The sequence below is a fragment of the Bombina bombina genome, chromosome 6 (genome assembly GCF_027579735.1).
Source record: "Bombina bombina isolate aBomBom1 chromosome 6, aBomBom1.pri, whole genome shotgun sequence".
NCBI lineage: Eukaryota > Metazoa > Chordata > Amphibia > Anura > Bombinatoridae > Bombina > Bombina bombina.
The window spans coordinates 459,141,019-459,213,107 of NC_069504.1; the positions used below are offsets into that span (position 1 = coordinate 459,141,019).

Genomic DNA, 72,089 nt, shown 5'->3' on the forward strand with positions numbered 1-72,089 from the left:
TCTTCAGAGACCAGATGACATCATTAGATCAGGGGGGTAGAATGTGACGTCCTTAGGCTATTGGTGATAGGAACTGAGATAAAATCAGGGCCTTGTACACCATCTGTGATGAAACGGCCATCTGTGCTGAAATGCTAATTGCTAAATATTAGGTTGTAAAATGCCTTAGTGAATCCTGTGGTATCCTTTTGATCTATTGTTTACATACAGGGGTTCATCAGATTTCCAACTGGTTTCCACTTATCTCTGTTTTGTCACCTCTGAACTGGAAAAGCTGGTAACTGTAAGTCAGTGTGCATTTAACCCTTTGTATCCTTGATGTTGTAGACAAATGTCCCTTAGCATTTCATTATCCAATAAAGTCCATGGAAATAAAAGTCTGAGATTAAAGTTAGGTGTGTTCATAAAATACAACACCCAAAATAAAAAAAACCTAGCCTACAATAAACTACCAATGGCCCTTAAAAAGACCTTTTGTAGGGCATTGCCCTAAGTTAAACAGCTCTTTTACCCGTAAAGACCTCCTCAACAGTAAAACCCACCACCCAACCATCCGCCCAAAATAAAAAACACAATTTATGCTTACCTGATAAATGTATTTCTCTTGTGGTGTATCCAGTCCACGGATCATCCATTACTTGTGGGATATTCTCATTCCCAACAGGAAGTTGCAAGAGGACACCCACAGCAGAGCTGTAATATAGCTCCTCCCCTAACTGTCATAGCCAGTCATTCGACCGAAAACAAGCCAAGAAAGGAGGAACCATAGGGTGCAGTGGTTACTGTAGTTTAAATTTAAAAATTACCTGTCTTAAAATGACAGGGCGGGCCGTGGACTGGATACACCACAAGAGAAATACATTTATCAGGTAAGCATAAATTGTGTTTTCTCTTGTAAGGTGTATCCAGTCCACGGATCATCCATTACTTGTGGGATACCAATACCAAAGCTAAAGTACACGGATGAAGGGAGGGACAAGGCAGGAACTTAAATGGAAGGAACCACTGCCCGTAAAACCTTTCTCCCAAATATAGCCTCCGAAGAAGCAAAAGTATCAAATTTGTAAAATTTTGAAAAAATATGAAGCGAAGACCAAGTCGTCGCCTTGCAAATCTGATCAAAAGAAGCCTCATTTTTAAAGGCCCAAGTGGAAGCCACAGCTCTAGTGGAATGAGCTGTAATCCTTTCAGGAGGCTGCTGTCCAGCAGTCTCATAGGCTAAGTGGATTAAGCTTCTTAGTCAAAAAGAAAAAGAGGTTGCAGAAGCCTTTTGACCTCTCCTCTGTCCAGAGTAGACAACAAACAAAGCAGATGTTTGACGAAAATCTTTAGTAGCTTGTAAGTAAAACTTTAAAGCACGGACCACATCCAGATTGTGTAACACAAGGATGGCACAACAATCGCTTGATTGATATTCTTGTTAGATACCACCTTAGGTAAGAACCCAGGTTTGGTACGCAGGACTACCTTATCCGTATGAAAAATCAGATAAGGAGAATCACATTGTAAGGCAGATAACTCAGAGACTCTACGAGCTGAGGAAATAGCTACCAAAAAAAGAACTTTCCAAGATAAAAGCTTGATATCTATGGAATGAAGAGGTTCAAACGGAACTCCTTGAAGAACCTTAAGAACCAAGTTTAAGCTCCATGGTGGAGCAACAGGTTTAAACACAGGCTTGATTCTAACTAAAGCCTGACAAAATGCCTAAACGTCTGGAACATCTGCCAGACGCTTAACTAGCTGACAATCCTTTTTCCAAACCTTCTTGGAGAAAAGATAATATCCTAGCAATCCTGACCTTACTCCATGAGTAACCCTTGGATTCACACCAATAAAGATATCTACGCCATACCTTATGGTAAATTTTCCTGGTGACAGGCTTTCGTGCCTGTCTTAAGGTATCAATAACTGACTCGGAGAAGCCACGCTTTGATAAAATCAAGCGTTCAATCTCCAGGCAGTCAGCCTCAGAGAAATTAGATTTGGATGGTTGAAAGGACCCTGAAGTAGAAGGTCCTGTTTCAGAGGCAGAGACCATGGTGGAAAGGGTGACATGTCCACTAGATCTGAATACCAGGTCCTACGTGGCCACGCAGGTGCTATCAGAATCACCGATGCTCTCTCCTGCTTGATCTTGGCAATCAGTCGAGGGAGCAGAGGAAACGGTGGAAACACATAAGCCAGGTTGAAAGACCAGGGCGCTGCTAGAGCATCTATCAGTATCGCCTTGGGATCCCTGGACCTGGATCCGTAACACGGAAGCTTGGCGTTCTGGCGAGACGCCATGAGATCCAGTTCTGGTTTGCCCCAACAATGAATCAGTTGTGCAAATACCTCCGGATGGAGTTCCCACTCTCCCGGATGAAAAGTCTGACGACTTAGAAAATCCTCCTCCCAGTGCTCTACACCTGGGATATGGATAGCTGATAGGTGGCAAGAGTGAATCTCTGCCCAGCGAATTATTTTTGAAACTTCTAACATCTCTAGGGAACTTCTCGTTCCCCCTTGATGGTTGATGTAAGCTACAGTCGTGATGTTGTCCGACTGAAATCTGATGTACCTCAGAGTTGCTAACTGAGGCCAAGCCTGAAGAGCCTTGAATATCGCTCTTAGTTCCAGAATATTTAATGGAAGGAGAGACTCCTCCTGAGTCCACGATCCCTGAGCCTTCAGGGAGTTCCAGACTGCACCCCAACCTAGAAGGCTGGCATCTGTCGTAACAATTGTCCAATCTGGGCTGCGAAAGGTCATACCTTTGGACAGATGGACCCGAGATAGCCACCAGAGAAGAGAATCCCTGGTCTCTTGGTCCAGATTCAGTTGAGGGGACAAATCTGTGTAATCCCTGTTCCACTGACTGAGCATGCATAGTTGCAGCGGTCTGAGATGTAAGCGTGCAAACGGCACTATGTCCATTGCCGCTACCATTAAGCCGATTACTTCCATACACTGAACCACCGAAGGGCGCGGAATGGAATGAAGAACCCGGCAGGAATTTAGAAGCTTTGATAACCTGGACTCCGTCAGGTGAATTTTCATTTCTACAGAATCTATCAGAGACCCTAGAAAGGAAACTCTTGTGAGTGGGGATAGAGAACTCTTTTCCTCGTTCACTTTCCACCCATGCGACCACAGAAATGCCAGTACTACGTCCGTATGAGACTTGGCAATTTGGAAGTTTGACGCCTATATCAAGATGTCGTCTAAATAAGGGGCTACTGCTATGCCCCGTGGCCTTAGGACCGCCATAAGCGACCCTTGAACCTTTGTAAAGATTCTTGGGGCTGTAGCTAATCCCAAGGGAAGAGCTACAACTGGTAATGCCTGTCTTGAAAGGCAAACCTGAGAAACCGATGATCTTTGTGTATCGGAATGTGAAGATAAGCATCCTTTAGATCCACTGTAGTCATATATTGACCCTCCTGGATCAGTGGTAGGATGGTACGAATAGTTTCCATCTTGAACGACGGAACTTTGAGGAATTTGTTTAAGATCTTTAGATCCAAAATTGGTCTGAAGGTTCCCTCTTTTTTCGGAACCACAAACAGATTTGAGTAAAAACCCTGTCCCTGTTCCTCCTTTGGAACTGGATGGATCACTCCCATAACTAGGAGGTCTCGTACACAGTGTAAGAATGCCTCTCTCTTTATCTGGTGTGCAGATAATTGTGAAAGGTGAAATCTCCCTTTTGGGGGGGAAGCTTTGAAGTCCAGAAGATATCCCTGGGATATAATTTCCAACGCCCAGGGATCCTGAACATCTCTTGCCCACGCCTGGGCAAAAAGTGAAAGTCTGCCCCCTACTAGATCCGTTCCCGGATAGGGGGCCGTTCCTTTAATGCAAGGTACGCGATCCAAGATGGCATCCCTTGCATTCCTATTGGCTGAAAAATTTGAATCGGCCAATAGGAATTAGAGCTGCTAAAATCCTATTGGCTGTTCAAATCAGCCAATAGGATTTAAGCAGCTTTCATTCTATTGGATGATTCCCGCGGCCGGGATAAAGATTGAAGAGGCCGCCTGGATGAAGACTCCTTGCCGCCTGGATGAGGACTTCTCCGCTAGGATGAAGATCGTTCAAGTGGGATTCAAAAACTGTAAGTGGATCGTCAGGGGTTAGTGTTTTTTTAAAAAAAAATTTGGGTGGGTTTTATTTTTAGATTAGGGTTTGGGCATGTAAAAGAGCTAAATGCCCTTTTAAGGGCAATGCTCATCCAAATGCCCTTTTCAGGGCAAAGGGTAGCATAGGTTTTTTAGATAGTTTTTTTATTTTGTGGGTTTGGGGGGTGGGGGTTTGTTTAAAGGGACCTTAAACACTAAATACATGCTAGATAGAATGATACATTCAAAGGAAAGATTAGTCCATGACTAACATGTAGATGTATTTTTTAAAGTTTCATTAGTTGTTTAAAAAGTGACAAAATAAGTGTAAAGTTTTAGTGTCTATAAAACACTGGGAGCTGCCATGTTGTAACTTGTGTTACCTTCTCTGCTGTGGCCAATTAGGGTCAGTTATAAATAGGTCACTAGAGTGTGCAGCCAATGGTTGTGCTGGATTTAACAGTGTTCTGCACTTCCATTTCTAACAGGAACTGTAAAGCTCGCAATTTCCGAATGGAATTACAGGCAAATAGGAAAAAATAAATAATGAAAGTATATTGCAGAGTTGTTTTATATATATATATATACAATTTATCATTTTATATTACCATCTCAAAGTGTTTAATGTCCCTTTAACTTAGGGCAATGCCCTACAAAAGGCCCTTTTAAGGGCCATTGGTAGTTTATTCTAGGTTAGGTTTTTTTATTTTATTTTTTATTTTTAATGGGTATTAGAATAGGAATAACGTTTACTATTTTTGATTATTTGTTTTTTATTTTGTGTAATGTATTTTTTTAGGGGGTGTTTTTTTGTGTGTGTAGCAAAAGAGCTGTTTAACTTAGGGCAATGCCCTACAAAAGGCCCTTTTAAGGGCCCTTGAATGTTTGGGGGAATGGGGTTTGTACACTGTTAGGGGGTGTTTTTTTGTAGCCAAAGAGCTGTTTAATTTAGGGCAATACCCTACAAAAGGCTCTTTTAAGGGCCCTTGGTATTTTATTCTAGATTAGGCGTTTTTATTTTGGGTTGTTTTTTTTTGTTTTTTTAAAGGGTATTAGAATAGGAATAATTTTTATATTTTTGGATAGTTTTGTTTGTTTTTTTTGTAATGGTAAGTTTTTAATTTTTTGTAATCGTAGTTTTTTTTTTATTTTTTGTAATGTTAGTTTTTAGTGTAAGGGATCTTAGGTTTTATTTGACAGGTAAGTTTGTATTTATTTTAACTAGGTAGTTAGTAAATAGTTAATAACTATTTACTAACTAGTCTACCTAGTTAAAATAAATACAAACTTATAGTTATATTGTAGCTAGCTTAGGTTTTATTTTTATTTCACAGGTAAGTTTGTATTTATTTTAACTAGGTAGTTAGTAAATAGTTAATAACTATTTACTAACTAGTCTACCTAGTTAAAATAAATACAAACTTACCTGTGAAATAAAAATAAAACCTAAGCTAGCTACAATATAACTATTAGTTACATTGTAGCTAGCTTATGGCTAGATTTAGAGTTTTGTCGGTAACGACCCGAAAATCTAACGCCGGCTTTTTTCTGGCCGCACCATAAAAATAACTCTGGTATTGAGAGTCCACATAAAGGCTGCGTTAGGCTCCAAAAAATGAGTGTAGAGCATATTTAACGCAGCTTCAACTCTTGATACCAGAGTTGCTTACGCAAGCGGCCAGCCTCAAAAACGTGCTCGTGCACGATTCCCCCATAGAAAACAATGGGGCTGTTTGAGCTGAAAAAAAACCTAACACCTGCAAAAAAGCCGCATTCAGCTCCTAACGCAGCCCCATTGTTTGCTATGCGGAAACACTTCCTACGTCTGCACCTAACACCCTAACATGTACCCCGAGTCTAAACACCCCTAACCTTACACTTATTAACCCCTAATCTGCCGCCCCCACTATCGCTGACCCCTGCATATTATTATTAACCCCTAATCTGCCGCTCCGTAAACCGCCGCTACTTACATTATCCCTATGTACCCCTAATCTGCTGCCCTAACATCGCCGACCCCTATATTATATTTATTAACCCCTAATCTGCCCCCCACAACGTCGCCTCCACCTGCCTACACTTATTAACCCCTAATCTGCCGAGCGGACCTGAGCGCTACTATAATAAAGTTATTAACCCCTAATCCGCCTCACTAACCCTATAATAAATAGTATTAACCCCTAATCTGCCCTCCCTAACATCGCCGACACCTAACTTCAATTATTAACCCCTAATCTGCCGACTGGAGCTCACCGCTATTCTAATAAATGTATTAACCCCTAAAGCTAAGTCTAACCCTAACACTAACACCCCCCTAAATTAAATATAATTTTAATCTAACGAAATTAATTAACTCTTATTAAATAAATTATTCCTATTTAAAGCTAAATACTTACCTGTAAAATAAATCCTAACCTAAGTTACAATTAAACCTAACACTACACTATCAATAAATTAATTAAATAAAATACCTATAATTATCTACAATTAAACCTAACACTACACTATCAATAAATAAATTAAATACAATACCTACAAATAACTACAATGAAATAAACTATCTAAAGTACAAAAAATAAAAAAGAACTAAGTTACAAAAAATAAAAAAATATTTACAAACATAAGAAAAATATTACAACAATTTTAAACTAATTACACCTACTCGAAGCCCCCTAATAAAATAACAAAGCCCCCCAAAATAAAAAAATGCCCTACCCTATTCTAAATTACTAAAGTTCAAAGCTCTTTTACCTTACCAGCCCTGAACAGGGCCCTTTGCGGGGCATGCCCCAAGAAGTTCAGCTCTTTTGCCTGTAAAAAAAAACATACAATACCCCCCCCCCAACATTACAACCCAATCAGCCAATCGGATTGAACTTGATTCTGATTGGCTGATTCCATCAGCCAATCAGAATATTCCTACCTTAATTCCGATTGGCTGATAGAATCCTATCAGCCAATCGGAATTCGAGGGACGCCATCTTGGATGACGTCATTTAAAGGAACCGTCATTCGTCGTTCAGTCGTCGGCCAGGATGGATGTTCCGCGTCGGAGGTCTTCAGGATCCTGCCGCTCCGCTCCGGATGGATGACCATAGAAGATCCCGCTTGGATGAAGACTTCAATCGGATGGAAGACCTCTTCTGCCCCGCTTGGATGAAGACTTCAGCCGGATCATGGACCTCTTCAGCCCCCCGCTTGGGCTTGGATCAGGACATCGGAGGAGCTCTTCTGGATCGATCGGTGAACCTGGTATGGTGAAGATAAGGTAGGAAGATCTTCAGGGGCTTAGTGTTAGGTTTATTTAAGGGGGGTTTGGGTTAGATTAGGGGTATGTGGGTGGTGGGTTGTAATGTTGGGGGGGGTATTGTATGTTTTTTTTTTTTACAGGCAAAATAGCTGAACTTCTTGGGGCATGCCCCGCAAAGGGCCCTGTTCAGGGCTGGTAAGGTAAAAGAGCTTTGAACTTTAGTAATTTAGAATAGGGTAGGGCATTTTTTTATTTTGGGGGTCTTTGTTATTTTATTAGGGGGCTTAGAGTAGGTGTAATTAGTTTAAAATTGTAATATTTTTCTAATGTTTGTAAATATTTTTTTATTTTTTGTAACTTAGTTCTTTTTTATTTTTTGTACTTTAGATAGTTTATTTCATTGTAGTTATTTGTAGGTATTGTATTTAATTTATTTATTGATAGTGTAGTGTTAGGTTTAATTGTAGATAATTATAGGTATTTTATTTAATTAATTTATTGATAGTGTAGTGTTAGGTTTAATTGTAACTTAGGTTAGGATTTATTTTACAGGTCATTTTGTAATTATTTTAACTATTTTAGCTATTAAATAGTTCTTAACTATTTAATAGCTATTGTACCTGGTTAAAATAAATACAAAGTTACCTGTAAAATAAATATTAATCCTAAAATAGCTATAATATAATTATAATTTATATTGTAGCTATATTAGGATTTATTTTACAGGTAAGTATTTAGCTTTAAATAGGAATAATTTATTTAATAAGAGTTAATTAATTTTGTTAGATTAAAATTATATTTAATTTAGGGGGGTGTTAGTGTTAGGGTTAGACTTAGCTTTAGGGGTTAATACATTTATTAGAATAGCGGTGAGCTCCAGTCGGCAGATTAGGGGTTAATAATTGAAGTTAGGTGTCGGTGATGTTAGGGAGGGCAGATTAGGGGTTAATACTATTTATTATAGGGTTAGTGAGGCGGATTAGGGGTTAATAAGTGTAGGCAGGTGGAGGCGACGTTGAGGGGGGCAGATTAGGGGTTAATAAATATAATATAGGGGTCGGCGGTGTTAGGGGCAGCAGATTAGGGGTACATAAGTATAACGTAGGTGGCGGCGCTTTGCGGTCGGCAGATTAGTATTTAATTATTGTAGGTAGCTGGCTGCGACGTTGTGGGGGGCAGGTTAGGGGTTAATAAATATAATATAGGGGTCGGCGGTGTTAGGGGCAGCAGATTAGGGGTACATAAGTATAACGTAGGTGGCGGTCGGCAGATTAGGGGTTAAAAAAATTTAATCGAGTGGCGGCGATGTGGGGGGACCTCGGTTTAGGGGTACATAGGTAGTTTATGGGTGTTAGTGTACTTTAGAGTACAGTAGTTAAGAGCTTTATGAACCGGCGTTAGCCCAGAAAGCTCTTAACTACTGATTTTTTTCCTGCGGCTGGAGTTTTGTCGTTAGATGTCTAACGCTCACTTCAGACACGACTCTAAATACCGGAGTTAGAAAAATCCCATTGAAAAGATAGGATACGCAATTGACGTAAGGGGATCTGCGGTATGGAAAAGTTGCGGCTGAAAAGTGAGCGTTAGACCCTTTTTTTAATGACTCCAAATACCGGAGGTAGCCTAAAACCAGCGTTAGGAGCCTCTAACGCTGGTTTTCACGGCTAACGCCAAACTCTAAATCTAGGCCTTAGGTTTTATTTCACAGGTAAGTATTTAGTTTTAAATAGGTGTTATTTAGTTAATACTGTAATTGTACATTTAATTTAGATCTATTTTAATTATGTTAAAGTTAGGGGGTGTTAGGGGTTAATATAGTTTAATTTAGGTTGTTGTTGTTGCGATGTGGGGGGCTGGAGGTTTAGGGGTTAATAACTTTATTTAGTTGCAGCAACGTCAGGGAGCGGTGGAATAGGGGTTAATAAATTTAATATAGTGGCGGCGATGTTGGGGTGCGGCGGAATAGGGGTTAATAAATTTAGTATAGTGGCGGCAATATCGGGAGCGGCAGATTAGGGGTTAATAACTATAGGTAGGTGTCTGCAATGTTGGGGGCAGCAGATTAGGGATGTTTAGACATAGGGTTTATGTTAGGTTTACACGTTAGTTTTCTTTCCCCATAGACATCAATGGGGCTGTGTTACAGAGCTTTTCTTTCCGAGATCGCAGGTGTTAGGTTTTTTTCTGACCCACTCTCCCCATTGATGTCTATGGGGGAAGCGTGCACGAGCATGTCAAAACATTGCTTGTTTTTGGTGCGGTTTGGAGCTTAAAACCCCCATATCGCCTGCACAAGCCAGATTTTTTAAAACTTGTAATAGCAGCGCTATAGGGGATTAAATAACGCCACTTTTGTTGAGTTCATTAATTTCCCTATAGCACTCAAAACTCGTAATCTAGGCGTATGATAGAAGATATATGCAGTATTATGCTCCCTGTAAAGGAGAAATTGTATTGGAACACATGTAGATATTCAGATGTTTTATTTAAAATAGATTCTGTTTTTTTTATTATATTACTAGTGGTAAAGCCTGCCCAGAGGGCAGTCTATTGTGGTGACGGAACCACCAAACCACCCTGCCATTTTCGGAAGGGCAGGCTGCATACAGGTGAATTCTTTCACCACCCTGCCATTTTTGGAATCCACCTGGATGCAGCTTACGCTGCATCCAGGTAGATTCTTTCACCACCCTGCCATCCAGGTGTATTCCGAAAATGGCAAAACTCAATTATTATATAGATTGTGTTTTAGCATGCTAAGAATGACATGCTACAAAACAGGATGCATAAGGTTCAATGAAGGTGTGGTTGGGGTGTTTTTTTTCCTCACTGGTTTTAACCCCTTAACGACACGCGTCGTACAGGGTACGTCGCACACAACCTGGTCTTTAAAGACCAGCGACGTACCCTGTACGACGTTGGGGTTGAAAGCGGCTGGAAGCGATCCTGATCGCTTCCAGCCGCTTTCCGGTTATTGCAGTGATGCCTCGATATCGAGGCATCACTGCAATAACATTTTACCCCATCCGATGCAGAGAGAGCCACTCTGTGGCCCTCTCTGCACCGGACATCGATGGCCCGCAATCGTTGGTGGGTGGGAGCCGACGTGGGAGGCGGGTGGGCGGCCATCGGTGCATGTCGTAATGCATCGGTGGGGGGGATCGTGGGCGGGCTCGCTGGGGGCGCGCACACGCAGGGAGGCGGGCGGGCGCGTGCACGGGGAGGGAGCGGGTGGGAACCATTACACTATGGAACAGTTTGTTAAAATATAGAGGCAGAGAGGGGGAATAAAAATTTATTTTAAACAATCGAAGTGATCTGGGAGGGGGTGGGGGTTTTATTCGTTGGAGGGGGGAAGCTACACTACAGAAAAGTGGGGAAAAAAATAAAAAAATATATATTTTTTTGTAAACTGGGTACTGGCAGACAGCTGCCAGTACCCAAGATGGCTCCCAATAATGTAGAAGGGGAGGGTTAGAGAGCTGTTTGGGGGGGATCAGGGAGGTTTGGGGCTAAGGGGTATTCTACACAGCAGCATATGTAAATATGCTATAAAAAAATTTAAAAAAAAAAAGATACCTTTTATTTTAGTACTGGCAGACTTTCTGCCAGTACTTAAGATGGCGGGGACAATTGTGGGGTGGGGGAGGGAAGAGAGCTGTTTGGGAGGGATCAGGGGGTCTGCTGTGTTAGGTGGGAGGCTGATCTCTACACTAAAGCTAACATTAACCCTGCAAGTTCCCTACAAGATCCCTAATTAACCCCTTCACTGCTAGACATAATACACGTGTGATGTGCAGCGGCATTTAGCAGCCTTCTAATTACCAAAAAGCATCGCCAAAACCATATATGTCTGCTATTTCTGAACAAAGGGGATCCCAGAGAAGCATTAACAACCATTTGTGCCATAATTGCACAAGCTGTTTGTAAATAATTTCAGTGAGAAACCTAAAATTGCGGAAAAAATTTACGTTTTTTAAAATTTGATCGCATTTGGCGGTGAAATGGTGGCATTAAATATACCAAAATGGGTCTAGATCAATACTTTGGGTTGTCTACTACACTACACTAAAGCTAAAATTAACTCTACAAGCTCCCTACATGCTCCCTAATTAACCCCTTCACTGCTGGGCATAAAACACGTGTGGTGCGCAGTGGCATTTAGCAGCCTTCTAATTACCAAAAAGCAACACCAAAGCCATATAAGTCTGCTATTTCTGAACAAAGGGGATCCCAGAGAAGCATTTACAACCATTTATGCCATAATTGCACAAGTTGTTTGTAAATAATTTCTGTGAGAAACCTAAAGTTTGTGAAAAAATTTGTGAAAAATTGAACAATTTTTTTTATTTGATCGCATTGGCGGTGAAATGGTGGCATGAAATATACCAAAATGGGTCTAGATCAATACTTTGGAATGTCTTCTAAAAAAAATATATACATGTTAAGGGATATTCAGGTATTCCTGACAGATATCAGGGTTCCAATGTAACTAGCGCTCATTTTGAAAAAAAGTGGCTTTGAAATAGCAAAGTGCTACTTGTATTTATTGCCCTATAACTTGCAAAAAAAGCAAAGAACGTGTTAACATTGGGTATTTCTAAACTCAGGACAAAATTTAGAAACTATTTAGCATGGTTGTTTTTTGGTGGTTGTAGATGTGTAACAGATTTTGGGGGTCAAAGTTAGAAAAAGTGTGGTTTTTTCCATTTTTTCCTCATATTTTATAATTTTTTTAATAATAAATTATAAGATATGATGAAAATAATGGTATCTTTAGAAAGTCCATTTAGTGGCGAGAAAAACGGTATATAATATGTGTGGGTACAGTAAATGAGTAAGAGGAAAATTACAGCTAAACACAAACACCGCAGAAATGTAAAAATAGCCCTGGTCTTTAAGGGAAAGAAATTGAAAAATGGCCTTGGTCCTTAAGGGGTTAAATGGTGTTTGGTAATTTGTTGGGTACTATTAAACATAATATAAGTTGGCTATTTAACTGAAGTAAAATTATGTATTTTAAATGTATATATAAGATAACACTCTGGAATAGATTCATATATTGTAGTGGTTTTTGCACAGAATGTTTTTTATTATTTTTTGTATATCCACAGTTTGGGGCTTATGAGACATTTAATTCAGGCACTGGCGCCATTTTAGGAGGGGATTTTAATTTGGTCCCAGAGCCTTAATGTGATAGATCTCGATTGACAGGAGCTTCCAACTAGAACAGATCATTTAATAAACATGGTGTCACGCCGCTGTGCTCTTCCTGCCAGCGATGACATCATCATCTGCTCGCCCCTCTTTTGATGGTGGTTACAGATTCTCCAGTCGCGCGAAGACTGCTTATATAAATGCCCCAGTCCCTCTCACCAATGCCAAAGTATAGGTGTTATTGTTACTGTATGCTGGATTGATATACTGTTGCTGAACTCTGCTTCTGACCATTCTGCTTGCTTAACCCCTAAACTGCTGGATTGATATAACATTGCTGAAGTTTGACCATTTTATTGGTTTACTCCTGAACTATTATACTATTGGATTTCCCTTTGTTGCCTATTCCTGTTTAGCAGTTCAGGGGTAAACCAATAGAAGGACCAGTACCAAACAGGAATTGTCAACAAAGGAAAATCCAACAGTATAACAGTTTAGGGGTAAACCAATAGAAGGACCAGGACCATGCTGCCAGATTTCCTTCCAATTACCGCTAAGGACTGCCCTGCCTACTGTGAGTACTGCTTACCTCATTTTACAAATTTTCTCTGCTCTGGGATATTTCCTATCTCTCCACTTGACGCTGGGATAAGAAGACTACTGGCCAAGTTTGGTTTGATAGAGGAATATTCCACAAGCATTACATTATACTTGGGCCATGAATCCAAATGAGGTTGCACGAGCAGTCCATGTTCAGGGACAGATGCTGGGAACCCATACCGTACACTTGCAGAATGTGGAATCTAAACTAAAGGCTATATCTGCTATGCTCTCCTCATTGGTTGCAGAAAAAATTGCTATTCCTGTTGTTGCGCAGCCAGTCCCAGCTGTCAGTGCTGCATCCTCTTCCCCTGCTTCTGGAAACATACCCCGGATACTTTTGCCTGACAAGTACGATGGTACTACTGACTGTAAGGGTTTCCTTAACCAGTGCAGGCTGCACTTTTCAATGATTCTCATACCTTTCAGTCTCATCCGTCAAATGTCACCTTTATCATTTCTTTATTGAAAGACAAGACCCTGCCCTGGGTATCCCCCCTTTTGGAACAGAGCGCTCAACTCCTGAACGATGCTGATGCTTTCATTACTGCATTATCTTCTGGATTTGGGACTTCTGGCCGTGCTTCTGCTGCAGAATACTCTCTTGGATCTCCGCCAGAGCAATAGAACTATGGCACAATATGCCATCAAGTTTCGCACCTTGGCACGAGACCAGTTGGGACAGCAGTGCCCTCAAGGCGGCCTTTAGGAGAGGTTTGCCTGAAAGCATATATTGCTGAAGACACTTGCACACTCTTGAGCTTACATTTCTGCTTTTCAACAAAAGATAACAAGAAAACAAATAAAATATGAAGTAAATTAGAAAGTTGTTTAAAATTTTATGTTATCTGAATCATAAAAGAAAAAAAAACATAATTTATGCTTACCTGATAAATTCCTTTCTTCTGTAGTGTGATCAGTCCACGGGTCATCATTACTTCTGGGATATTACTCCTCCCCAACAGGAAGTGCAAGAGGATTCACCCAGCAGAGCTGCATATAGCTCCTCCCCTCCACGTCACTCCCAGTCATTCGACCAAGGACCAACGAGAAAGGAAAAGCCAAGGGTGAAGTGGTGACTGGAGTATAAATTAAAAAATATTTACCTGCCTTAAAAACAGGGCGGGCCGTGGACTGATCACACTACAGAAGAAAGGAATTTATCAGGTAAGCATAAATTATGTTTTCTTCTGTTAAGTGTGATCAGTCCACGGGTCATCATTACTTCTGGGATACCAATACCAAAGCAAAAGTACACGGATGACGGGAGGGATAGGCAGGCTCTTTATACAGAAGGAACCACTGCCTGAAGAACCTTTCTCCCAAAAATAGCCTCCGATGAAGCAAAAGTGTCAAATTTGTAAAATTTGGAAAAAGTATGAAGCGAAGACCAAGTTGCAGCCTTGCAAATCTGTTCAACAGAGGCCTCATTCTTGAAGGCCCAAGTGGAAGCCACAGCTCTAGTAGAATGAGCTGTAATTCTTTCAGGAGGCTGCTGTCCAGCAGTCTCATAAGCTAAACGAATTATGCTACGAAGCCAAAAAGAAAGAGAGGTAGCGGAAGCTTTTTGACCTCTCCTCTGCCCAGAGTAAATGACAAACAGAGAAGACGTTTGTCGAAATTCCTTAGTTGCCTGTAAGTAAAATTTTAGAGCACGGACTACATCCAGGTTGTGCAGTAGACGTTCCTTCTTTGAAGAAGGATTTGGGCATAAAGAAGGAACAACAATCTCTTGATTGATATTCCTGTTAGTAACTACCTTAGGTAAGAACCCAGGTTTAGTACGCAGGACTACCTTATCCGAATGAAAAATCAAATAAGGAGAATCACAATGTAAGGCTGATAATTCAGAGACTCTTCGAGCCGAGGAAATAGCCATTAAAAATAGAACTTTCCAAGATAACAACTTTATATCAATGGAATGAAGGGGTTCAAACGGAACGCCCTGTAAAACATTAAGAACAAGGTTTAAACTCCATGGTGGAGCAACAGTTTTAAACACAGGCTTAATCCTGGCCAAAGCCTGACAAAAAGCCTGGACGTCAGGAACTTCTGACAGACGTTTGTGTAACAGAATGGACAGAGCTGAGATCTGTCCCTTTAATGAACTAGCAGATAAACCCTTTTCTAAACCTTCTTGTAGAAAAGACAATATCCTAGGCATCCTAACCTTACTCCAAGAGTAACCTTTGGATTCACACCAATATAGGTATTTACGCCATATCTTATGGTAAATCTTTCTGGTAACAGGTTTCCTAGCCTGTATTAAGGTATCAATAACTGACTCAGAAAACCCACGTCTTGATAAAATCAAGCGTTCAATTTCCAAGCAGTCAGCTTCAGAGAAGTTAGATTTTGATGTTTGAAGGGACCCTGAATCAGAAGGTCCTGTTTCAGAGGTAGAGACCAAGGTGGACAGGATGACATGTCCACCAGGTCTGCATACCAAGTCCTGCGTGGCCACGCAGGTGCTATTAGAATCACTGATGCTCTCTCTTGTTTGATTCTGGCAATCAATCGAGGAAGCAACGGGAAGGGTGGAAACACGTAAGCCATCCTGAAGTCCCAAGGTGCTGTCAGAGCATCTATCAGGACTGCTCCTGGATCCCTGGATCTGGACCCGTAACGAGGAAGCTTGGCGTTCTGTCGAGACGCCATGAGATCTATCTCTGGTTTGCCCCAACGTCGAAGTATTTGGGCAAAGACCTCCGGATGAAGTTCCCACTCCCCCGGATGAAAAGTCTGACGACTTAAGAAATCCGCCTCCCAGTTCTCCACTCCCGGGATGTGGATTGCTGACAGGTGGCAAGAGTGAGACTCTGCCCAGCGAATTATCTTTGATACTTCCATCATAGCTAGGGAGCTTCTTGTCCCTCCCTGATGGTTGATGTAAGCTACAGTCGTGATGTTGTCCGACTGAAACCTGATGAACCCCCGAGTTGTCAACTGGGGCCAAGCCAGGAGGGCATTGAGAACTGCTCTCAATTCCAGAATGTTTATTGGCAGGAGACTCTCCTCCTGACTCCATTGTCCCTGAGCCTTCAGAGAATTCCAGACGGCACCCCAACCTAGAAGGCTGGCGTCTGTTGTTACAATTGTCCAGTCTGGTCTGCTGAATGGCATCCCCCTGGACAGATGTGGCCGAGAAAGCCACCATAGAAGAGAATTTCTGGTCTCTTGATCCAGATTCAGAGAAGGGGATAAGTCTGAGTAATCCCCATTCCACTGACTTAGCATGCACAGTTGCAGTGGTCTGAGGTGTAAGCGTGCAAAGGGTACTATGTCCATTGCCGCTACCATTAAGCCGATTACCTCCATGCATTGAGCCACTGACGGGTGTTGAATGGAATGAAGGGTGCGGCAAGCACTTTGAAGTCTTGTTAGCCTGTCCTCTGTCAGGTAAATCTTCATTTCTACAGAATCTATAAGAGTCCCCAGGAAGGGAAGTCTTGTGAGTGGAACGAGTGAACTTTTCTTTTCGTTCACCTTCCATCCATGTGACCTTAGAAATGCCAGCACTAACTCTGTATGAGACTTGGCAGTTTGAAAGCTTGAAGCTTGTATCAGAATGTCGTCAAGGTATGGAGCTACAGAGATTCCCCGCGGTCTTAGTACCGCCAGAAGAGCACCCAGAACCTTTGTGAAGATTCTTGGAGCTGTAGCCAATCCGAATGGAAGAGCCACAAACTGGTAATGCCTGTCTAGGAAGGCAAACCTTAGGTACCGATAATGATCTTTGTGAATTGGTATGTGAAGGTAAGCATCTTTTAAATCTACAGTGGTCATGAACTGACCCTCTTGGATCATAGGTAAAATTGTCCGAATAGTCTCCATCTTGAACGATGGAACTCTTAGGAATTTGTTTAGGATCTTTAAGTCCAGGATTGGTCTGAAAGTTCCCTCTTTTTTGGGAACCACAAACAGATTTGAGTAAAACCCCTGTCCCTGTTCCGATCGTGGAACTGGATGGATTACTCCCATTAACAAGAGCTCTTGTACGCAGCGTAGAAACGCCTCTTTCTTTGTCTGGATTGTTGACAATCTTGACAGATGAAATCTCTCTCTTGGAGGAGAGTATTTGAAGTCCAGAAGGTATCCCTGAGATATTATCTCTAGCGCCCAGGGATCCTGAACATCTCTTGCCCAAGCCTGGGCGAAGAGAGAAAGTCTGCCCCCCACTAGATCCGATCCCGGATCGGGGGCCCTCAATTCATGCTGTTTTAGGGGCAGCAGCAGGTTTCCTAGTCTGCTTGCCCTTGTTCCAGGACTGGTTAGGTTTCCAGCCTTGTCTGTAGCGAGCAACAGCTCCTTCCTGTTTTGGTGCAGAGGAAGTTGATGCTGCTCCTGCTTTGAAATTACGAAAGGAACGAAAATTAGACTGTCTAGTCTTGGCTTTGGCTTTGTCCTGAGGCAGGGCATGGCCTTTACCTCCTGTAATGTCAGCGATAATCTCTTTCAACCCGGGCCCGAATAAGGTCTGCCCTTTGAAAGGTATATTAAGCAATTTAGACTTAGAAGTAACATCAGCTGACCAGGATTTTAGCCACAGCGCCCTGCGTGCCTGAATGGCGAATCCTGAATTCTTCGCCGTAAGTTTAGTAAGATGTACTACGGCCTCCGAAATGAATGAATTAGCTAGTTTAAGGACTCTAAGCCTGTCCGTAATGTCGTCCAGAGTAGCTGAACCAATGTTCTCTTCCAGAGACTCAATCCAGAATGCCGCTGCAGCCGTGATCGGCGCAATGCATGCAAGGGGTTGCAATATAAAACCTTGTTGAACAAACATTTTCTTAAGGTAACCCTCTAATTTTTTATCCATTGGATCTGAAAAAGCACAGCTATCCTCCACCGGGATAGTGGTACGCTTAGCTAAGGTAGAAACTGCTCCCTCCACCTTAGGGACCATTTGCCATAAGTCCCTTGTGGTGGCGTCTATTGGAAACATTTTTCTAAATATCGGAGGGGGTGAGAACGGCACACCGGGTCTATCCCACTCCTTAGTAACAATTTCAGTAAGTCTCTTAGGTATAGGAAAAACCTCAGTACTCGTCGGTACCGCAAAATATTTATCCAACCTACACATTTTCTCTGGTATTGCAACTGTGTTACAATCATTCAGAGCCGCTAACACCTCCCCTAGTAATACACGGAGGTTTTCCAGTTTAAATTTAAAATTTGAAATATCTGAATCCAGTCTGTTTGGATCAGAACCGTCACCCACAGAATGAAGTTCTCCGTCCTCATGTTCTGCCACCTGTGACGCAGTGTCTGACATGGCCCTAATATTATCAGCGCACTCTGTTCTCACCCCAGAGTGATCACGCTTACCTCTAAGTTCTGGTAATTTAGCCAAAACCTCAGTCATAACAGTAGCCATATCCTGTAATGTGATTTGTAATGGCCGCCCAGATGTACTCGGCGCTACAATATCACGCACCTCCCTCTGAGCGGGAGATGTAGGTACTGACACGTGAGGCGAGTTAGTCGGCATAACTCTCCCCTCGTTGTTTGGTGAAATTTGTTCAATTTGTACAGATTGACTTTTATTTAAAGTAGCATCAATACAGTTAGTACATAAATTTCTATTGGGCTCCACTTTGGCATTGCAACAAATGACACAGGTATCATCCTCTGAATCAGACATGTTTAACACACTAGCAAATAAACTTGTAACTTGGAAATACAATTCAATTAGAATAATATTAAAACGTACTGTGCCTTTAAGAAGCACAGAAGATCTATGACAGTTGAAAATTAATAAATTGAAACAGTTATAGCCTCAATCCTTGAAAATAACACAACTTTAGCAAAGGTTTAATCCCATTAGCAAAGATAACAAATTCTGAAAGCAGGAAACAAATTACAGAATAAACGTTTTTTATCTCAGTCAAACTATAATTCTCACAGCTCTGCTGAGAGAAATTACCTCCCTCAAAATGAGTTTTGAAGACCCCTGAGCTCTGTAGAGATGAACCGGATCATGCAGGGAATACAATGAGTTGCTGACTGAAATATTTGATGCGTAGTAAAAGCGCCAAAAAACGGCCCCTCCCCCTCACACACAGCAGTGAGGGAGAACAGAAACTGTCAGAAAACAGATTAAGCAACTGCCAAGTGGAAAAATAGTGCCCAAACATTTATTCACTCAGTACCTCAGTAAATGAAAACGATTTTACATTCCAGCAAAAACGTTAAACATAATCTCTAGTTATTAAACAGCTTTATGTATTTCTTACAGTGTAATTCTAGTGAAGTACCATTCCCCAGAATACTGAAGTGTAAAGTATACATACATGACATTATATCGGTATGGCAGGATTTTCTCATCAATTCCATTGTCAGAAAATAAAAACTGCTACATACCTCTATGCAGATTCATCTGCCCGCTGTCCCCTGATCTGAAGTTTACCTCTCCTCAGATGGCCGAGAAACAGCAATATGATCTTAACTACTCCGGCTAAAATCATAACAAAAACTCTGGTAGATTCTTCTTCAAACTCTGCCAGAGAGATAATAACACACTCCGGTGCTATTTTAAAATAACAAACTTTTGATTGAAGATATAAAACTAAGTATAATCACCATAGTCCTCTCACACATCCTATCTAGTCGTTGGGTGCAAGAGAATGACTGGGAGTGACGTGGAGGGGAGGAGCTATATGCAGCTCTGCTGGGTGAATCCTCTTGCACTTCCTGTTGGGGAGGAGTAATATCCCAGAAGTAATGATGACCCGTGGACTGATCACACTTAACAGAAGAAATGGGTTTTATTTCCTTTTAAGAACTGATATTCTGCCAGGAAAAGCCAATGCTTAGAGGATAAAACTGGGGTACCTCTAAGCATGGTCACTACTAAATCCCCTCACTCCTTCTCAGATCCTGGTACCGGTTACCCTGACCTTCCTTCAGAATTCTGTCCACGCTCAAGCCTTTATTGATTCAGGGGCAGCTGGAAATTTTCTTGATCACCGTTTTATGATTCAGGCAGGCTTACCTCTTCTGCATAAAAAGCAATCTCTCAAGATAACTACTCTGGATGGCACTCCCCTTGGATCAGGTTTAATCCATTTTGAATCAGCAACCCTAACCTTAACTGTGGGAGTCCTTCATACCGAATAATTGCAGTTCGATGTCATTCATTCTCCAGGACAACCTGTCATCCTTGGCTTCGTATACACAATCCACAGTTTGACTGGGCTGAGGGACAGTTGCCCTCCTGGGGTATATCCTGCTTCCACTCCTGCCTTGCTAAGGTTACTCCTCTGATCTGCATCCCCACTGTCGTTCTGTTGTCCGACTGGAATCTGATGACTTGGGCCGCAGTCAACTGAGGCCAGGCCAGGAGAGCATTGAAGATCCCTCTCAGTTCCAGGATATTGATAGGAAGAATAGACTCTGCCTGGGTCCACACTCCCTGATCCCAGACAGCTCCCCACCCTAAAAGACTGGTGCCTGTGGTCACAATCACCCAGGAAGGTCTGCGAAAGCAGGTTCCCTGGGATAGATGATTCAGAGACAACCACCATTGAAGAGAGTCCCTCGTCTCCTGATCCAGGGTTATTTGAGGAGACAAATCTGCATAATCTCCATTCCACTGCCTAAGCATGTTTAACTGCAGAGGCCTGAGGTGAAAACGAGCAAACGGGATGATGTCCATTGCCACCACCATCAGTCCGATTACTTCCATGAGCCACTGACGGACGAGGATTGGACTGAAGGACTCGACAGGTATCTAGAATCTTTGATTTCCTGACCTCTGTCAGAAAAATCCTCATATATATAATCGATTAGAGTTCCCAAGAAAGTCACCCTCGTCTTCGGGATTAAGGAACTCTTTTCCAGATTTACCTTCCACCCGTGAGTTCTCAGGAAGGACAGCACAATGTCGGTATGAGATCTTGCTTGTTGACAAGATGGATCTGTAATCAGAATATTGTCCAGATAAGGCGCCACTGAAATGCCCCGCGGTCTTAGAACCGCCAGCAGAGACCCCAGAACCTTTGTGAAATTTCTGCGTGCCGTGGCCAGACCGAAAGGAAGAGCCAAAAAGGCAAACCTCAGGAACTTGTGATGATCCCTGTGGATAGGAACATGTAGATATGCATCCTTTAAATCCAGTCGTCATAAATTGACCCTCTTGGATTAATGGAAGAATGGTTTCCATTTTGAATGAAGGAATTTTGAGAAACTTGTTTAGACTCTTGAGGTCTAATATAGGTCTGAAGGTTCCTTCTTTTTTGGGAAACACAAAAAGATTTGAATAAAAACTGGAACGGGAACAATTACTCTCAGGGAGAAGAGGTCTCTTACACAATGTAAGAATGCCTCTTTCTTTATCTGGTTTGCAGATAATCTTGAAAGAAGAAATCTTCCTCTGGGAGGAAAGCTTTTGAATTCCAGGTTGTATCCCTGAGACACTATTTCTACTGCCCAGGGATCCTGAACCCCCCCGAACCCAAGCCTGAATGAAGAATGAGAGACTGCCCTTACCAAATCCGGTTCCGGATTGGGGGCCTGCCCTTCATGCTGTTTTGGATTCAACAGCAGGCTTCTTGGATTGTTTACCCTTGTTCCAAGACTGGTTGGGTCTCCAAGTAGACTTAGATTTGCGAATAGTTCCCTTCCTGTTTAGAGGAGGAAGGAAAAGAATTTCCTTTGAAATTTCAAAAGGAACGAAAATTACTTTGTCATCCTTTCTGTTTATTTCTCTTATCCTGAGGAAGGAGATGACCCTTGCCTCCTGTGATATCAGAGATAATTTCCTTCAGACCCGGTCCTAACAAGGTCTTCCCCTTGTAAGGAATTACCAGAAGTTTAGACTTGGAAGACACATCCGCAGACCAGGGCTTTAACCATTAGGCTCTGCGGGCTAGGATAGAAAACCCCGAACTTTTAGCTGCCAATTTAGTAATTTGCAGAGAAGCATCTGTAAAAAAAACAGAATTTATGCTTACCTGATAAATTACTTTCTCCAACGGTGTGTCCGGTCCACGGCGTCATCCTTACTTGTGGGATATTCTCTTCCCCAACAGGAAATGGCAAAGAGTCCCAGCAAAGCTGGTCACATGATCCCTCCTAGGCTCCGCCCACCCCAGTCATTCGACCGACGGACAGGAGGAAATATATATAGGAGAAACCATATGATACCGTGGTGACTGTAGTTAGAGAAAATAATTCATCAGACCTGATTAAAAAACCAGGGCGGGCCGTGGACCGGACACACCGTTGGAGAAAGTAATTTATCAGGTAAGCATAAATTCTGTTTTCTCCAACATTGGTGTGTCCGGTCCACGGCGTCATCCTTACTTGTGGGAACCAATACCAAAGCTTTAGGACACGGATGAAGGGAGGGAGCAAATCAGGTCACCTAAATGGAAGGCACCACGGCTTGCAAAACCTTTCTCCCAAAAATAGCCTCCGAAGAAGCAAAAGTATCAAATTTGTAAAATTTGGCAAAAGTGTGCAGTGAAGACCAAGTCGCTGCCTTACATATCTGGTCAACAGAAGCCTCGTTCTTGAAGGCCCATGTGGAAGCCACAGCCCTAGTGGAGTGAGAGTGATTCTTTCAGGAGGCTGCCGTCTGGCAGTCTCATAAGCCAATCGGATAATGCTTTTAAGCCAAAAGGAAAGAGAGGTAGAAGTCGCTTTTTGACCTCTCCTTTTACCAGAATAAACAACAAACAAGGAAGATGTTTGTCTGAAATCTTTAGTAGCCTCTAAATAGAATTTTAGAGCACGGACTACGTCCAAATTGTGTAACAAACGTTCCTTCTTTGAAACTGGATTCGGACACAAAGAAGGTACAACTATCTCCAGGTTAATATTTTTGTTGGAAACAACTTTCGGAAGAAAACCAGGCTTAGTACGCAAAACCACCTTATCTGCATGGAACACCAGATAGGGCGGAGAACACTGCAGAGCAGATAACTCTGAAACTCTTCTAGCAGAAGAAATTGCAACCAAAAACAAAACTTTCCAAGATAATAACGTAATATCTACGGAATGTAAGGGTTCAAACGGAACCCCTTGAAGAACTGAAAGAACTAGATTTAGACTCCAGGGAGGAGTCAAAGGTCTGTAAACAGGCTTGATCCTAACCAGAGCCTGAACAAATGCTTGAACATCTGGCACAGCTGCCAGTCTTTTGTGAAGTAAAACAGATAAAGCAGAGATCTGTCCCTTCAGAGAACTTGCAGATAATCCTTTCTCCAAACCTTCTTGTAGAAAGGATAGAATCTTAGGAATTTTTATCTTGTTCCATGGGAATCCTTTAGATTCACACCAACAGATATATTTTTTCCATATTTTATGGTAAATTTTTCTAGTTACAGGCTTTCTAGCCTGAATCAGAGTATCTATTACAGAATCTGAAAACCCACGCTTTGATAAAATCAAGCGTTCAATCTCCAAGCCGTCAGTTGGAGGGAAACCAGATTCGGATGTTCGAATGGACCCTGAACAAGAAGGTCCTGTCTCAAAGGTAGCTTCCATGGTGGAGCCGATGACATATTCACCAGGTCTGCATACCAAGTCCTGCGTGGCCACGCAGGAGCTATCAAGATCACTGAGGCCCTCTCCTGATTGATCCTGGCTACCAGCCTGGGGATGAGAGGAAACGGTGGGAATACATAAGCTAGGTTGAAGGTCCAAGGTGCTACTAGTGCATCTACTAGGGTCGCCTTGGGATCCCTGATCTGGACCCGTAGCAAGGAACCTTGAAGTTCTGACGAGACGCCATCAGATCCATGTCTGGAATGCCCCATAATTGAGTTATTTGGGCAAAGATTTCCGGATGGAGTTCCCACTCCCCCGGATGGAATGTCTGACGACTCAGAAAATCCGCTTCCCAATTTTCCACTCCTGGGATGTGGATCGCAGACAAGTGGCAGGAGTGATCCTCCGCCCATTGAATTATCTTGGTCACTTCTTTCATCGCCAGGGAAGTCCTTGTTCCCCCCTGATGATTGATATATGCAACGGTCGTCATGTTGTCTGACTGAAACCTTATGAATTTGGCCTTTGCTAGTTGAGGCCAAGCTCTGAGAGCATTGAATATCGCTCTCAGTTCCAGAATGTTTATCGGGAGAAGAGACTCTTCCCGAGACCATAGACCCTGAGCTTTCAGGGATTCCCAGACCGCGCCCCAGCCCACTAGGCTGGCGTCGGTCGTGACAATGACCCACTCTGGTCTGCGGAAGCTCATTCCCTGTGACAGATTGTCCAGGGTCAGCCACCAACGGAGTGAATCTCTGGTCTTTTGATCTACTTGAATCGTCGGAGACAAGTCTGTATAATCCCCATTCCACTGTCTGAGCATGCACAGTTGTAATGGTCTTAGATGAATTTGTGCAAAAGGAACTATGTCCATTGTTGCAACCATCAATCCTATTACTTCCATGCACTGCGCTATGGAAGGACGAGGAACAGAATGAAGTACTTGACAAGAGCTTAGAAGTTTTCTGACCTCTGTCAGAAAAATCCTCATTTCTAAGGAATCTATTATTGTTCCCAAGAAGGGAACTCTTGTTGACGGGGACAGAGAACTTTTTTCTTTGTTCACCTTCCATCCGTAAGATCTGAGAAAGGCTAGGACGATGTCCGTATGAGCCTTTGCTTTTGACAGGGACGACGCTTGAATCAGGATGTCGTCCAAGTAAGGTACTACTGCAATGCCCCTTGGTCTTAGAACCGCTAGAAGGGACCCTAGTACCTTTGTGAAAATCCTTGGAGCAGTGGCTAATCCAAATGGAAGTGCCATAAACTGGTAATGCTTGTCCAGAAAAGCGAACCTTAGGAACTGATGATGTTCCTTGTGGATAGGAATATGTAGGTACGCATCCTTTAAATCCACGGTAGTCATAAATTGATTTTCCTGGATAGTAGGTAGGATCGTTCGAATAGTTTCCATTTTGAACGATGGTACCCTGAGAAATTTGTTTAGGATCTTTAGATCCAAAATTGGTCTGAATGTTCCCTCTTTTTTGGGAACTATGAACAGATTGGAATAAAATCCCATTCCTTGTTCTCTTATTGGAACTGGATGTATCACTCCCATCTTTAACAGGTCTTCTACACAATGTAAGAATGCCTGTCTCTTTATTTGGTTTGAAGATAATTGAGACCTGTGGAACCTTCCCCTTGGGGGTAGTTCCTTGAATTCCAGGAGATAACCTTGAGAAACTATTTCTAGCGCCCAAGGATCCTGAACATCTCTTGCCCAAGCCTGAGCAAAGAGAGAAAGTCTGCCCCCCACTAGATCCGGTCCCGGATCGGGGGCTATCCCTTCATGCTGTTTTGGTAGCAGTGGTAGGCTTCTTGGCCTGCTTACCCTTGCATTGGTTTCCAGGCTGGTTTGGGTTGTGAAGTATTACCCTCTTGCTTAGAGGATACAGAATTAGAGACTGGTCCGTTTCTGCGAAAGGGACGAAAATTAGGCTTATTATTAGCCTTAAAAGACCTATCCTGTGGGAGGGCGTGGCCCTTTCCCCCAGTGATGTCTGAAATCTCTTTCAAATCAGGTCCAAATAATGTTTTACCTTTGAAAGGAATGTTAAGCAATTTTGTCTTGGAAGACACATCCGCTGACCAAGACTTTAGCCAAAGCACTCTGCGCGCCACGACAGCAAACCCTGAATTTTTCGCAGCTAATCTAGCTAATTGCAAAGCGGCATCTAAAACAAAAGAGTTAGCCAATTTAAGTGCTTGAACTCTGTCCATAACCTCCTCATACGAAGATTCTTTACTGAGCGATTTTTCTAGTTCCTCGAACCAGAAACACGCTGCCGTAGTGACAGGAACAATGCATGAAATTGGTTGTAGAAGGTAACCTTGCTGTACAAAAATCTTTTTAAGCAAACCCTCTAATTTCTTATCCATAGGATCTTTGAAAGCACAACTATCTTCGATAGGAATAGTAGTGCGTTTGTTTAGAGTAGAAACCGCCCCCTCGACCTTGGGGACTGTCTGCCATAAGTCCTTTCTGGGGTCGACTATAGGAAATAATTTCTTAAATATAGGGGGGGGAACAAAAGGTATGCCGGGCCTTTCCCACTCTTTATTTACTATGTCCGCCACCCGCTTGGGTATAGGAAAAGCGTCGGGGGGCACCGGAACCTCTAGGAACTTGTCCATCTTACATAATTTCTCTGGAATGACCAAATTGTCACAATCATCCAGAGTAGATAACACCTCCTTAAGCAGTGCGCGGAGATGTTCTAATTTAAATTTAAATGTCACAACATCAGGTTCAGCTTGATGAGAAATTTTTCCTGAATCTGAAATTTCTCCATCAGACAAAACCTCCCTCATGGCCCCTTGAGATTGGTGTGAGGGTATGTCAGAACAGTTATCATCAGCGTCCTCTTGCTCTTCAGTGTTTAAAACAGAGCAATCGCGCTTTCTCTGATAAGTAGGCATTTTGGATAAAAGATTTGCTATGGAGTTATCCATTACAGCCGTTAATTGTTGCATGGTAATAAGTATTGGCGCACTAGATGTACTAGGGGCCTCCTGTGTGGGCATAACTGGTGTGGACACAGTAGGGGATGATGTAGTATCATGTTTACTCCCCTCATTTGAGGAATCATCTTGGGCAATATCATTATCTGTTGCATTACTGTCCTTACTTTGTTTGGACACTATGGCACAATTATCACATAAATTTAAATGGGGAGACACATTGGCTTTCATACATATAGAACATAGCTTATCTGATGGTACAGACATGTTAAACAGGCTTAAACTTGTCAACAAAGCACAAAAAACGTTTTAAAATAAAACCGTTACTGTCACTTTAAATTTCAAACTGAAAACACTTTATTACTGAATATGTGAAAAAGTATGAAGGAATTGTTCAAAATTCACCAAAATTTCACCACAGTGTCTTAAAGCATTAAAAGTATTGCATACCAAATTTCAGAGCTTTAACCCTTAAATTATCGGAACCGGAGCCGTTTTTACATTTAACCCCTATACAGTCCCAGAATGAGGCTCTGTCTATAACTAGAAAGGCCCCCATCTGAAAAAGGTGTCCAACACAGTGCCTGCCGTTTTTCTAAACGTTCCCCTAGATTATAATACCAATAATTAGTTAGAATCTGCATAATATGCCTAGTAAAGCAATTGTTTTAGCCCAGAAAAATGTCTACCAGTTTTTAAGCCCTTTTTGAAGCCCTTTATTCTTTTATGTTTAACTAAGAAAATGGCTTACCGGTCCCCATGAGGGGAAATGACAGCCTTCCAGCATTACATGGTCTTGTTAGAAATATGGCTAGTCATACCTTAAGCAGAAAAGACTGCTAACTGTTTCCCCCAACTGAAGTTACTTCATCTCAACAGTCCTGTGTGGAAACAGCAATCGATTTTAGTTACTGTCTGCTAAAAATCATCTTCCTCTTACAAACAGAAATCTTCATCCTTTTCTGTTTCAGAGTAAATAGTACATACCAGCACTATTTTAAAATAACAAACACTTGATAGAAGAATAAAACTACAAAAAACTTAACCATCTCCGTGGAGATGTTGCCTGTGCAACGGCAAAGAGAATGACTGGGGTGGGCGGAGCCTAGGAGGGATCATGTGACCAGCTTTGCTGGGACTCTTTGCCATTTCCTGTTGGGGAAGAGAATATCCCACAAGTAAGGATGACGCCGTGGACCGGACACACCAATGTTGGAGAAAAGCATTAGCTAACTTTAGAGCTTTAATCCTATCCTGGATCTCCTCTAAAGTGGTCTCAGTTCTGAGAGACTCTGACAGAGCATCAAACCAATAAGCTGACCGTAGGAATGCACGCAGCCAGCTGCAATAGCAGACCCTGGTGAACATAAATCTTTTAAAGTAGACCCTCCAACTTCTTGTCCATGGTATCTTTAAAAGCTCAGCTATCCTCAATGGGAATAGTCGTTCGCTTGGCTAGGGTGGAAATAAGCTCCTTCCACCTAAGGAACTGTCTGCCAAGTTTCCCTGAAAGCATCCGCTATAGGAAACATCTTCTTGAAAATAGGAGATGGGGGAAAAAGAAAGACCTGGTCTCTCCCATTCCTTGGAAATAATCTCCGAAGTTCATTTAGGTACTGGAAAAACGTCAGAGTAAGAAGGAACCTCAAAATATCTATCCAATTTACTCGACTTCTCAGGAACGACTACTACTGTAGAGTCACAGTCGTCTAAAGTCACCAAAACCTCCCTGAGTAACAGGCAGAGGTGTTCTAGTTTAAACCTGAAAGATACAACCTCCGAATCAGTCAAAGGTAATAAACTTTCTGAATCTGATATTTCGCCTTCTGATAGAACCTCCATACCCTCTAACTCAGTTCCCTGGGAGGGTACATCTGAGATTGCCACCATTGCATCAGAAACCTCACTGACAACATGGTTGTCCATCCGCTTAAGTTTGCCTTGTAACAGAGGAAAGGCAGATAATGCATCAGAAATTGTAGAAGACATAAGCTCCAGCGGGAGCTAGAGCAGACGTACAGGGCACTGCTTGTGCGGGCGTTAAATCTTGAGACGCTTGGGGAGAAAGCTGCGGCATAATCTGAATCTCAGAGTCCTGAGAAGCATTCACTTTTGAAAATTTTTGTTTATGAAAAATCTTTTCCTTATAACAAAGCCCTCTCAATACATGAGGGACAGAAAGGGGTTGGTGGTTCCACATTAGCATCCAAACACATGGAGCAAGTAACATTTTGCACTGCTCTTATGTCCATACTTAAATACTAAAGTAAATTTATTTTTTCTTTTCAAAAAACGTTAGTCTCTTTAAGAAAATAAATAAACCGTTATTGTCCCTTTAAGAAAATAGATTGCATATGGCCATAGCTAATCAAATTAACAAAATATTTGATGACAGAAAAAAAGGTAAAAAAAAAGAAAACGTTACTGTCTCTTTAAACTTTAAAAACTGCAACTTTATTTTTACTGTGAAACAGAAAAAAACGTTCAATAGTTAAATAAAAACTAAAAGCTGACACCTATACACCTCAGCAACTCTGCTTAGGTGCCTACCTGCCACCAGACTCGCTCCCTGACCGGAACACTTAATTGCCTGTTATTAGATGAAAAGAACGATCCGGACACTCAGGAGCCCACAAACGCTACAACTGCCCGTCTGATTTTTCAGCAAAACATGCGATAGTAGAGCTACAGGAACAACATCCACCTCAGTCGGCTTAAAACTGTGCAGTAAACATACAGCAGCGTGTGAAAATGAGGCCCCGCCCATCATGGGCATAACTTCTCCCAATGACTTTACAACGGAGCAAAAATAATTAGGAACCGTAACCATCATGTAAAATGAAAAGGAACCAAAACATCCCCTTTTCAGAATGCCCTTCACAGCAAAATCTTGTAAGATACAAGCTTTCTCCCAGCCCCAGTGCCTGTACACGTAGCTGTCAAAAACGGAACCCTCCATACAAGAGGGATTAATGTCCCCACATAAGTTCATGAGTCTTATGCACACTTCAAATAAAGATTAAGTCTAAGTGCCCACTTTAATCTGAGTCTGCTCCCCTATCACTAACCTAGGCAGAGAGAATGACAGGGGTAGGAGGAGCTATATATAGCAGCTCTGATGTGGTGCTTTTTACCTCCTCCTGCTGACCAGGAGGTGAAATCCCACAAGGATGAAAATCCGTGGACTCGTGTCTTTAAAAAGAAATCCTAATTTAGTACGTAAACTACCTTATCTGAATGAAAATAAAAGATAAGGAGACTCATACTGAAATGCCGCGAGCTCAGACACTCTCCGAGCAGAAGAAATAGCAACAAGAAATAAAACTTTCCAAGATAACTCAATATCTAAAAGGAAAGAATAGGGTCAAACGGAGCCCCTTGAAAAACTAAATTCAGACTCCATGGAGGAATAACTGGCATGAACACAGGCCTGATCCTAACCAAGGCCTGACAAAATTATTGTACATCTGGGACATCTACCAGACGTTTGTCTGTCTCTATTGTTATACAAACGTCTGGTAGATGTTCTCCAAGAGGGTTTGGAGGAAGCTCATCATCCAGTTCCCTAACCGGTAAAAACTTTGTCTCTCTATTTTGTTACACAGAGTTTTTACCCGTTAGGGAACTGGATGATAACCTTCCTCCAAACCCTCTTGAAGAGACAAAATTCTAGGAATCCTAACTACTCCATGAGTAGCCCATGGATTCACACCAATATAAATATTTACGCCATATCGTATGATAATTTGACTAGTAACAGGCTTTCGAGCCTGTTACTAGTCACAATGGTCACAATGACAGAGTCAGAAAAACTCCACTTGGATAATAATAAATGCTAATCAATCTCCAAGCAGTCCATTTCAGATAAACCATAATTGGGTGAAGGAGGGGCCCTTGAATTAGAAGGTCCTTCCACAACGGACGTCTCCAAGGTGGCAGAGATTACATGTCCACCAGATCTGCATACCAAATCCTACAAGGCGAAGTCAGTGCTATGAGGATCACCGAAACCCTCTCCTGCTTGATTCGAGCAATGGCCCGAGGAAGAAAAGCAAACTAGTTCCCACTCCCCTGGATGAAAGGACTGCCTGCTCAGGAAATCCACCTCCCAACTGTTCCACAGCAAGAATAGGCCTCTGCCCACTGAATTATTTTGGATACCTCTGTCATCGCTAAGGAACTCCTCGTTCCTCCCTGATGATTGATGTAAGCCACTAATGACATTTTGATCGACTGGAACCTGATAAACTGGACCAAGGCTAACGGAGGCCAGGCCAGAACACTATAGATCGCTCTCAGCTCCAGAATGTTTATAGGGAGTCCAAACCCCGAGCCCTTAGGGAGCCCCAGACTGCTCCCCACCCTAGAAGGCTGGTGTCTGTTGTCCCAATCCCTTAAGATGGCCTGAGAAAGCAGGTTCTCCAGAAGAGATGATCCAGAGACAACCACCATACAAGAGAACCCTTTGTGTCCTGCTCCAGTAGTACTTGAGAAAAATCTGTATAATCTCCGATCCATTGCCTGAGCATGCTTAACTGCAGAGGTCTGAAATGGAACTGAGCAAAACGGGATGAGGTGAATTACCACCATCTGCCCGATTACCTCTGTGCACTGAGCCATTGAAGGCCGAGGAGTGGACTGAATGACTAGACAAGTATTGATAATTTCCGATCTCCTGACATCCTGTCAGAAAAATCTTCATTGATATGCAATCCATTATGATTCCCAGAGAGATACCCTTGTGCATGGGACAAAAACTCTTTTCCAAATTTATCTTTCACTCGAGAAATCGCAGGAAGGATAACCCCATGTCCGCAAGAAATCTTACTCGCCGTAAGGATGGCGCCTGGACTAGAATGTCGTCCAGATAGGGCGTCATAAATTGACCCTCTTGGATCAAGGGAAAAATGGAACGAAGTAGAAGGTACACTTAGAAATTTGTTTAGACTCTTGATATCTAAAAAGTGGACTGAAGATTCCCTCCCTTTTGGGAACCACAACCCGAATGGGATACAAAACCCAGACCCTGTACTGGAACTGAAACAATCACTCCCAGGTCTGAGAGGTCTCCTACGCAGTGTAAGAACGACTGATCTATGGATAATCCTAAAAGCAGAAAAACTGCCTCTGGGAGGAAAACTTTTGAACTCTGTATCCGAGACACTACCTGCTATTGCCCAGGGATCCTGAACATCTCGAACCCAAGCTTGAACGAAGACTGAAAGTCTGCCCCCTACAAGATCCGATCCCGGATCGGGGTCATGTTCCTCCTGCTGTCTGATTTAAAAGCAGGCTATTTGGATTTTTTTGTTGTTGAAATTCTTAAAATTGCAAAAGAGATTATTTCCATCAAGGCAGGTCACAACAAGATCTTCCCCGTGTAAGGAATCGCTAAAATTTTTTACTTCGAGCATACATCCGTAGAACAAGGCTCTAACCATAAGGTTCTGTGAGCTGGAACGGAGAAACCTATGCTCCCTGATAACTTGAAGGGAAGAATTTGAAATAAAGGAAGTAGCCCATTTGAAAGCTTTTATCCTGTCCTGGATTTTATCCATGGGAGTTTCTGGCTTAGTAGCATCAGACAACATATCCAACCAATATGCCGTCGCACTAGTGACGGTAACCAAGTACACAGCTGGTCGCCATTGTAAACCCTGGTGTGCATCCCTTTTCTAATTTTTGGCCATAGGACCTGTGAAAATAAACTAATTATCCTAGGGGTATAATAGTTCTCCTAGCTAAGTTGAAAACTACTCCTAGCCGAGTCGGCTATGGGAAACATCTTTTCAAATATAGGGAATGCGGTCTCTTCCATTCCTTGTAACTTACTGGACGCACTAGGAAATAGTACACCAGTAGTGTGGGAGTCTCCCAGAGTAGCTAAAACCTCCTAAAGTAACAAATTGAGATGTTTAAGCTAGAAAACTGAAGAAAACCAACCCCAGGAACAAAATATTATTCATCTGAGTCTGAAAATTCACTCCCAGATAATCCCGAAGTATCTTCCTTTCAGGTAACAGGGAAGAACCATTCGGAATAGCAACTACTGAATCAATCACCCTAAATGATTGAAAATAATTCCTCTAGTAATGATTTCTACCACGTAAAATGCATGAAATGCAGAGTAACTCCGAGAGGAGTGTGAGAGGAAGCGCAGGGCACTGCATGTGGGCCATACAATTTTGTGGGACACTATAGGAGAAATTGTGGCATAGATTGACCAGACTCCTAAACAGTAAAAACCTTAGGAGTAGGTCCAAAAAAAAATTACTAAAAATTGACTCTCAAAAAAAAACTTTAAAATTTTTTTTTTTTAAAAAAGTAACCTTGATTTTGTGTGCTCTTGTACCATCCTAAGTCAAAGGATGAATTAAACAAATAAACTGAAAATCGTTGAACAAAATTAACAGATAAAAATGGTACTGCCTCTTTAAATTTTAAACTAACTTTCTTTTTGCGTGCAGGAATGAGATAGATTAGCAAGCAAATATTGTAGCACCTACTTACACCTTAGATATTTCTCTTGTTATGTGTATCCAGTCCACGGATATTCTCCTTCCCAACAGGAAGTTGCAAGAGGATCACCCACAGCAGAGCTGCTATATAGCTCCTCCCCTAACTGCCATATCCAGTCATTCTCTTACAAGCTCTCAACATAGCTGGAGGTAGTAAGAGGAAAGTGGTAAAATCTAGTTAGTTTTTTCTTCAATCAAAAGTTTATTGTTTTTAAATGGTACCGGAGTTGTGCTATTTTATCTCAGGCAGCATTTAGAAGAAGAATCTGCCTGCGTTTTTCTATGATCTTAGCAGAAGTAACTAAGATCCACTGCTATTCTCACATATGTCTGAGGAGTGAGGTAACTTCAGAGGGAGAATGGCGTGCAGGGTATCCTGCAATAAGGTATGTGTAGTTAAGTTTTTCTAGAGATGGAATTTGCTAGAAAATGCTGCTGATACCGGATTAATGTAAGTTAAAGCCTAAATACAGTGATTTAATAGCGACTAGTATCAGGCTTGCTATCAGAGGTATATACTCTGATTAATGTGCAATATAAAACGTTTGCTGGCATGTTTAATCGTTTTTATATATGCTTTGGTGATTAAACTTATTGGGGCCTAGTTTTTTTCCACATGGCTGGCTTTATTTTTGCCTAGAAACAGTTTCCCGAGGCTTTCCACTGTTATAGTATACAGTTGGTGCAGTTAAAATTACAAACTGACATTCAGCTTCCCTCAGCAGTCCCCTGCATGATATAGGACATCTCTGAAGGGCTCAAAAGGCTTCAAAAGTAGGAGCTGTGGCAGTTGTTATGACTGTTAAAAAAACATTTTTCGTTTTATTAATCTGTTTTTTGTATTAAAGGGGTTAATCATCCATTTGCAAGTGGGTGCAATGTTCTGCTAACTTGTTACATACACTGTAAAAATTTCGTTAGTTTAACTGCCTTTTTTCACTGTTATTTCAAATTTTGGCAAAATTTGTTTCTCTTAAAGGCACAGTAACATTTTTTTTTATATTGCTTAACTTGATTTAAAGTGTTTTCCAAGCTTGCTAGTCTCATTGCTAATCTGTATAAACATGTCTGACATAGAGGAAACTCCTTATTCATTATGTTTAAAAGCCATGGTGGAACCCCATAGGAGAATGTGTACTAAATGTATAGATTTCACTTTAAACAATAAAGATCAGCTGTTATCTTTAAAAGAATTATCACCAGAGGATTCTGACGAGGGGGAAGTTATGCCGACTAACTCTCCCCACGTATCGGACCCTTTGACTCCCGCTCAAGGGACTCCCGCTAAAATGGCGCCAAGTACATCAAAGACGCCCATAGCGATTACTTTGCAGGAAATGGCGGCAATCATGGATAATACCCTGTCAGCGGTATTAGCCAGACTGCCTGAATTCAGAGGAAAGCGCGATAGCTCTGGGGTTAGACGTAATACAGAGCGCGCAGATGTTTTAAGGCCCATGTCTGATACTGCGTCACAATATGCAGAAGCTGAGGAAGAGCTTCAGTCTGTGGGTGACGTCTCTGACTCGGGGAAACCTGATTCAGATATGTCTACTTTTAAATTTAAGCTTGAGAACCTCCGGGTGTTGCTTGGAGAGGTTTTAGCTGCTCTGAATGACTGACACAATTGCAGTGCCAGAGAAATTGTGTAGACTGGATAAATACTACGCAGTGCCGGTGTGTACTGGCGTTTTTCCAATACCTAAAAGGTTTACAGAAATTATTACTAAGGAGTGGGACAGACCCGGTGTGCCGTTTCCCCCCCTCCTATTTTTAGAAAAATGTTTCCAATAGACGCCACCACACGGGACTTATGGCAGACGGTCCCTAAGGTGGAGGGAGCAGTTTCTACTTTAGCAAAGCATACCACTATCCCTGTCGAGGACAGTTGTGCTTTTTCAGATCCAATGGATAAAAAAAATTAGGTTACCTTAAGAAAATGTTTATTCAACAAGGTTTTATCCTGCAGCCCCTTGCATGCATTGCTCCTGTCACTGCTGCTGCGGCATTCTGGTTTGAGTCTCTGGAAGAGGCCTTTCAGACAGCTACTCCATTGACTGAAATACTTGACAAGCTTAGAACACTTAAGCTAGCTAATTCTTTTCTTTCTGATGCCATTGTTCATTTGACTAAACTAACGGCTAAGAATTCTGGATTCGTCATCCAGGCGCGTAGGGCGCTATGGCTTAAATCTTGGTCAGCTGACGTGACTTCAAAGTCTAAATTACTTAACATTCCCTTCAAGGGGCAGACCCTATTCGGGCCTGGTTTGAAGGAAATTATTGCTGACATTACTGGAGGTAAGGGTCATACCCTTCCTCAGGACAGGTCCAAACAGTCTAATTTTCGTGCCTTTCGAAACTTCAAGGCAGGTGCAGCATCAACTTCCTCTGCTACAAGAGGGAACTTTTGCGCAATCCAAGCCGGCCTGGAAATCTAACCAGGCCTGGAGCAAAGGCAAGCAGGCCAGAAAGCCTGCTGCTGCCTCTAAGACAGCATGAAGGAACGGCCCCCTATCCGGCAACGGATCTAGTAGGGGGCAGACTTTCTCTCTTCGCCCAGGCGTGGGCAAGAGATGTCAGGATCCCTGGGCGTTGGAGATCATATCTCAGGGATATCTTCTGGACTTCAAAACTTCCCCCCCACAAGGGAGATTTCACCTTTCGAAATTATCTGTAAACCAGATTAAAAAAAAGGAGGCATTCTTACGCTGTGTGCAAGACCTAATAATGGGAGTGATCCATCCAGTTCCACAGATGGAACAAGGACAGGGATTTTATTCAAATCTGTTTGTGGTTCCCAAAAAAGAGGGAACCTTCAGACCAATTTTGGATCTAAAGATCTTAAACAAATTCCTCAGAGTTCCATCGTTCAAAATGGAAACTATTCGGACAATCCTACCTATGATCCAGGAGGGTCAGTACATGACCACAGTGGATTTGAAGGATGCTTACCTTCACATACCGATTCACAAAGATCATCATCGGTTCCTAAGGTTTGCCTTTCTAGACAGGCATTACCAGTTTGTGGCTCTTCCCTTCGGGTTAGCTACAGCCCCAAGAATTTTTACAAAGGTTCTGGGGTCTCTTCAGGCGGTCCTAAGATCACGGGGCAAAGCAGTGGCCCCTTATCTAGACGACATCCTGATACAGGCGTCAAACTTCCAAATCTCATACGGACATAGTGTTGGCATTTCTGAGGTTGCATGGGTGGAAAGTGAACGAGGGAAAGAGTTCTCTATCACCCCTCACAAGGGTTTCCTTCCTAGGAACTCAGGTAAATTTTCATTTCTACAGAAGCTATCAGACGGAGTCCAGGTTATCAAAGCTTCTAAATTCCTTCCGTGTTCACTACATTCCACGCCCTTCGGTGGCTCAGTGCATGGAAGTGATCGGCTTAATGGTAGCGGCGATGGACATAGTGCCATTTGCGCGCCTACATCTCAGACCGCTGCAATTATGCATGCTCAGTCAGTGGAATGGGGATTACACAGATTTGTGCCCTCTGCTAAATCTGGATCAAGAGACCAGAGATTCTCTTCACTGGTGGCTCTCTCGGGACCATCTGTCCAAAGGTATGACCTTTCACAGGCTAGATTGGACAATTGTAACAACAGGTGCCAGCCATCTAGGTTGGGGTGCAGTCTGGAATTCCCTGAAGGCTCAGGGATCGTGGATTCAGGAGGAGAAACTCCTCCCAATAAATATTCTGGAGTTAAGAGCAATATTCAATGCTCTTCTAGCTTGGCCTCAGTTAGCAACCCTGAGGTTCATCAGATTTCAGTCGGACAACATCACGACTGTGGCTTACATCAACAGCGATGTTAGAAGTCAAGATAATTTGCTGGGCAGAGACTCACTCTTGCTATTTATCAGCGATCCATATCCCAGGTGTAGAGAACTGGGAGGCGGATTTTCTAAGTCGTCAGACTTTTCATCCGGGGGAGTGGGAACTCCATCCGGAGGTGTTTGCTCAATTGGTTCATCGTTGGGGCAAACCAGAGTTGTATCTCATGGCGTCTCGCCAGAACGCCAAGCTTCCTTGTTACGGATCCAGGTCCAGGGACCCAGAAGCGACGCTGATAGATGCTCTAGCAGCACCGTGGTTCTTCAACCTGGCTTATGTGTTTCCACCGTTTCCTCTGCTCCCTCGACTGATTGCCAAAATCAAACAGGAGAGAGCATCAGTGATCTTGATCGCGCCTGCGTGGCCACGCAGGACCTGGTATGCAGACCTGGTGGACATGTCATCCTTTCCACCTTGGTCTCTGCCTCTAAGACAAGACCTACTACAAGGTCCTTTCAATCATCCAAATCTAATTTCTCTGAGACTGACTGGAGATTGAACGCTTGATTTTATCAAGGCGTGGCTTCTCCGAGTCAGTCATTGATACCTTAATACAGGCACGAAAGCCTGTAACCAGGATCTATCATAAGATATGGCGCAAATATCTTCATTGGTGTGAATCCAAGAATTACTCATGGAGTAAGGTTAGGATTCCTAGGATATTATCCTTTCTCCAAGAGGGTTTGGATAAAGGATTATCAGCTAGTTCTTTAAAGGGACATATTTCTGCTCTGTCTATCCTTTTGCACAAGCGTCTGGCAGAAGTTCCAGGCATTTTGTCAGGCTTTGGTTAGAATTAAGCCTGTTGCTCCTCCATGGAGCTTAAACTTGGTTCTTAAGGTTCTTCAAGGAGTTCCGTTTGAACCCCTTCATTCCATTGATATCAAACTTTTATCTTGGAAAGTTCTGTTTTTGATGGCTATTTCCTCGGCTCGTAGAGTCTGAGTTATCAGCTTTACAATGTGATTCTCCTTATCTGATTTTTCCATACAGATAAAGTAGTTCTGCGTACAAAACCTGGGTTTTTACCTAAGGTAGTTTCCAACAAGAATATCAATCAAGAGATTGTTCCATCATTGTGTCCTAATCCTTCTTCAAAGAAGGAACGTCTTTTACATAATTTGGACGTAGTCCGTGCTTTAAAGTTACTTACAAGCGACTAAAGATTTTCGTCAAACATCTTCCCTGTTTGTCGTTTACTCTGGACAGAGGAGAGGTCAAAAGGCTTTGGCAACCTCTCTTTTTGGCTTCGGAGCGTAATACGCTTAGCCTATGAGACTGCTGGACAGCAGCCCCCTGAAAGGATTACAGCTCATTCTACTAGAGCTGTGGCTTCCACCTGGGCCTTTGCAAATCTGTTCAACAGAAGCCTCATTTTTAAAGCGGCGACTTGGTCTTCGCTTCATACCTTTTCAAAATTTTACAAATTTGACACTTTTGCTTCTTCGGAGGCTATTTTTGGGAGAAAGGTTTTACAGGCAGTGGTCCCTTCCTTCATCCGTGTACTTTAGCTTTGGTATTGGTATCCCACAAGTAATGGATGATCCGTGGACTGGATACACCCAACAAGAGAAAACATAATTTATGCTTACCTGATAAATTTTTCTCTTGTGGTGTATCCAGTCCACAGCCCGCCCTGTCCTGTTCTTTTAAGGCAGGTCTAAATTTTAAACTACAGTCACCACTGCACCCTATGGTTTCTCCTTTCTCAGCTTATTTCGGTCGAATGACTGGATATGGCAGTTAGGGGAGGAGCTATATAGCAGCTCTGCTGTGGGTGATCCTCTTGCAACTTCCTGTTGGGAAGGAGAATATCCCACAAGTAATGGATGATCCGTGGACTGGATACACCACAAGAGAAATAAATTTATCAGGTAAGCATAAATTATGTTTTTGCTGAGGTGCCTATTTAAAATGCATAAGACTCATTGAACACCTTAGTATCAAAGCATAAAAACATATGTAACCTCTTTATTTACATTTTTCAAATATAAATTGAATATCCTAACAAGAGGTACTGTAACCTTAAATGTTAAGCTATGGTAATTAACATTTCTAGGGGGTTCTTATACCAACTGTATGCACCATTTGCAACTAAAAATTGGGTGTTACTGTGTCTTTGAGATGTAAAAACAAAGTAGTTTGTTTTAAGACTTAATGCTAAAATTAAAACTATTCCCAGACCTCAGTTAAGGCTTGCTGAGGTGACTTGCTCCCTGATTGGGAGCCTAACATGATCAAAGGCATCCGGTGAATGAAAACCTGTAAACACAAAACAAGCAGTATCTCTGCTGCGTGACAAACTGCAGAGAAGATTTCGATTCAACGGAATTAGGGCTAGGTGAAGAGGCGCGCAGATCGCATAGCTCCGCCCATCGTGGGCGTATCATTCCCGGGCGGCTAAACCCCTGTTAACCATATCCGTCAACCATCATGGCGGTATCAACAGGCACATCTCCCGATCAGCCTGTATTTGCAAAATAAAGTCCTGGGAGTAAGAACCTGCCCCAAATAGTTTAAAGTAATATAATAAGGCTAAAAACTCCCGGTTGGCTAGTAATATGAAAGTAAGTCGCTGGGAGTAAGAATTTAAGCTCTTCAGTGATGGCTCTGTTATGGCAATATTTATCACTTCACACTGAGCTCCTTCCGATATATAGCCCATTAGCTATGAAAGGAAAGCCTATGTCCCATACAGCCCCAGTGCCTGCGTTTAACCGTCTTAAAGTGTTCCCTAAAACTGAGGGAATCTGTAAACCTAAAGGCTAAATCCAATGAGGAATAAAAATGAAGTGCCCAACTTTCTTCTGAGTCTCTTACTTCAACCCCAGAATAAGGTTAGCACTTACCTCATCTCCTGCCGGACAGTAAGGCAGTTCCCAGGTTTGCGAGGTCCTCTCCCTCATATGGACCTGTAATTTAAAACGAAAAACCTGAGCAAATATCCCTCCGACTTTCTTGGTAAGGGCAGCAAACAGTTACATGGGAGGCGCAGTGAGAATTATGTCCCACAAGTTCCCATTGCTCTAAAGCCACCAAAGCCCTACTGAAAACTTATATGGACCATGGCTACACCCTAGAACAAAGCAGCACAATCTTGCTAAACTCTTGATTGAAGAATCTAATACCTCACTTTACCTCTTCCTATCACTAACGTAGGCAAAGAGAATGACTAGAGTGGGAGGGAAGGGAGGAGCTATTTAACAGCTCTGCTGCTCTTTGCTGCCTCCTGCTGACCAGAAGGTGAATATCCCATTAGTTATTAAGATGATCCGTGGACTCATCGTGTCAAAGAAATGGCAAAAAAAAACCTTTCCAGGATAACTTTTATGTCAACATGCAGTGGCTCAAAAACTGAGCCTGCTGTAAAACTAACTAAATTGGAGGTTGCACAGGGGAGCAACAGGTTTAAACACAGGCCTGATTCTAACCAGGGCCTGTACAAAGGCTTGAACATCTGGTAGGTCTGCAAGACGTTTGCAAAAGGAAAGATAACGCAGAAATCTGACGATTAGAGATCTGACCGATAAACACTTATCCAGTCCACCCTGAAGAAAAGAAAATCCAGGTAATCCCCTTATTTGCACCAATAGATATTTACGTTATCTTATGGTGAATCTTGTGATTAACTGGTTTGCAAGCCTGAATCATAGTTTGTAACCAACTCTGGCTTTCCACAAAGGGGTTGCAAAGTGTTAAAAGGCGACAAGGAAGTAATTTGCTTTACTTTTAACTGCTAAACGTCACCACTACAAGAGATTGATGTGGACACAGCTAGACCCCAATCCTTGCTTGCAGGGAAAAGTACCCATAACGCATTAATTTCTTCAGACACCAACTTTGAACATCCTCCATTGACAGAGGCAAAGAGAATGACTGGGGATTACGGTAAGGGAAGTGACACTTAGCTTTGCTGGGGTGCTCTTTGCCTCCACCTGCTGGTCAGGAGTTGAATATCCCACTAGTAATTAGAATGATGTTGTGGACTCCATGTCATAGGAAAGAATGATTTTTTTATTAATATAGCACTAACGTGTATTTGATTCTGTAACTGTTATAGAATTGTTAAAATGTAATTTGGCATTAGTCAAAAAGGATATATAGTCAGAAAATAATCTGAGAGACTCAAGTGGTATTAGATTTATGGTTATACCTTTTGAAGGTGTGAGATGTCAAGGCCCTAGAGTGGACAATTCTTTTTATCAGAATATAAAAAAAAAAGTGTTAAAAAAAAAATAATCTAATCAACCTAATATTTTAGGTTTTCTGAATTATGTGAAATGGCAACATGTGCATTTTCTTTTTTGGTTTATTTTATATTGTTTGATATTTACTCTAAAGATAAAAAAAAAAAAAGTATACAATGTAATTTTTCATAAAGATTAAAAATTAAATTTTAACTTTCATACTTAATTTGACTGAACGATGATGTTTTAAGAGTCTTCTTGCCTTTATAAAATTGTAATACAAACATCCTCTAACTTCTATATTACGAATAAACCAAAAGAGACTTAATAGTTGTTTATAGATTTATTGGACAAAGTACACTTTGCACAACACCTAAAATAAAGTTACAAACTAAGATGTTAGGCCTTAGAATTTCATCTATGACCAAAAACAAAGATGCACTGGTGTCTGTTTTAACCTCACCCACTTAAAAAAAAATCCAAATCTTAAAAAATTAGACTGAATCCAAATGGAGATTAAGCCCATATATTACAAAAAAGCATGTTTCTTTTAACATGCATTCAGAACAATGTACAATATGTGACAAGAGCAACATTTAACAAAATTGAAACAGCATGTCCATAGATTAGGTCATTTTCTTATTCTACAAAACACTTTGAAAAGCTGCAGTTTCAAACAGCTACATACTCTGATACCCCTAACAGAGTAGCCGAGTACAGTAATATGAAATAATTAAAAATCCTGTCTCATTTAGCATAAATTACAATATGTATTGCAAAAAAAAAAAAAACAAAAAAAAAACAAAAAAAAAAAAAACAAAGTGAGCCAGGATAAGGTATTCATTTACATTCCCCATCCACCACTCATGCCCATGCTGCTTGACATTCCAGCCATGCCATTTACTCCTAATGAACCGCGTGTTCCGCTGCTGTAGTAACTGCTGTTTAATCCACTTTGACTACCTGTAAAACAAAACCAAAACATTACATTTAAAAGAAACTTCTCACAAACCTGACCCTAAAGAAAAAAACAACCCCCCCACTCTAATATCTATTTAGGACTAACCACAATGTTATAGCAATTTGTTAATACCTACCATAACCACTTATGCCAGCTTGAGTTCCATATCCAGCTCCATAGCTCCCACTCAGGGCTTGGGTGCCAGGGCTTCCATACGCCGTTTGAGCACCTATGGGAAAATGAAAACATTAACATGATTCCAGCGCCAACTAGCCAGCTTACTTTATATATAAAAAAAAAAAAACTAGCATATCTATAGATACTTTGATTTAGACTTTATAAGAGCTATGGCTCTTTGGATGTTAAAGGGACAGTACACACAAATTTTCATGTAACTGCATGCAATAGACAGAATATATAAATAGAAACTGATCTAAAAATCCAGTATAAAACCTATTTAAAAACTTACTTAGAAGCTCCCAGTTTAAGACTATTAGCTGAACACCCACTGTGAGTGGTTCTATAGCAAAAAAAAGCAGACACTCCCCCTCTTCATATGAAGACTATTTAAGCAAACAGGGGCAAGCAAGAGTAGGTATACATCAGTATTCTAAAACTTTGGGGCTTGATTAGGAGTCTGAAAATCAGGGCAGTGTTTGTTTTTTAAAGCTGTATAGGCTATATAAATAAAAATCTAGCGTATAATATCCCTTTAAGGTCAGATCTGTAAAAACAAAAATACAGGTATCACAAACATTACATACCCAGTCCTCCCATCATCTGATTGCCATATGCACCACCCGAACCACCAGCTGTTGAATTTAGAAATAGCTCCACATATCTGTGTTCTTTAAAAAAAAAAAAAAATAATTAATCCATACAATTACTTAAAGGGAGTCATGTCAAAATTAAAACTCATGATTCAGATAGAGCATGCAATTTAAATAAATGTCCAATTTATTTCCATTAATGAAATGTGCAGTCTTTGTATTTATACTTTGACACCAGCTCTACAAAACATTTATGCAAAATCACTGGTCACGACAATCTTAGGTACTGGCAGTCCAGCTCAGACGTGTATATATACACATTAAGTGGTACGATGAGCTTAGTAGTGCATGACATATGTCCAATTGGGTAAAGGGGTTACTTAAACAATGCATTTTAAAAAGGGACACTCAAAGTTAATACAAATTTACTTCCATTAAAAAAAATTATGTTTATATTCACAATTTGAGTCACCAGCTCCTACTGAGCATGTGCAAGAATTAACATGCGTATATGCATTTGTGATTGGCTGATGGCTCTCACATGATACAGTGGGAGTGGAGACGTAACTGAAATTTGTCCAAAAAAAAAAGTCACACTAAGTGTTATTGCATACTCCATTATTTGTGTTCATAATGCAAATCTACTGTATTCACTGGTACAACTTACGCATGTTTGCTTTGTCTTTAGACATTGCAGCTACAGCATCTTCATGGGTTGCAAATTCAACATCAGCTTCTCCAGTTACTCTTCCATCTGCTCCAATTTCAATGTGAACTCTCACCGGATTTAAAGGAGAGAAGAACTACATAAAACACATTAAAAGATTTAGAGCCATGCTTTATAACATTAATGAACCACACATGTCAAATTAGTCAATACTCACTGTATAGATATCAGTTTCAGTAGCTCTATATGGAAGTCCTCTCATGTGAACACAGTGCCCAGTTGTGCTTTGGAAACTTGAGCCATCACCATATCTTTGATCAGACACTAAGATTAAAATTATATTGCAAATTATAAAACAGGCTCTTGTTATTTTGTCACCCATCTTAAATATACTATTTCTGTTGCATTAAAGGGACATAAAACAGTTTGAGATATGTGCATATCCTAAAAGGGCTAATTAAAAATAGTTTGCATATAGAAAAAAAAAAAAAAAAAATTTATAAGCAAAATAAGTTATAGCTAAGCTGTCTGGAGAACCCAACTCCACCTCATTATCAGGGTTAAGACACAGGCATTGTATTTCAACTGAGTTAACATCTTCTAGGCATGCTCCAACAGATAATTCCTATGCAATTTTGCACTCTACCAAAACAATAGATAAAGCCAAAGAAAGAAGGGGGGGAGAAAGAGTTAAAGCTTTACAATTCAGAAACTAAAAATAAAGAATTTATGGTGAGGCACTGCAGTAAAACTTTTTAAGGTAAAGTAATTAAAATATTATATTTTGTCCCTAACCAAAACTTGTAGAAAGTCCTTTTTATTGTCACTTAAGGGATAAAAGTCAAAATTTCATAACTCAGAAAGGGCATGCAGTTGTAAGATACTTTCTAATTTTCCCTCAAATGTTGCAGTCTTTATACACAGGCACCAGATCCTACTGAGCATGTGCACAAGTTTGTGTGCATATACTAGTCCGATTGGCTGGTGGCTCACATGATATAAGGGGCCAGCAAAGCGGAAAAAAAAACCCACACATTTTTATTATACACTTGGCAATTCAGCAATTCTAATGTATTTAACGGTAATTTACAAAGTGGCATCTCCCCCCACCTAAATCCAAATGAAGTGGTGGCAACAAACCAACAATCATAACAGAATGGTCAAGATGATCCCCCATACATAGGTAAACTGAATGCAAACAAATCTAGTAAAATAGAATACCTCTTCCAAACCGCTGATCTGCACCAAAGGGATACTCTGTATAGCCATTATAATCCTCATAGCCACCGTAACCTGCAGGGGAAGTAGAATCTTTAAAGAGAAGAAATTCATATTCTTTATTGTAGCAGTGGGTAAAGTCATACATAATAAAAAAATAAATCATAAGTTGCCAACACCCCCCTTCTAAACAGGCTCATCAACCCAAACTAATTTACTCAATGGAGACAAGCAACTTTGCTCCCCAAAGGGATGAAGTTGGAACTAAACTTCATAGCAGAAAGTACCATGCGACTCAACTGCATCCCTCAGTAAACGTTCCTTTCAACGTGATTCATGTCTAGAAAGGTTGCATTTAAACATTAGTTGCAAGTCTTTGATAAGATACATCTATTCATAGAATTACATTGTCCCATTAAAAAGGGATATGAAACCAATCCCCCGCCCTTTCCTGATTCAGATATCAGAATTATGCACTTTAAGACATAGTACATAAAATTAAACAGGTGCACGCATATTCATTTTTTTTTTTTTAAAGTAATTTTACAAAGGAACGGTTTAGTTATGGCAAACATCCCACCGTTCCTCAGCCCGCACCTCATACTGTACTTTGCTTCACGTCAGAGTACACGTTTGGTTGAAGCTAGCAACGATTGGATGAAGTAGAGTCATCATCTTATCAACTAAGTACAGTATGAGATGCGGGCGGCGGAATGGTAAGATGTTTGCAATAACTATAGGGTAATTATTTTACAGAAGTAACCGTCCAAGTATTAGAAACAACTTTATTAAAGTTGTGCACTTTTTAAAGAACCCCTGGTTTTATAAATAGTTATAACCTGTGGATTAAATCAATTAAAACAGTTAAAGACTCGTCCTTTTCAAAAATATTAACAATCTAGTGATGGTAAGCATTGCGCCGTTCCTACACCCGCATCTCATACTTTTCTGTCTTACATAACTAATCAGACTTAATCCAATGGTTGTGTGTCCCACGAGCTAGATGCCATGTGTTATGCAGCCATGGGATGAAGCCGGATAAGTAATCTAAGACAGAAACCAAGTAGGAGATGCGGGTGCAGGAACGGCGCAATGCTCATCGCTAGATGGTAAATATTTAAAAAAAAAAAGTAAAAAAGTCTTTAAAATGTTAATTATTAAAGTACCCTTGGTTTTATAAATAGTCTAGATTAAATCTTACAATCTAAAAGATTTAGGAAAATTGGAGCTTGTAAATGTTTACATTACCGAGCCTAGCTTACTGCGTTTTTATCACTTACAAAAGGGGGCTAAAAAAGGGACAGCATACTCAAATAAGTTCACCCATTAATTATTTTACCTACTAAAGCAGTGCTTGACAAATGGTTTAAAAATTAGGAGCCAGACCGTGGATTTTGTATATAGAGATATATGGAGAATGACCCAAGAAGTTAGGAGCCAGGAGTAAAATTCTAGGAGCCCATGGCTCCCAGGTTTGTCGAACCTGGTATTAAAGAGCATTAAATAGTTTAGAAGCAGCTACTTCAGCTATATTTTCCCCATTTAAAACAGCCTATTTTGCCCATTGTTTCCCAATCCATAATGAACACTAACTTATGGATTTTTTTTAAAAAAAATAAATAAAAATAAAATAATGCTCCCAATAGGGGCTGTGAGAGCTGTACTAACATGTTAATTTCCCATTGTTCTGTCTATGTAAAGTTGAGGAAACTGATAAGGCAAGGAGGACTTAGTCTTATATGTCTAGTTATTTAGACAACTAGGTCAGCTCTCAATACAAGATAAACCCCATTTCATTCAACAGTAACAGTTATTTTATATACAAAAATACACCTAATGGAGAAATTTCCCCATACATTTAAAAATGCAGCTGGTATAACTAGTCTTTGGAAAAAATATTACAAAGTAACCAATTTTCTAGTACACTGTGCCTATAACATGTAAAATCCTGCTTGAAAGACAAGTAGCTCAGCACCTAAGATTTGTGATTAGGAGCCATTAAATATGTGAAACATTTTTGCTACTCTTCTGCTAAATGAATAACCAAGTGCCAATATTTTTGGCAGGATTTACCTATCAACGGAACAAAATGTTGCATTTATTCAGTTTGTTTCCGTAATAAATGAATATCAGCAAAAATATTTCCACTTTGCATGTCTAATGAAAGTGCAATTGCTGCTCCAGACTGGCTCACAGTTTTCTGCTTAGGAATTGCAAACCTTGAGTCCTAAATGGTACTTTTACCGTTTTATTTAAAGCGACAGTAAACTATAAAATTATTTTTCCCTTAATGAGTTTCCAATTACTTTTGTTACGGAGTATAAAATGTATGAGATTTGCTTTTTAATGTGTGTAAATTAGCAGGGGATTTTTTTTAAGCCACAACCTAATAAAATGGGTTTAACTTGTAGGTATAATCAGATCTCATTACTTTATAACATTGTTTACATATACCTGCTTCTTTATCTTATATATGTCCGTAAACTAGGGCTGCAACAACTAAATCGTCAAGTTTGATCATAAAAAGTTGTCAACACATCTCATTATCAATTAGATGTTCAGCAATAAGTTGGTCAGTTGCCCAGCACCAGCTGCTTTAATCTGATCTACTGCAACTAAGATTATGCAAAAAAAAAAAAAAAAAATTTTTTTTTATCTTTTCTATTCGATTAATCGGACAATAATCATACGATTAATCTGAAAGGAAAATTAAAAAAAGTTTGCACAAAAGTGCAGGTGTTCATCGGATTGAAGCAGCTGGTGCTGTGCAATTAACCACCTAATTGAAAATGAGATTCTTTGACAACTATTTTTATGATCAATCTTAACGATTAGTTGTTGCAGCCCTACCGGCGTAAACCCATCAATACTTGGAGAGAACAATGGAAAATTAACACTACCTTCTATACCCTCCTGGGAGTGTAATTTCTTCTGATGGCTGTGTTTACACAGCTTGACCTTGAGGCCAAATACTTTCAAGATAGGTGGGGATACCACAGGCTAAATCCACTATTTCAATTGCCTATATAAGGGTAATGGAAATACTTGTAAACAATTTAATACACTCCAGCAGGTAAAGTGGATCATTGGGAACAAATTAAAGGGGAGAAGGATAAAAGGGACAGTTTACACAAAACATCTTTGCAGAGACCGTATGCTATGATCAGTAATTCAAGTTATACAGAAAAAAAGTAAAAAATAATGTATTTTTAGCTTTAGAATGTCCATTTAAATATTGCAGTAGCTGGAAGTCTGTATTATTAAATTGAATGCCATGTACATTTTGTAGTTTGTAAAGGTCACCAAATGAAAAAAAAAAAAAAAAAAAAAAAAGTGTTGAAAATAAGTATCTACATACCTCCACCATAGGCTCCACGTCTCATTCTATCCATTCCTCTTCCCATGTTATTATAGCCTCTTCCAGCACCGGGTCTGTCATATGGTCCTGGACGCTGCATACCAAAAAGCTTTCTTGGAGGATCATAATGTGTACGAACTTCAGCTCGACTGCTTTTAAATATTTCTATGTACCTGGAAACATCAAAACCACATGATAAAGAGATGCTCTGAGGGTTTAAACAAAACTTAAAGTAGGATACAGTAGGGAGAACCAGTCTATATAAAAACTGGGACAATATATATTAGAGTTAATGTTTGATATTGACTATTTCCCATTGTTTGAAACGGTGGGAAAGGGGAGTCTGCTTTGAAGACAAAGATAGTGGTGACACTGTAGCATTTGCATTATTGTTAAGACTAATCAAACGCTGGTAACCATTAAAACATGTTTAAGAACAGCAGAGGGGTAATTCATTACATCAATACAATAATTAAAAGTCACCAGTATTGGTACAACAATTTAAAGGAATTCCTTTACACCATACACGTTGGAATTAAATAAATGAAACAGTTTAGCAAGCATCACTTTTTCTTATGGTAATAAGGATGTATAGCTATTCGAATTTAGATCCTAAGTTGGTATTAATAAACGTGTCAGCAGTTAGCTTGCTTAAGGGGAGAGAAAAAAAAAAAAAAAAAGGAAGTGCTTTATTTTCAAGAAACCGAACTATACCATAGGATACTGTACCATACCATAAGAAAAGTGACAACCAACCAACCATCCATCCCCACCTGTGCCCTATTCTGTCCTTGTGTTTCTTTAGAGCCTTTTCAGCTATTTCCTGTGAAGCAAACTGCACGAAGGCCTCCCCCGTACTCCTCCCCTGGAAGTCCACCGGCAATGTTATCCCATTTGGCACGATTTCCAACCCTTCAACCCAAGGACAAATAACCCCAATGGGGGGTTAACATTAAAAATCACAACCCATACATTATTTCTTAAATAAGCCAGAACATTATGGTACTAAAGACATGTTGATTTATTAAGTACCATCATCAATTCTTGAATAATTTATAAACAAAAAAACAAAACAAAAACAGCACACTGAAAACCCATGTTGAATGCCAATCATGTGAATCCTGAGTAACTGGTTTAACTTTTTTTTAAAAAAAAATCATTCCTTGCTTGCTTATGTCCTTACAAACAACAAAGTAGTGATGGTAAAATCTCCCCTTTTTAAAATCATATCCGGAACGTTGCCGAAGATGTAGTTTAATTCATCAGTTGTAACGAAGATACGCTATAACTTGCTTTTTAATAGCAAATAATTAAAATTCCCCATGCTCTGCTGCCCACGTAGTGTCAATTTTTCTGAGAGCCAACGGTTTGAATTGTTCCAAATCAGCGCTCTCCCAGTATTGAACTTTTGTTATAGCTAGAGTGCCGATTGGAGAATTAATTAGCTCACAGAAAATTAGACTTTAAGTGGGCGGCGGAGTGCTGGGAATTTCTTTTTGATATATATAAAAAATTTAAAGTGTTGGCACATCTTCATTACAAATGATGAATGAAACTCCACCATTTTAGATCTGATTTTAAAAATGGGAGTGTATCACTTTACGCTTGTTGCTATTAAGACTAAAAAGGTAAAAAATAAGCAGAAGGACAAATATGCATATAAAATGTATGATTTTTTTCTCAGAGGAAATAGGGCTAGAAGTAACAATTTACAAACAGGTTGTAAGTGTGTTTGAGACAAAATATTCAGATACTATATTTTTTGTTAAAAAAAAAAAAAAAAAGTGAATTAACCGATTTAACAACTGAAAAGCTGTATACTTATGTGAAGAATGTCTAAAAAGGGCAATGGGGATACATAAATGCAGCACTGGTGTGAGACACACTGAGGAAAACAAAGACTGAAAGGCTAACCAAGTTGACTATGTGAAACCTAGGAGACCGTACACATATATAGATGTGGATTTACAACATGTTATGGCTCCATAGCACCGAGGTGTTGCCAAACCTTGGAACATTTTTTACCCCCAGTGGCTTAAAATATTAAATTTGTGTATCTGTTTGTAAATATGAAAGATTTAGCCCTACCGATATTATATAATTCAGTTAACACAACTAGAATACAATTACATATAAAGGAAAATTAAAACAAATTCTAGATATTATAATGCAGTCAAAGAAAGCAAAAAATTTTTGGTTTAAATTTTAAAATATTGGATATATGTATAAGTTTAGTTTCTATAATGTAATTGACTGCCATGATGCAACCTAGTTTTTCACTTTTCTCTTTCTGCTTATATGAAAGGAGGGACATTCATAAGTGTGCAAACAATGCCACGTGGAATATAAAAGGATTGTTAAAATTGAGTTTGTCATTTTGTAACTGCCCTCTGCATTAGAGATAAACAGAAAACCTGTTTTAACGCCGTTATGGTGTTATTCCGTCCTAACCGCGCTGGGGTTCAGCGCCGTTAGGATGGAATAGAACGTCCTAGCCGGTTGGCTGTCCTGAAGCCAACGGCGCTTCCTGGATCTAATTGCGGTCTGGAGGGCGTGCCAAGCTTCATAGGAACGCCCCCCTGACGTGATCACATAACTCAGAACTTCGTGATCGGGTGCACGATTTCAATTTGTCTACATCAGAACGTTGTTTCGATGTAGACAAATTGACCCTGTTATGAAAGGTCTCAACATGGTGTTCCTACTACTTTAGAGAAACTAAGTAGAATTTCAGTTCAGCACCCTGGATAGCCCTTGCTTATTGGCGACTACATTTAGCAAAACAATAAGCAAGCAACAGGTTCTCAACCAAAAATGTGCTGTCTATTCAGCTTTACATGCCTGCTTTTTAAATAAAGATAGCAAGAGAACAAAGAAGAAAAAGTGGTAAGTTAGAAAGTTAAAGGGACACGCACCAAGTTTTTTTTGCATGTGATCCATTTATATAGCAGGTTCTCTTTTTTTACATGTATATAGTTTTGCTTATTTTTAAATATTGCTCTGATTTTCAGGCTCAAGTCCCAAAGTTTTAGGAGAAAGTTATGTATACCTACTCCAGCTTGCTCCCGTTTGTGTAAAGAGTCTTTTCATATGCAGAAGAGGGGGTGTCTGCTACTTCCCACTTGCAGTGGGTGTTCCTGCTAGCTTTTTAACAGAGAAACTAGCAGCTTTTAAGTACGTTTTTAAACGACTTAAATTAATTGTATCCATGGACAGCGCTGCAGAATATGTTGGCGCTTCATAAAGTAAAATACTGGATTTTTATATCAGTATCTATGCATATTATTCGTTATAGTAGTGTCTATTACATGCAGTTATATGAAAATTGGTGTATACTGTGCCTTTAAATTTGCATACTATCTGAATCATTAAAGAAGAATAAACTTTAATGGATTGGACCTAGCACAGAATTTTAAACTCCAATCATAAATGTTGCTTAGTTATCTGGTTAACCCTTCCATGGCAAACAAATCTAACCCAGACGCGAAAGTCAACATAAGACGCAAATCTAAAATCACGATTGCCACTGATCATGCGACTCCAAAAGGAGCCGATTGTCTCATGGGGGACTGCCTGCGCTGCTAGGCATGTTCCCCCCTCAGATCCAACAGTGTGTACTTGAGTAGGGGGGAGCAGAATGCTAGGTTAGGACACTCCATGCTATCCTAAGTGCATATTTAAAGCCTACCGCTTATGGGACAGCATGGAAGGTTCCATGGGTGTTAAAGAGAGATCCTAGATGAGCTCAGGAGCGTGCATGTCTAGCCATCTAGCAGTATTTGCAACATGGTTTATAGCAATGTTATACAGGTATAAATGCCCATACCTGGAATTCCAATAGCGAAATCTTATTTTTTTTTACACCCACACCCTGCCATTCACAACCTTTTTTGTCTGTCTCTTTAATTTGTGTTCTAAAATGCAAATAGTCTAAAACTGGATTACTTTTTTTTTTTTTTATTACAGTACTGCACTAATGGTACTATGTATAAATGTACATGTACAAGTAAAAGTAAATATTATAAAATGATGTTTATACTTGGTTCCATCTCCTCTCCAAATGGTTTTATTGTAACAAAGTACAGGTAGAAAACACTTTACCCAAACACTGCTGCCAGAGTCTAGGCATGTGCATGCAAAAAAAAAGCTTATATCAGCCTACCTAGGTTTACTTTAATTTATAACATTTGTTTTATATTCTTTGTTTAAATTGGGACGCGGTTTAAAATTGCATGCTCTGTAAAAATCACTAAAATAAAAAAATAAAAATAAAAAAACCCAAAATGAATGAATGTCATTTAAACCTGTTAAGCAATTTGAAATTAAGTTTTTTTTTTAGATGTGAGGGAAGAAAGAAATTATTCACAAACACCTTGACACATTACTAAAGTTGATTAAATATAAACAATCCTTATGCACAATCAAGCCCATTTTCCTTTTAATCTACCAATCCACTACAACAGAGCTGAAGATCAGATAAATATGCTCAGTATATAAAAAAAAAAAACCCACAAAATTGAGCACTCTCTTGGAATTAGAACATTTTCAAAGTTTTAACCTGCTTAAACTATGAAAAGAAATATATATCTATATATCTATATCTAAAATGATGGGACGGGAGGAGAATTTAAATAATGGTTATTCTATTCATTTACAGACATGGGACATTGTTTGCATTGAAAAGAGAATATTTTAAATAGCAATTGTTTTGAAAACACTAGTTCTGAACAGAGCACTTGGTTTGTAGGAGTGCCCCTATTTAACAGTAAAGCTGGCATTTATACTGAAATGCAGTGCTAAACAAAAAAAAATGGGAGGGGTGGTGCAAAGTCTGCCCAACAAAGCAGTAGCCTCAGCCAGCAAGTATATATTTCCTTTAAAAATAAAGCCACTTTAGTTAAATTAGAATAGCTTCATTACTCCTGATAGAAACGTTTTAAGTAGCACTGAAAATCAATTGTACTCACTTATTCAAGGAGGGGGGCTCAAATTTAAGAATAATAAAGTTCAGTGGGCACTAAAATAATGATGAACCAGAATTTAGGGGTGTGGAGTTATTAGTGGATGTTGTGCATATTTAATACCTGCTTAATATAAAAAGTGAGTTTAATGGGAAAATTTATTTAAGCAAAAATACCTGAGAAAAACTGCACAATCTCCTCTTTGCTGCAACCAAAAGGAAGACCTCTGAGACGAACAAATCCATCATTTGCAGTATCAGGGCTGTTGGGACCTGTATGCTTTAGAACCCAGTCCATCTCAACAGTGTTTGATTTAAAAACTGCAATGACAAAAAAAAAAAAAAAGTTACATATTATGTAGCCACAAAAGAACACAGCAAATTTACTAAAAAGGTGAAATCAAGGCCTACCCTCTACATATCTGTGTCCCAAAGTCTCTCGGTCTTTCTTCAGGGCTAACTTTAGGTCATCTTCAGTTTCAAACTCGACAAAGGCTTCCCCACTTGGCCTCCCTTCTCTGGTGTAGATGAAATGAATTCCTGATGACCCATTAAAAATTTTGCAGTCTGCAATAAAAAACATAACTGTTTAGTAAATCATCTAACACGACCACGAAATAAAAGTTGCAGCATATTTACAGCTTAGAACTTACCAGAAAAGAAGTGTTCGATTTCAATATGTGAACAGGACCATGGCAAACCGCGGACCTTAGCGACATAACTATCGCAACACTCGCTGACGGACATTTTCTATTTGTGTTGATTGTGGGTGGATCAGGCGGCTGTTAAGAGACACGTGATTTAATTACTGGTGCATCCCTGCTACAAAATGGCGGAAGCTGTTCTATACGGCCTAAGCATTGCAGCAATCGGCATAATAAATTTATGGGTGGCAGTCAGGTATAATCAAAGCCACAATTACACACAAAAATGTAACATTTTAACCATATGTTTATATTATCCACAAACAAAACCCACCAGTCACTTTGAAAATAGATATCAACGTTTAACGAATGAATACAACAAAAGACATTGCATAGGCCTCTGTTACCAGAAAACAAATTATACCCACATCTATTTATTAACTGGTGTTTTCGTTACAATGTATGGATCAGTCGTTGAATTTGATAAGCAATTTCACCAGAAAACGCAAGTTAGCTGTTTCTTACCTATTAACCAGCGCGGACAGACTTCCTAGTACCAAGCACGGATGAAACAGAAAGAAAAGACGCTTGCGCTCAGATAATATGGTCCTTAACGCATGCGCACAAACCGTAACTGGAAACCGCCCTCTTTGTGATGTCACTACTAGGCGCTGCCGCGCTAATGGCGGGGATTTTCTTTTGTTTAACCGTAGTTTGTAATGTTTATTTATTATCATGGATATCCCCCTAGAGTAAAATCAGTTTGCGATTATGCGAGAAAGAACACAAACGAAAAAGTAAAATAGATCCAATAAATGTGATATAAATAAACTAAAGTATTTCGTTTCTAAATACTGATTATTTGATAAAAACTTAGCGTTCTAAATTATTTTCTCAGCCATATTGCATTATTTCGCTAAACTCAGATTTTACCAAAACCTAGTATATCAATATCGCTAATATCAGTACAAATTATGAAATAGATGACGGTTTCATTAAAAATATAATTTGCTTTTTTTCCTTACCATCGTTTTTTTTTTATAAAAGCCCCACGTGATAGCATTTCTTGTGGGATTGGAAACTACATATGGAAATCAAATTTGCCTTTTCCTTTGATATCCTTTCTATAGAACATACTGAGATAGACTCAGGATAGTGCATGTTTGTTGAGAACAATATTAAAGGTACAGTCTAGTCAAAATAATTCATTAATTCAGATAGGACTTGTAATTTTAATCAATTTTCCAATTTACTTTTATCATCAAATTTGCTTTGTTCTCTTGGAATTCATAGTCAAAACTAAACCTAGGTAGGCTCATATGCTAATTTCTAAGTCCTTAAAGGGACAGTAAACATAGAAAATAATGTTATATCATTCTGCATATAGTTCAAAATTATATAACATTATATTAGTGCTAGAGTTATATAACCTAATATTGCCTGAAAAGTTTTATTAAAAAATAGTGTTTTCCAGGGGGCGTGACTCTGGGCAGCTCTATGGGCAGATAATGGACGCATTATCAGTTGCTCTGAGTGAGACATTAATATTTTGCCTTTTATTAATGTTTATTAGGATCTCCCATCTACCTCTCCCTGATAATTAGGCATTGCTTGCAAAGAGGAATCGAATGATACTACAACATTGGGACTACCACACTTAAAGGGACATAATACTCATATGCTAAATCACTTGAAACTGATGCAGTATAACTGTAAAAAGCTGACAGGAAAATATCACCTGAGCATCTCTATGTAAAAAAGGAAGATTTTTTACCTCACAATCTCCTCAGCTCAGCAGAGTAAGTTCTGTGTAAAAAGTTATACTCAGCTGCAGGTAAACAAATTTAAAAAAAATGAAGAAATGAACAGCAGCCAATCAGCATCAGCAGTGCTGAGGTCATGAACTCTTACTGTGATCTCATGAGATTTCACTTAACTCTCATGAGATTTCATAGTAAGCTTCCTTTACCTGATTGGTGAAATAATATGAGAGTGCACGATGCTAGTCCCTTCAGATGTCCCAGGACAAACACACTAAAATGCTGCTTAGAAATCCTTTACAATGGGAGGTGGCTACTGAGGAACTTTTGAGGTAAAATATCTTTCTTTTTTACATAGAGATGTTCAGGTGATATTTTCTAATCAGCTTTTTACAGCTATGCTGCATCACTTTCAAGTGTTTAAACATTTGGGTATTATGGCCCTTTAATAACTGATCCGGAGAGTTGAGGCCTAAGGCAGTCACTTTAGTGAGAGGCTCTCAACACCCCCCCCCCCCCCCCCCGGTACCTTGTAAGCCGGGTATGCAGTGCATAGACACTGAAAACTAATCGAGGAGATTTGTAACCTCCTGAATGAACATTTCTTGCAACTTTCAGAAAAGATGGCGGCAACATGGGCATATGAAGGGAACCCTGCTAAAGCTGAGTCTGTTTTAACAAATGCAAAACGAGCAGGGGACCCTGAGCCCTCCACACACTGCGCATATTTGAGCCCGCCTGGTATACATCATGATAGTGGAACCTCAACAAACAAGGTGCAGGCGGTCGGCAGTGGGACCCTAGCAATGACTGTCACATGTAAGTCTTCAACAGCTGGGCAGGGACTAGATCCCGCTTCCACACATAATGGAGAGGCAGATACCCCTGAATCTGGAGCAATCTCTATAGCGCAGTCCCCCTCACTGCTCAACGGCTCCCAACCAGCCCAGCTGCAACGGATTGCAAGGGGAAGTAAACCTAGGATACATAGAGGGACAGCTGCAGTGAAGGAGAAAACGGCATATGTGCAAGATGGCACCACTCCGCCACCTCAGATACCGCGGCCCCACACAGCCAGACTGAGAGTGACCCGCCAGGTTGCACAGACAGTGTGGCGACACTGGATAAGCGCTACAGATATCTGCAAATTGAGTCCTACCTTAGAGACACCCTCTGGCTGGAAGGTTCAGTGCGGTCGTGGTGACAAGCTAGAGGTGCTCAGCCTGCGAGCAGCGCTCCGGTGGAGCTATTGTGGAGGCCGGATCAGACTCTGGAGACGCTGGAGCTGCTCACCATATGGAGGTTTGCTGACAGGGACTAAAAGCACTAATAGCAGCATAGACTCTGTGCATGGAAGCCTTACCCCAAAAGCCGGCGTAGGTTAAAGACATTTTCCGAATGGATTGTCATAGCACTGACTGTGGACGGAAGCCACTTAGTTTAGTATAGGTTCTCTTAAAGAGATATATAAATGTTTTTGACCTCTCCTATAATCCCTGGTGGTCTGTACATCTGTCCTTGTTTATCTTACATTATTTTTTCCTACCCCATGCTTACCCTAAGTCTCTTGATTTTAGCTATTTAGAGGACCTTAAGATATCCGTTCACGCCTTATTTAATGTTATTTTTTGTAAGGTTTTTGTCTGTCTTGTTTAACAGAAGTTAAATATGTTTTGAGCTGTAACCACTCTGTACTACAATGACTTATAGCATTGTGTTCATTCACAGTAGCCTCTATTGCCCCCTGATTACGATTTAATTTTTATATGTGTTGGTGGTAGCGATATGTCTATCCGCTATGTAAAATGAATGTATTAAAGGGACAGTCTACACCAGAATATTTATTGTTTTAAAAGATAGATAATCCCTTTATTACCCATTTCCCAGTTCTGCACAACCAACACAGTTATAATAATATACTTTTAACCTCTGTGATTATCTTGTATCTAAGCCTCTGCAAACTGCCCCCTTTTTCAGTTCTTTTGACAGACTTGCAGTTTAGCCAATCAGTGCCTGCTCCCAGATACCTTCTCGTGCACGAGCACAGTGTTATCTATATGAAATACGTGAACTAACACCCTCTAGTGGTGAAAAACTGTTAAAATGCAATCTGAAAGTGGTGGGCTTCAAGGTCTAAGAAATTAGCATATGAACCTCCTAGGTTAAGCTTTCAACTAAGAATACCATGAGAACAAAGCAAAATTGGTGATAAAAGTAAATTGGAAAATTGTTTAAAATTACATGCTCTATCAGAATCATGAAAGTTTATTTTGGCCTAGACTGTCCCTTTAATTAACTCCATAATGGCCACTCATTGCTAATTTATTATAGCTCATGCCCCTAGCTTCACCTGGTTGCAAGCTTTATTGTGGAGCTCTGTAAACAGCACTCCATAGAACTAGAAAGCAGAACTTTTCCACATTAACTCTCTACCCTTAACTCTACTGAGGAATTTATTAATTATTTAATCTTGGTAAAGGTTGCTCATATAAATCCAAGTCCCCATCTAGCGGTTCCTTTTTTGATGTTCCTACTATATTCATTTAGAAAGTTTGATTAAGGTTAAAATATATGTTAACAGTAAAAAATGAGGTCTATTATTGGAGATCCAAAAGTGGTCTTGTGTCAACAATAACCTCCTATAAACTGTCCAGTGATTGTAGAGGTCCAAGAGCGACCTCATGAGTCATATTGGAGGTTAGCAATACATTAGGCATCCATTTTGTATACTAGGTCTTTTCTCAACAGGATCAAATTTTTATGTCAAGTACTATATGTATCCTAATATTTGTATTATGTTTTACTGACCTATTTCTTTTGTATGCCTTTCTGCAAACCTCAAATAAAAAAATAAATAAAAAATAAAAAAAAATTAGTGTTTTCCAGACCCGCTCTCTGTGCTCTTCTGAGCGGGTCTGGTTTTTACACAGAGCGCATCTGGCCAGCTGTCTAGTCACAGCCCGGCCCGACCGCACCATTACACTCAGTGCAGCTTGCTCCCGCTGTCAGACAGAGCAAGAGCAAGCTGCACTGAGTGTAATGGCACGGTCGGGCCGGGCTGTGACTAGACAGCTGGCCAGATGCGCTCTGTGTAAAAACCAGACCCGCACAGAGAGCGGGCCTGGAAAACACTATTTTTAAATAAAACTTTGCAGGCAATATTAGGTTATATAACTCTAGCACTAATATAATGTTATATAATGCTGCACTATGTGCAAAATTATATAACATTATTTTCTATGTTTACTGACCCTTTAAATGCTGCCTCTTATCACATGCTTTTTTATTTGCTTTTCACAACAAGAGACTGTTAGTTCTTGTGGGCCATATAGATAACACTCTTTTATAACGTAGGTATTATGAGTCTGAAAACAACCTCGTAATGTGTCGCGGTAACACAAGTACTCACAAGGTAATCTCAAGAGCAGCAAAAAACCTATGTTCTAACTGCTGATTGGTGGCTATATATATATATATATATATATATATATATATACCGATTGTCATTGGTTCACCTATGTATTCATTTAGAAACCATTAGTGCACTGCTGCTCCTTAAAAAAAGGATGTCCATCTTTCCGCTTTTTAAAAAAGGGACACATGAGAAATACATATGTCAGGGATGTTTTCAGATCTGTTTAAATAATTTTTGGGAATAAGAATAATGACAGATATATTTATCATATGTGTCACTTATTCAAGCGGAAATATGGTCAGCCTACCTATAGCAATATATCGTTGGATAATTAAAGAGAATCAATAATAATAGAAAGATATTAATCATCTAAAATATGTGCATTACACACAGTGATTTCTTTTGTTAAACTACTACAATAAGTTATAAGTGAAATTGGAATACATGTGCTGTCAACATTCAACTAATAGTCAGTTTTAAACATATTATATGTCTATGTTGATGTAAAAAGTAAATAAATACATTAGAAATGCATGTCCATAAATTAAGAATTGTGGTCAGCATCACTTAAAGGGACATGAAATACAAACAATTTAGTTCAGGATTCACAAAGAGGATACTATTTCCATCAAATCCATAATTTATATTGATTATCTCATTAGCTTAATAATCTTGGGATCATTTGTTAAAGGTGCAACAATTCACTAATGGTTTCTAAATGAACACATGGATGAGCCAACAACAACCAATATATATATATGCAACCAACAATCAACATCTAGAACCTAGGTTCTCTGCTACTCATAATCTTGCAAAAATAAACCTTTCAGCAAAGTATATAAAGAAAATGAAACAAATTAAATAATAGATGTAAATATGGAATTTATTTAAAATTGTATTATATATCTGAATCATGAAAGACCATTTTTTGTTTTCATGTCTCTTTAAGGATTAACCACGTAATATATATTTTTTAATACATTACATAAATAAATAAATAAAGGTGAAACATAATATATTAATGACTTTTTTTTAATTATGATGTCATAAAACATAAAGAAATAAGATAACTTTCCAAAAATTCATATTGATGAATCAGCCCCATTGGAGCCATCTGACAAGGTGAGAGGACCAATCACGGGAAGCCTGAGGTTAAGGCGCGTGATTTTGAAACAGCAGCTGAAGCAGCGGCGTGATCTGGACTCACCGCTGGTAAAAAGCTCCAGGACCGGAGATCTGTTTCAGGTGGACGGGAAACAAAAGCCGTCTGAAAACTAAAGAAAACAAGGTCAGATAAACATTTACAAGTGCACTTTCAACATTGATTGCTTCTAAAAACTTTGGTTACAATACCCTTAGCTTTGTGATCTCGCATAAACGAACAAACGTTTTTAACAACAAGAAAAAGGCAAGCTCAGGTTTGGAGACAATTATTTTTTACGCAATCCGGAATATTTAATATACAAAGTCTATATATATATCTTTCTCACAAATATCTTTCTCACAGAAATTGTGTATATCAAGCAAGTAACTGTGTATACTAAGCAGGTTGTTATAAAGTGCCTATAATTATATCAGTCCTAAGGCTAATTGTTACATTAAGTATTATGACATCTTAAACAATTTAAGTACAGAAAAAATTCTTATCGTATACTTCGTGCAGTGTATATAAAATGCTTGTATAGAAAACATTAATTTTTTTCTAAAACTGCTTTTTAAGGCATAGTAAAGCTTCAGTCCAGACTTTTAATGTAGACTACAACTAAGTTTATTTTATGATTGTTTTTTGACTGTCCTTTTTGTGGTATACATTTTATAAAGTTGGCCAACCTATTCTAAACAGTATTGCTACGTTTTAAAGACATATTTATTTTTAAGACATATTTATTTTAACAAAGATAAATACATTTTGATATTTAAAACTAAATATTTTTTGCATTGTAAATCTTTCCTTAAGGGGTATTAGCTTAAAGCGCTTTAGTCTCATCTTTTCTAGAATAACGAAATAGTGCATCACAGTCCTTGGAGGGAGTTGACAAGGGCAAATAAAGGCCAACACAGCCCCATTGGAGCCATCTGACAAGGTGAAATAGTGCATCACAGTCCTTGGAGGGAGTTGACAAGGGCAAATAAAGGCCAACACAGCCCCATTGGAGCCATCTGACAAGGTGAAATAGTGCATCACAGTCCTTGGAGGGAGTTGACAAGGGCAAATAAAGGCCAACACAGCCCCATTGGAGCCATCTGACAAGGTGAAATAGTGCATCACAGTCCTTGGAGGGAGTTGACAAGGGCAAACAAAGGCCAACACAGCCCCATTGGAGCCATCTGACAAGGTGTCATAGTGCATCACAGTCCTTGGAGGGAGTTGACAAGGGCAAACAAAGGCCAACACAGCCCTATTGGAGCCATCTGACAAGGTGACTCAGTGCAACAGGCACAAGAATATAAAAAAAACGGCCAACTGGCAACATATTAACAAATAACAAACACAACATGTGGATGGAGGATTTATTCGTTCTCCCTCGGGCCATCACTAGATCGTCCACTTATGGGGCATCAGCATCACCTTCATCGTCCAGTGCATTTCCATCTGCGGCTTCATGCATTGACTCTTAACAGCATTATGCGTTCTAGAGTCAAGCGATGAAGCCGCAGCTGGAGATGCATGGTCTCATGCATCCTTCCCAGCAACTGACTGTTACTCAGCATGGTCTGCTCAATATGCGCTAGAGACTCTAGCGTTAACCATGCTGAGTCACAACCTAAACCAAAATAAATAATACAAATTAATAATAATTACAGAACATAATAAAAAGAGAGCAGAGACATTGTAATAATTAAAATACCAATCATTATTATAATTAAATATGCTATATAGAAGATTTACATATTAAATATGTTCTTCAGAGATAAACCATTAAGATATTAAGACAAATCAAAACCCTATCAATCTTGAAAAATATATTTCTTTGGTTTATGACACACTGTAAAAAAGGGCAGGGATACCAAATCCAAAATATTGTCATATATACATAATAGATATCCAACAACTAGGCAATATCATTTAGATATTAGAAAATGTGGATGTTGATTTAAAAAAATAAAGATCGGAAACATTTACGTTAATCAAATAAAGAAAAGGTTTATCAAAAACATTTTCTAAAAAAAATTAATTTATGTACAGGGAGTGCAGAATTATTAGGCAAGTTGTATTTTTGAGGATTAATTTTATTATTGAACAACAACCATGTTCTCAATGAACCCAAAAAACTCATTAATATCAAAGCTGAATAGTTTTGGAAGTAGTTTTTAGTTTGTTTTTAGTTATAGCTATTTTAGGGGGATATCTGTGTGTGCAGGTGACTATTACTGTGCATAATTATTTGGCAACTTAACAAAAAACAAATATATACCCATTTCAATTATTTATTTTTACCAGTGAAACCAATATAACATCTCAACATTCACAAATATACATTTCTGACATTCAAAAACAAAACAAAAACAAATCAGTGACCAATATAGCCACCTTTCTTTGCAAGGACACTCAAAAGCCTGCCATCCATGGATTCTGTCAGTGTTTTGATCTGTTCACCATCAACATTGCGTGCAGCAGCAACCACAGCCTCCCAGACACTGTTCAGAGAGGTGTACTGTTTTCCCTCCTTGTAAATCTCACATTTAATGATGGACCACAGGTTCTCAATGGGGTTCAGATCAGGTGAACAAGGAGGCCATGTCATTAGATTTTCTTCTTTTATACCCTTTCTTGCCAGCCACGCTGTGGAGTACTTGGACGCGTGTGATGGAGCATTGTCCTGCATGAAAATCATGTTTTTCTTGAAGGATGCAGACTTCTTCCTGTACCACTGCTTGAAGAAGGTGTCTTCCAGAAACTGGCAGTAGGACTGGGAGTTGAGCTTGACTCCATCCTCAACCCGAAAAGGCCCCACAAGCTCATCTTTGATGATACCAGCCCAAACCAGTACTCCACCTCCACCTTGCTGGCGTCTGAGTCGGACTGGAGCTCTCTGCCCTTTACCAATCCAGCTACGGGCCCATCAAGACTCACTCTCATTTCATCAGTCCATAAAACCTTAGAAAAATCAGTCTTGAGATATTTCTTGGCCCAGTCTTGACGTTTCAGCTTGTGTGTCTTGTTCAGTGGTGGTCGTATTTCAGCCTTTCTTACCTTGGCCATGTCTCTGAGTATTGCACACCTTGTGCTTTTGGGCACTCCAGTGATGTTGCAGCTCTGAAATATGGCCAAACTGGTGGCAAGTGGCATCTTGGCAGCTGCACGCTTGACTTTTCTCAGTTCATGGGCAGTTATTTTGCGCCTTGGTTTTTCCACACGCTTCTTGCGACCCTGTTGACTATTTTGAATGAAACGCTTGATTGTTCGATGACCACGCTTCAGAAGCTTTGCAATTTTAAGAGTGCTGCATCCCTCTGCAAGATATCTCACTATTTTTGACTTTTCTGAGCCTGTCAAGTCCTTCTTTTGACCCATTTTGCCAAAGGAAAGGAAGTTGCCTAATAATTATGCACACCTGATATAGGGTGTTGATGTCATTAGACCACACCCCTTCTCATTACAGAGATGCACATCACCTAATATGCTTAATTGGTAGTAGGCTTTCGAGCCTATACAGCTTGGAGTAAGACAACATGCATAAAGAGGATGATGTGGTCAAAATACTAATTTGCCTAATAATTCTGCACACAGTGTATAATTAGATCAGTATAATGTCCCTTTAATAAAGTATGTTATAATGTTGATTTGTAATGATACTTACATCGGTGGCTGGGAAGGACAATCCGACACCCAGGACAATGAAGGTGGGGACTAGGGTAAAAGTCTTGATGGGGAGGGATGGGGGGATGGATGGGGCGACGTGGGGGACTGGGTTGCCGCTCCGGTGGAGCCTGCACAGCTCGGGAGTCAGGAGCCTGGGGAGTTGGTGGCTGTGCAGCTGGGGGAGATGTAAGGGCGGCCAAACGGGGAGAGCGGCGAGTGGGGGAAAGGAAACCTTTTTTGGGAGGGACAGGAGTCAGAATGGGAAGGGCCAGGAGCGGGTTCTGTCTGGGAAGGGGCTTCTGGCTGGGGAGGGGCTTCTGGCTGGGGGGGGAGGCTGATGCCCAGAAGTGGAAGGTCCATCTGAAATATATAAAATAAATATATATACATATATGATATGAAAATATATTATTCTCTTGAAAGAAATCAAGATTCAACATTATTTAAAGTCTGGTTTCTTGTTCTCCTAAAATATTTAGACAAAGTCACAATAATGATATAAGAAATGAATTGATATTGTTGTTAGCTAAAATGGTTAAAATGTTAATGTCTGTATAAGGAATGGGTTAAATGTTCTTGAGCACCACCTGGTGGTATACATGTATATAAGTCACTTTGTGGTTTGTAGTAGGCATGGCATGAATAAGGGATAAGATCCCGAAACGTTGCCTTCCTTTTTGTCTTTACAATAAATTATTACTGCATTTGCTGTCACCCGCCTGCTGTTTTTCTATATATGAATTGAGGACCTAGGCAGTGGTCCTTGGGTGGCGAGCAATATAAGCCTGAGTGCTGAAATACCTTGTTTCAGGGCATTTATCATTGCACCAGCAGTTCTTGTGAGTGAGATTTGCGGCCAATCGGCCGCTAGCAGGGGGTGTCAATCAGCCCGATCGTACATGATTGTGCGGATTATTATACGTCGCCTCAGAGGCGGCGTATGAGTTTAAGAGCAGCGGTCTTAAAACTGCTGCATCTTAACTCCTGTTTCAGGCGAGCCTGAAGGCTCGTACAGAAACAAGGGGAACAGAGGCCATTCGGCCCTTGTTAAAAAGACCCCTGAGACTATATATATATATATATATATATATATATATATATATATATATATATATATATATATATATATATATATATATTGTGATGCAGTGACAAATGAACACTCACATGTTACAACCTCAACCTTATGAGGTATAGATAAGACACAAATCGATTATCCACTTGGGAAAAGGCAATCCAGACCCCTTTCTGCTTACAGCCTCCTGCTCTTTCCTCAGACAGTGTATACACCCTTCCAGCAGAAGATTAACCACTTCAAAAGGATGTCAGTACAGTTCTTTTTATCTCTTTACTGTCATGCTATTTTCAGTGTATTTCTTCCTTCTCTTGAATTTCTTTTTCAGTACGAAATGTCATCTTATATGCCAGCGCATTTTATAACACCTGAGAGACAGCTTGATCCGAACATTGAATGTCAGGTTTCCTGTGAAGGTCTTTTTTTGCAGTTATACACTTTGTGGTTACTCCACCTCTATTGTTTTCAGTAAGAGAGGATTTTCTTCGATTGCTTAAAAAATTATTATCTTGTACTATTGCGCTGTTGCGCACTCCTTTGAAGGGTGTTTCCTTTGCTTACCCGGAGACACACAGAGCAGCACAAATAACAGATTGCTGTAATCACGGTTACGTCAGTGGATTGCATTTTCTTGGACACCCTTCAAAGAAGTGCTGCAGGTAGAAGAAAAGAACCCTCTCTTCCCTCCAGATATCAACGATTTGGTGTCATTGGAATATCACAGGGAGACCTATAAACATAGGACATTACTGGTACTTTTCTTGATTGGGGACTATCCACATTTGTAGCGCTGTATTTATCTATTTTTTGTTTTTATATATATATATATATATCTATATATATATATATCAAACCAGAATATCCCTTTTAAATGGGTTCCAAGACAGTTGGAGTATCGTAGGGTAGATATAATCAGCACTTAGAAAGCACTTAACACGGGGCAATATAAAAAGTTCATACCTTTATTTTCGGTGTAGCAAAAACACACAGCAAACACAATAACTTTGTGATTACCAGGAGACACAGGTGCTAACGGAGTGTGACGTCATCTGACGCATTTCACGCCCTTCTGGCGCTTTGTCAAAGACTACATGTTTTTGCTACACCGAAAATAAAGGTATGAACTTTTTATATTGCTCCGTGTTAAGTGCTTTCTAAGTGCCAATTATATCTACCCTACGATACTCCAACTGTCTTGGAACCCATTTAAAAGGGATATTCTGGTTTGGCTCATATTTGAACTGCAAGCTGTTTTGGTCTGTTTGTTCTAATTTGTGTCGGGAGCCAACACGGCCCTTTTAGTTCCGTAAAAGGACCATCCACAGCTTTACTTGTGCTCTCATTAACTCTTTTTGGTCTATATATATATATATATATATATATATATATATCTTTAAACTCTGAGTTATGGTTAAAGTATTTTATGTGATATATATTTAAATTAATTGCTATAAATTATTTGAAGCTATTATGCACATGATTTCCTAAATTATCAGGCATTTTGATGAAGATTTGATTTTTTTTTTTAATGGCTATTGTTTCACTGCCAAACTGCTTAGCTTTTACTCCCAGCCTTTTTTTGTTCCCCCACTTAACTTTTCTTGCTTTGTCAGGTCAAGCCATACTACACCAGAGCAGTAAATCAGCGTTACTTACTTCCCCCTTGTTATCCATGTAAAGCTCTCAATAACACATAGTACAAATAAATCCTTTATTTCAAAAAAACAAAAACCTGACACATATAATCATGTATTTGCACTATGTTGCATTGACTGCTTTATATAGATTCCATGGGGAAAATAACTAGCAATTTAAGTATCAATAACGGACAGATTTATTCTGGTAGGTACCCAGTTTGTTTGATGCTGATGATAGAAATACAATGACAGCTGGTGTACTACATCCCACACGAGTACAATAAAGTATGCATAATGGGCAAATCACCTGAGCCAGCTATAACCTCTATTTTGTGTTTAAGTATATGTGCATGTGTGTGCGCGTAAGTATGTCTATGATAATGGGCATGTGTGTGTGTGTGCATAAGCATGTCTGTGAGAATGTTTATGTGTGTATGCATAAGCATGTGTATGAGAGAGTGCATGTGTGTGAGGGTGTGCATGTGTGTGTGGATAAGCATGTGTATGAGAGTGTGCATGTGGTTGTGCATAGGCATATGTGTGTGGGTGTGCATGTGTGTGTGCATAAGCATGTGTGTGAGGGTGTGCATGTGTGTGTGCATAAGCATGTGTGTGAGGGTGTGCATAAGCATGTGTGTGAGGGTGTGCATGTGTCTAAGCATTAACACAGGATTGGAATTTTGCTGTTTCTATCATACTATGTACTCTAATAAGTTGAACTTGACTGCTACTCATTTTATTACCAGTGCCTACAGTCTCTTTAACTGTTGCCGGCTCATCTGTCAGTCTGTCATTACTCTTTTTTTTTGGGGGGGGGGGGCCCTTTGCCCTAAAATGCCTGGGCCTCTTTTTGGTCCCAGTCCGGCCCTGTGTATATAATGATATTTGTGCGTAGATGTAGCTAAATGAATGTAAGTACATGTATGTCTATGTAAGTCAATGTAAAATGGGTTTGTGTGCATTTTTTTTCTAACACCCGAGATATCGTATCTTTTATCCATTATAATTTTTTTTACAATTTAAAAAAAAAAAAAAGTATTATTGTACAGTGTTTGTATGAGTGTAAGTGTACTTTGTATAATAGTTTTGAAGTTATTCGTGAATGTTTTTGGTTGCAATATATCATTAACTACTTGTTTTGGATAACGTAGATGGGGAATTTTGTGGCGCTACAGAGGTTTTTTGAAACTTGTAATGGCTGCGTTAGGGAAAATTATGCGTTATGAGCCATAACGCTACTATTTGAGTCGAAATGCTCAACTCGTAATCTAGCTGTTTGTTACTTGATTAAGTTTTTCTAGATGTGTTACCTCCTTTTTTGTAATTGGAGTATCTTGGCTGATGTTTGTTTGTTGTGTTGTGATTTGTGTTTTATAAGTAGTCTAATGTAGGGTGTATGTGTGGCCCAAGCTATAATGGCATTGTCTGGGGTGTCTAAGTTTATCTGCCAATATTCAATTAAATCCTTTAGAACTGATCCTCTTATTGATGGGTCTTTTAAAAGGGATAGATCATACGTCCATTATTTGGTTGAATTACCGGATAGTAGTCCCTGCAGGGTAGTTAAAATAATCGAATGGTCTGACCATACGCATGGGTGGATGGAGGAGGAGATCAGATTAGACATGAGGATCTGTCTTAAAAATATATGGTCAAGTTTTGAGTAGCTTTTGTGTGCCGCTGTGTAAAAGGTATAGTCTGAAGTATCTATATACAGTACTGTTCATGTGTCATGTCCTGTTTTTATATTTGCTGTAATACCCCTTTAAGACTTTGCTATAAACGTACCTTTCACCTGCACACAGGTGCTTAGCAATTTGAATCCTGAAGAGACTGTCTCTGCAGCCTCACACATTCAGCTTGCTTTACAAGCTCCTAGCAAGTATTCCACCTTTCTTTTCTCCCTGAAAGGAATCAACTACTTCACAGAAATTCAGATTACATTTTCCTAAAAAGATCTCTGCATTTGACATATTTACTGAATTAGCAAATCGATTGTCTTTAGACTCACTATATATATTGAGCACCAACCTTAGCCTTTGCCTCTGCTGTACATATTGTTCTGGCTCACCCCAGCTTGTGACTCCACATCAGAGATTGAGGTAAAGATACTATTTATGTTAGCAACAATCTGTTTTGTTCCGGATTGTTTTCTGCATTTTGTGCCCAAATGAAAGGTCCTCCGGGAGGTGCATAACGTGCTATCTGCTGCTGGGCCATCTGATCCTGGGCCATCTGCTGCTGGAACATCTGCTCCTGGCCCTCCTCCATCTCCTCCTCCATCTCTTCCTCCATCTCTTCCTCAATCTCTTCCTCAACCAGGTGATCCCAGTACTCCTCCTTCCCCTCTTCCCCAAACATCTTCGATGAGAACTCGTCGGAGGGGGCAGTTGCCCCCCGAGAGCCTCAGTCTCTTGGGAAGAGGGGAAGGAAGAGGAAGTAACTTTTCTTTATATATTTTTATTTATTTAATGTGTAATGGATAGGTATGTGATGATGTGGTCTTCTTACACTTGTGGAGCACACTCTGTATATAATATGCTTCTATGGGACCGGGTCCATGGAGGCAGATTGTTTGCAGAGTGTGTTTTACAAGTGTGTGGACACCACATCATCACATACCTATCCTTGTTCATTATATGGATTGGTTTCTGTGATGTGAGGTCCAAACTGTTTCCCTAATCTGAAACAAAATGACCATTACAATTATACATGATGGCATATCACTGTTTTGATGCCAACAACACAGCTTAAAGGGACAGTCATAACATTAATTATTGTTGGTTACAAAGAAAACACTTTATAACGCATTACCAAGTTTGGAAAAACAAGACTTAGAGAAATACACGTTTTACTTCTGTGATTAACCTTGTATCTATGCCTCTGAAAAATGACCACTTATTTCTGTTCTTTTGACAGACCGACATTTCAGCCAATCACTGATCAATCCAGGGTAACTATACTGCATGAGCTCAATGTTTTCTATATGAAAATGCAAAAACAATGCCCTCTAGTGGTCAAAATGCATTCAGATTAGATGCACTCTTCAAACTCTAAGAAATGAGCTGATTAACCTCCTAGGTTTAGCTATCAACTAAGAATACCAAGAGAACTAAGATAAATTGGTGATAAACGTTTGAGATATATTTTAGAAAAATTGCATTTTAAGAGTTACTTTATAAAATTTTTTATAAAAAATAAATATATTTGGAGATTAACAATGTGGAACTCATACATGACACAATACTGAGCATTTACATTAAATGGACAGTATACACTCATTTTCATAGAACTGCATGTAATAGACACTACTATAAAGAACAAGATGCCCAGATACTGATATAAAAATCCATGAGAAAACGGTATAAAGACTTACTTAGAAAATCTGTTTAGGTATGTTGAAAAGTTAGCTGAAAAGCCCATTCCAAGTGGGAAATAAGACAATCCCCCTTCCTTTGCATATGCAAAGACCCTTTACACAAACAGGAGCAAGCTGGAGAAGGTAGCTGATGGTACTCACATCAAACTTTGAGGCTTGGTTAGGAGTTAGAAAATCACAGCAATGGTATTTAAACATAAGCAAAACTATACATTTTTTAAAAAAAAGGAATATATAAATAGATCATCTAAAAAACATATATGCTTTGAAAAAATGAGTGTATAATGTCCCTTTAATAAAAAATACCACAACATAACATCTAGAATAAGTAGGCATCTCATATATTTAGCATATGATAAAGTTCAATGCATATTGATTACTTGATTCAAATACAATAGCGCATCTTTAGGAATTAGATATGTAGAAAATTCAACACAACACACTAATTATTTAGAAACATGAAAATATTCTTGACAAACATATTAAACAAGATGGAGTGGAAAATGTGGAAAGCAGAATCCAGCTGACGGAAGCAATTAATGCCATTCGACAAGACCAAAGAGAGCTTATCCAAGACCAAAGAGAGCTTCGCCAAGACCAAAGAGAGATCTTGCATACTCTGAGAGATATATAGCAGGTCCTCTGGCTGCTGGGCCATCTGCTGCAGTTGCCCCCCCAGAGCCTCAGTCACGTGGGAAAAGGGGAAGGAAGAGGAAGTAACTTTTCTTTATATATTTTTATTTATTTAATGTGTAATGGATAGGTATGTGATGATGTGGTCTTCTACACTTGTGGAGCACACTCTGTATATAATATGCTTCTATGGGACCGGGTCCATGGAGGCAGATTGTTTGCAGAGTGTGCTTTACAGGTGTGTGGACACCACATCATCACATACCTATCCTTGTTCATTACATTGATTGGTTTCTGTGATGTGATGTCCAAACTGTTTCCCTAATCTGAAACAAAATGACCATTACAATTATACATGATGGCATATCACTGTTTGGATGCCAACAACACAGCTTAAAGGGACAGTCATAACATTAATTATTGTTGGTTACAAAGAAAACACTTTATTACGCATTATCAAGTTTGGAAAAACAAGACTTAGAGAAATACACGTTTTACTTCTGTGATTAACCTTGTATCTATGCCTCTGAAAAATGACCACTTATTTCTGTTCTTTTGACAGACCAACATTTCAACCAATCACTGATCAATCCAGGGTAACTATACTGCATGAGCTCAATGTTTTCTATATGAAAATAAAAAAATAACGACCTCTAGTGGTCAAAATGCATTCAGATTAGATGCACTCTTCAAACTCTAAGAAATGAGCTGATTAACCTCCTAGGTTTAGCTATCAACTAAGAATACCAAGAGAACTAAGATAAATTGGTGATAAACGTTTGAGATATATTTTAGAAAAATTGCATTTTTGACGATTAAAATCATTACTGTTTTGCTTGACTTGACTGTCCCTTTAAACAAGAACATATGCTAACATATACTAATCCTTAGGGATTGTTGGTATATCTACATGTACTTGTTCAAACAAGAAAATATTGGATTAAGATACCAAGCCTATATGTCATATTTCTAATGACGTGTTAAATAAAGTGTATTTTCTTAAAGATACATTATTGTGTTTGAATTATTTAAGACATTTCATTTAGAAGAAATATGGTTTCAGGTCCTTTTAAGAGTTACTTTATAAATATATGCTCAGTGCTCAGTGCTCACACTAATATATTTGGAGATTAACAATGTGGAACTCATACATGACACAATACTGAGCATTTACATTAAAGGGACAGTATACACTCATTTTCATAGAATTGCATGTAATAGACACTACTATAAAGAACAAGATTCCCACATACTGATATAAAAATCCATGAGAAAACGGTTTAAAGACTTACTTAGAAAATCTGTTTAGCTATGTTGAAAAGTTAGCTGGAAAGCCCATTGCAAGTGGGAAATAAGACAATACCTCTTCCTTTGCATATGAAAAGACCCTTTACACAAACAGGAGCAAGCTGGAGAAGGTAGCTGATGGTACTCACATCAAACTTTGAGGCTTGGTTAGGAGTCAGAAAATCACAGCAATGGTATTTAAACATAAGCAAAACTATACATTTAAAAAAAAAGGAATATATAAATAGATCATCTAAAAAACATATATGCTTTAAAAAAATGAGTGTATAATGTCCCTTTAATAAAAAATACCACGACATAACATCTAGAATAAGTAGGCATCTCATATATTTAGCATATGATAAAGGTCAATGCATATTGATTACTTGATTCAAATATAAT

The 72,089-nt window shown here is 39.8% G+C and overlaps 1 protein-coding gene across 3 annotated transcripts; it reads right to left on the reverse strand.

Moving 5' to 3' along the window:
- Positions 1-41,447: 41,447 nt before the first annotated feature.
- On the reverse strand, positions 41,448-54,317 carry HNRNPH1 (heterogeneous nuclear ribonucleoprotein H1). 3 transcript variants are annotated; one of them, XM_053717227.1, is made up of 12 exons: positions 54,223-54,317; positions 53,707-53,835; positions 53,465-53,620; positions 53,231-53,374; positions 48,867-49,005; positions 48,094-48,266; positions 44,739-44,810; positions 43,735-43,841; positions 43,518-43,653; positions 42,845-42,928; positions 42,213-42,309; positions 41,448-42,078 (listed from the first exon to the last, which is right to left on the reverse strand). In XM_053717227.1, the coding sequence occupies exons 2-12, from the start codon at positions 53,798-53,800 to the stop codon at positions 41,964-41,966; spliced, it is 1,317 nt and encodes a 438-aa protein (XP_053573202.1). In that variant the 5' UTR covers positions 53,801-53,835; positions 54,223-54,317; the 3' UTR covers positions 41,448-41,963. The 3 variants fall into 3 exon arrangements, with proteins under 3 accessions (XP_053573202.1, XP_053573201.1, XP_053573203.1); XM_053717226.1 differs by having other exon boundaries at positions 44,739-44,828; XM_053717228.1 differs by lacking the exons at positions 41,448-42,078; positions 42,213-42,309 and having other exon boundaries at positions 42,837-42,928; positions 44,739-44,828.
- Positions 54,318-72,089: the final 17,772 nt, after the last annotated feature.

Coding starts and splice junctions, on each gene's coding strand:
- HNRNPH1 (XM_053717226.1), bottom strand. CDS start 53,800: ATGTCCGTCAGCGAGTGTTGCGATAGTTATGTCGCTAAGGTCCGCGGT. Junction 48,267..48,866: donor AAGGACAGAATAGGGCACAG/GTGGGGATGGAT, acceptor TGATGTTTCCAG/GTACATAGAAATATTTAAAA. Junction 43,654..43,734: donor CTGAAACTGATATCTATACA/GTGAGTATTGAC, acceptor TGTTTTATGTAG/TTCTTCTCTCCTTTAAATCC.